Source organism: Meles meles, chromosome 21 (assembly GCF_922984935.1).
Source record: "Meles meles chromosome 21, mMelMel3.1 paternal haplotype, whole genome shotgun sequence".
Lineage (NCBI taxonomy): Eukaryota > Metazoa > Chordata > Mammalia > Carnivora > Mustelidae > Meles > Meles meles.
Genome location: NC_060086.1, coordinates 44,966,098 through 45,034,684, shown reverse-complemented (window position 1 = coordinate 45,034,684; position 68,587 = coordinate 44,966,098).

Here is a 68,587-nt window from a genome sequence, read left to right as displayed (position 1 = left end):
CGACTGTCCCGGCAACAACGGCACCTTTCGCGGCTTCGTCCTAGCCGCGGAGTGAGAGACCAGTCCGTTTCCCCACAGAGGCCAGCCCCCTCCAGGGGCGCCCCGGCCGCCCGCCACGGCGGAGGCGGACGCCCGGCCACGGCGCCTCCATCCACTCTGCTCGGGGAAAACTCCCCGGCGCCGCGGCTGCCGGCCGCGCCCCATCGTCGCGGCTCGTTTTCCGGGTGGCCGCGACATGCCCCGAGCGAGAAAGGGCCCTGCTCCACGCGGAACTGGGCGCTGACCAGGGCTGCCCAACGCCGGCCAATTCTCACGAGTGTTCTGCCCAAATCGATCCCGATTTGGGCAGAACGCTCGTGAGAATTGGCCGGAAAACGCCCGGCGAACACACTTCGGGCACCACAGGGCCGCAGGGCGGCCCCCCCCGGGGTCCTGTCCTGGATCGCGTGTCGTCGCGTTCCGGCACCGCCAGGAGGAGCTCCGGGAGGCGTGCCGCGGGGAGGCCGACGCCTCCCGCTCTTCAGCCTCCGGGGGTCCCCTCCCTGGCGCCGGCCGCTGGGGCCGGGCCAGCCCCGAAAGCCGGGCCCGGGCCCGGTCCTGCTTGCTCAGCCTTCCGTTGCCAGGGGCCTGAGTCTGGGGGCCTCCCCATGGGGAACCCTGAGTCCCGCGCCACGAGTCCCCCGACCGTCCCGGCGACAACGGCACCTTTCGCGGCTTCGTCCTAGCCGCGGAGTGAGAGACCAGTCCGTTTCCCCACAGAGGCCAGCCCCCTCCAGTGGCGCCCCGGCCGCCCGCCACGGCGGAGGCGGACGCCCGGCCACGGCGCCTCCATCCACTCTGCTCGGGGAAAACTCCCCGGCGCCGCGGCTGCCGGCCGCGCCCCATCGTCGCGGCTCGTTTTCCGGGTGGCCGCGATATGCCCCGAGCGAGAAAGGGCCCTGCTCCACGCGGAAGTAGGCGCTGACCAGGGCTGCCCAACGCCGGCCAATTCTCACTAGTGTTCTGCCCAAATCGATCCCGATTTGGGCAGAACGCTCCTGAGAATTGGCCGGAAAACGCCCGGCGAACACACTTCGGGCACCACAGGGCCGCAGGGCGGCCCCCCCCGGGGCCCTGTCCGGTATCGCGTGTCGTCGCGTTCCGGCACCGCCAGGAGGAGCTCCGGGTAGCGTGCCGCGGGGAGGCCGACGCCTCCCGCTCCTCAGCCTCCGGGGGTCCCCTCCCTGGCGCCGGCAGCTGGGGCCGGGCCAGCCCCGAAAGCCGGGCCCGGGCCCGGGCCTGCTTGCTCAGCCTTCGGTTGCCAGGGGCCTGAGCCTGGGGGCCTCCCCATGGGGAACCCTGAGTCCCGCGCCACGAGTCGCCCGAGCGTCCAGGCGACAACGGCACCTTTCGCGGCTTAGTCCAAGCCGTGCAGTGAGAGATCCATCCGTTCCCCCACGGAGGCCAGCCCCCTCCATGGGCGCCCCGGACGCCCGCCACGGCGGAGGCGGACGCCGGGCCACGGCGCCTCCATCCACTCTGCTCGGGGAAAGCATCCCGGCGCCGGGGCCGCCGGCCGCGCCCCGTCGTCACGGCTCGTTTTCCGGGTGCCCGCGACATGCCCGGAGCGAGAAAGGGCCCTGCTCCACGCGGAACTGGGCGCAGACCAGGGCTGCCCAACGCCGGCCAATTCTCAAGAGCGTTCTGCCCAAATCGATCCCGATTTGGGCAGAACACTCGTGAGAATTGGCCGGAAAACGCCCGGCGAACACACTTCGGGCACCACAGGGCCGCCGGGCCGCCCCCCCGGGGCCCTGTCCTGGATCGCGTGTCGTCGCGTTCCGGCACCACAAGGAGGAGCTCCGGGAGGCAGGCCCCGGGGAGGCCGACCCCTCCCGCTCCTCAGACTCCGGGGGTCCCCGCCCCGGCGCCGGCAGCCGGGGCCGGGCCAGCCCGGAAAGCCGGGCCCGGGCCCAGGCCTGCTTGCTCAGCATTCCGTTGCCAGGGGCCTGAGCCTGGGGCCTCCCCACGGGGAACAATGCGTCCCGCGCCACGAGTCCCCCGAGCGTCCCGGCGACAACGGCACCTTTCGCGGCTTCGTCCCAGCCGTGCAGTGAGAGATCCATCCGTTCCCCCACGGAGGCCAGTCCCCTCCATGGGCGCCCCGGACGCCCGCCACGGCGGAGGCGGACGCCCGGCCATGGCGCCTCCATCCACTCTGCTCGGGGAAAGCACCCCGGCGCCGGGGCCGCCGGCCGCGCCCCGTCGTCACGGCTCGTTTTCCGTGTGCCCGCGACATGCCCGGAGCGAGAAAGGGCCCTGCTCCACGCGGGACTGGGCGCTGACCAGGGCTGCCCAACGCCGGCCAATTCTCACGAGCGTTCTGCCCAAATCGATCCCGATTTGGGCAGAACGCTCGTGAGAATTGGCCGGAAAACGCCCGGCGAACACGCTTCGGGCACCACAGGGCCGCCGGGCCGCCCCCCCGTGCCCTGTCCGGGATCGCGTGTCGTCGCGTTCCGGCACCGCCAGGAGGAGCTCCGGGAGGCAGGCCCCGGGGAGGCCGACGCCTCCCGCTCCTAAGCCTCCGGGGGTCCCCTCCCCGGCGCCGGCAGCCGGGGCCGGGTCAGCCCCGAAAGCCGGGCCCGGGCCCAGGCCTGCTTGCTCAGCCTTCCGTTGCCAGGGGCCTGAGCCTGGGGGCCTCCCCACGGGGAACACTGCGTCCCGCGCCACGAGTCCCCCGAGCGTCCCGGCGACAACGGCACCTTTCGCGGCTTCGTCCCAGCCGTGGAGTGAGAGATCCATCCGTTCCCCCACGGAGGCCAGCCCCCTCCATGGGCGCCCCAGAATCCTGCCACGGCGGAGGCGGACGCCCTGCCACGGCGCCTCCATCCCCTCTGCATGGGGAAACCACCCCGGCGCCGGGGCCTCCAGCCGCGCCCCATCGTCACGTCTCGTTTTCCGGGTGCCCGCGACATGCCCCGAGCGAGAAAGGGCCCTGCTCCACGCGGAACTGGGCGCTGACCAGGGCTGCCCAACGCCGGCCAATTCTCACGAGCGTTCTGCCCAAATCGATCCCGATTTGGGCAGAACGCTCGTGAGAATTGGCCGGAAAACGCCCGGCGAACACGCTTCGGGCACCACAGGGCCGCCGGGCCGCCCCCCCGGGGCCCTGTCCGGGATCGCGTGTCGTCGCGTTCCGGAACCGCCAGGAGGAGCTCCGGGAGGCAGGCCCCGGGGAGGCCGACGCCTCCCGCTCCTAAGCCTCCGGGGGTCCCCTCCCCGGCGCCGGCAGCCGGGCCGGGTCAGCCCCGAAAGCCGGGCCCGGGCCCAGGCCTGCTTGCTCAGCCTTCCGTTGCCAGGGGCCTGAGCCTGGGGGCCTCCCCACGGGGAACACTGCGTCCCGCGCCACGAGTCCCCCGAGCGTCCCGGCGACAACGGCACCTTTCGCGGCTTCGTCCCAGCCGTGGAGTGAGAGATCCATCCGTTCCCCCACGGAGGCCAGCCCCCTCCATGGGCGCCCCGGAATCCTGCCACGGCGGAGGCGGACGCTCTGCCACGGCGCCTCCATCCCCTCTGCTTGGGGAAACCACCCCGGCGCCGGGGCCGCCAGCCGCGCCCCATCGTCACGTCTCGTTTTCCGGGTGCCCGCGATATGCCCCGAGCGAGAAAGGGCCCTGCTCCACGCGGAACTGGGCGCTGACCAGGGCTGCCCAACGCCGGCCAATTCTCACGAGCGTTCTGCCCAAATCGATCCCGATTTGGGCAGAAAGCTCGTGAGAATTGGCCGGAAAACGCCCGGCGAACACACTTCGGGCAACACAGGGCCGCAGGGCGGCCCCCCCGGGGCCCTGTCCGGGATCGGGTGTCGTCGCGTTCCGGCACCGCCGGGAGGAGCTCCGGGAGGCGTGCCCCGGGGAGGCCGACGCCTCCCGCTCCTCAGCCTCCGGGGGTCCCCTCCCTGGCGCCGGCAGCTGGGGCCAGGCCAGCCCCGAAACCCGGGCCCGGGCCCGGGCCTGCTTGCTCAGCCTTCCGTTGCGAGGGGCCTGAGCCTGGGGGCCTCCCCATGGGGAACACTGAGTCACGCGCCACGAGTCCCCCGACCGTCCCGGCGACGACGGCACCTTTCGCGGCTTCGTCCGAGCCGCGGAGTGAGAGACCAGTCCGTTTCCCCACAGAGGCCAGCCCCCTCCAGGGGCGCCCCGGCCGCCCGCCACGGCGGAGGCGGACGCCCGGCCACGGCGCCTCCATCCACTCTGCTCGGGGAAAACTCCCCGGCGCCGCGGCTGCCGGCCGCGCCCCATCGTCGCGGCTCGTTTTCCGGGTGGCCGCGATATGCCACGAGCGAGAAAGGGCCCTGCTCCACGCGGCACTGGGCGCTGACCAGGGCTGCCCAACGCCGGCCAATTCTCACGAGCGTTCTGCCCAAATCGATGCCGATTTGCGCAGAACGCTCGTGAGAATTGGCCGGAAAACGCCCGGCGAACACACTTCGGGCACCACAGGGCCGCAGGGCCGCCCCCCCGGGGCCCTGTGCGGGATCGCGTGTCGTCGCGTTCCGGCACCGCCAGGAGGAGCTCCGGGTAGCGTGCCGCGGGGAGGCCGACGCCTCCCGCTCCTCAGCCTCCGGGGGTCCCCTCCCTGGCGCCGGCAGCTGGGGCCGGGCCAGCCCCGAAAGCCGGGCCCGGGCCCGGGCCTGCTTGCACAGCCTTCCGTTGCCAGGGGCCTGAACCTGTGGGCCTCCGCATGGGGAACCCTGAGTCCCGCGCCACGAGTCGCCCGACCGTCCCGGCGACCACGGCACCTTTCGCGGCTTCGTCCCAGCCGTGGAGTGAGAGATCAATCCGTTCCCTCACAGAGGCCAGCCCCCTCCACGGGCGCCCCTGCCGCCCGCCACGGCGGAGGCGGACGCCCGGCCACGGCGCCTCCATCCACTCTGCTCGGGGAAAACTGCCCGGCGCCGGGGCCGCCGGTCGCGCCCCATCGTCGCGGCTCGTTTTCCGGGTGTCCGCGCCATGCCCCGAGCGAGAAAGGGCCCTGCTCCACGCGGCACTGGGCGCTGACCAGGGCTGCCCAACGCCGGCCAATTCTCAAGAGCGTTCTGCCCAAATCGATCCCGGTTTTGGCAGAACGCTCGTGAGAATTGGCCGGAAAACGCCCGGCGAACACACTTCGGGCACCAGAGGGCCGCAGGGCCGCCCCCCCCGGGGCCCTGTCCGGCATCGCGTGTAGTCGCGTTCCGGCAGCGCCAGGAGGATCTCCGGGAGGCGGGCCCCGGGGAGGCCGACGCCTCCCGCTCCTCAGCCTCCGGGGGTCCCCTCCTTGGCGCCGGCCGCCGGGGCCGGGCCAGCCCCGAAAGCCGGGCGCGGGCCCGGGCCTGCTTGCTCAGCCTTCCGTTGCCAGGGGCCTGAGCCTGGGGGCCTCCGCATGGGGAACCCTGAGTCCCGCGCCACGAGTCCCCCCGACCGTCCCGGCGACAACGGCACATTTTGCGGCATCGTCCCAGCCGTGGAGTGAGAGATCACTCCGTTCACCCACAGAGGCCAGCCCCCTCCACGGGCGCCCCGGCCGCCCGCCACGGCGGAGGCGGACGCCCGGCCACGGCGCCTCCATCCACTCTGCTCGGGGAAAACACCCCGGCGCCGGGGCCGCCGGCCGCGCCCCATCGTCGCGGCTCGTTTTCCGGGTGGCCGCGCCAGGCCCCGAGCGAAAAAGGGCCCTGCTCCACGCGGCACTGGGCGCTGACCAGGGCTGCCCAACGCCGGCCAATTCTCACGAGCGTTCTGCCCAAATCGATCCCGATTTGGGCAGAACGCTCGTGAGAATTGGCCGGAAAACCCCCGGCGAACACACTTCGGGCACCAGAGGGCCGCAGGGCCGCCCCCCCGGGGCCCTGTCCGGGATCGCGTGTCGTCGCGTTCCGGCACCGCCAGGAGGAGTTCCGGGAGGCGGGCCCCGGGGAGGCCGACGCCTCCCGCTCCTCAGCCTCCGGGGGTCCCCTCCCCGGCGCCGGCAGCCGGGGCCGGGCCAGCCCCGAAATCCGGGCCCGGGCCCAGGCCTGCTTGCTCAGCCTTCCGTTGCCAGGGGCCTGAGCCTGGGGGCCTCCCAACGGGGAAACCTGCGTCCCGCGCCACGAGTCCCCCGAGCGTCCCGGCGACAACGGCACCTTTCGCGGCTTCGTCCCAGCCGTGCAGTGAGAGATCCATCCGTTCCCCCACGGAGGCCAGCCCCCTCCATGGGCGCCCCGGACGCCCGCCACGGCGGAGGCGGACGCCCGGCCACGGCGCCTCCATCCACTCTGCTCGGGGAAACCACACCGGCGCCGGGGCCGCCGGCCGCGGCCCATCGTCACGGCTCGTTTTCCGGGTGCCCGCGACATGCTCGAGCGAGAAAGGGCCCTGCTCCACGCGGAACTGGGCGCTGACCAGGGCTGCCCAACGCCGGCCAATTCTCACGAGCGTTATGCCCAAATCGATCCCGATTTGGGCAGAACGCTCGTGAGAATTGGCCGGAAAACGCCCGGCGAACACGCTTCGGGCACCACAGGGCCGCCGGGCCGCCCCCCCCGGGGCCCTGTCCGGGATCGCATGTCGTCGCGTTCCGGCACCACCAGGAGGAGCTCCGGGAGGCAGGCCCCGGTGAGGCCGACGCCTCCCGCACCTCAGCCTCCGGGGGTCCCCTCCCCGGCGCCGGCAGCCGGGGCCGGGCCAGCCCCGAAATCCGGGCCGGGGCCCAGGCCTGCTTGCTCAGCCTTCCGTTGCCAGGGGCCTGAGCCTGGGGGCCTCCCAACGGGGATACCTGCGTCCCGCGCCACGAGTCCCCCGAGCGTCCCGGCGACAACGGCACCTTTCACGGCTTCGTCCCAGCCGTGCAGTGAGAGATCCATCCGTTCCCCCACGGAGGCCAGCCCCCTCCATGGGCGCCCCGGACGGCCGCCACGGCGGAGGCGGACGCCCGGCCACGGCGCCTCCATCCACTCTGCTCGGGAAACCACCCCGGCGCCGGGGCCGCCGGCCGCGGCCCATCGTCACGGCTCGTTTTCCGGGTGCCCGCGACATGCCCCGAGCGAGAAAGGGCCCTGCTCCACGCGGAACTGGGCGCTGACCAGGGCTGCCCAACGCCGGCCAATTCTCACGAGCGTTCTGCCCAAATCGATCCCGATTTGGGCAGAACGCTCGTGAGAATTGGCCGGGAAAACGCCCGGCGAACACGCTTCGGGCACCACAGGGACGCCGGGCCTCCCCCCCGGGGCCCTGTCCGGGATCGCGTGTCGTCGCGTTCGGACACCGCCAGGAGGAGCTCCGGGAGGCAGGCCCCGGGGAGGCCGACGCCTTCTGCTCCTCAGGCCTCCGGGGGTCCCCTCCCCGGCGCCTGCAGCCGGGGTCGGGCCAGCCCCGAAAGCCGGGCCCGGGCCCAAGCCTGCTTGCTCAGCCTTCCGTTGCCAGGGGACTGAGCCTGGGGGCCTCCCCACGGGGAACAATGCGTCCCGCGCCACGAGTCCCCCGAGCCTCCCGGCGACAACGGCACCTTTCGCGGCTTCGTCCCAGCCGTGCAGTGAGAGATCCATCCGTTCCCCCACGGAGGCCAGCCCCCTCAATGGGCGCCCCGGACGCCCGCCACTGCGGAGGCGGACGACCGGCCACGGCGCCTCCATCCATTCTGCTCGGGGAAAGCACCCCGGCGCCGGGGCCGACGGCCGCGCCCCGTCATCACGGCTCGTTTTCCGGGTGCCCCGCGACATGCCCGGAGCGAGAAAGGGCCCTGCTCCACGCGGGACTGGGCGCTGACCAGGGCTGCCCAACGCCGGCCAATTCTCACGAGCGTTCTGCCCAAATCGATCCCGATTTGGGCAGAACGCTCGTGAGAATTGGCCGGAAAACGCCCGGCGAACACGCTTCGGGCACCACAGGGACGCCGGGACTCCCCCCCGGGGCCCTGTCCGGGATCGCGTGTCGTCGCGTTCCGACACCGCCAGGAGGAGCTCCGGGAGGCAGGCCCCGGGGAGGCCGACGCCTCCCTCTCCTCAGCCTCCGGGGGTCCCCTCCCCGGCGCCTGCAGCCGGGGCCGGGCCAGCCCCGAAAGCCGGGCCCGGGCCCAAGCCTGCTTGCTCAGCCTTCCGTTGCCAGGGGCCTGAGCCTGGGGGCCTCCCCACGGGGAACAATGCGTCCCGCGCCACGAGTCCCCCGAGCGTCCCGGCGACAATGGCACCTTTCGCGGCTTCGTCCCAGCCGTGCAGTGAGAGATCCATCCGTTCCCCCACGGAGGCCAGTCCCCTCCATGGGCGCCCCGGACGCCCGCCACGGCGGAGGCGGACGCCCGGCCACGGCGCCTCCATCCACTCTGCTCCGGGAAAGCACCCCGGCGCCGGGGCCGCCGGCCGCGCCCCGTCGTCACGGCTCGTTTTCCGTGTGCCCGCGACATGCCCGGAGCGAGAAAGGGCCCTGCTCCACGCGGGACTGGGCGCTGACCAGGGCTGCCCAACGCCGGCCAATTCTCACGAGCGTTCTGCCCAAATCGATCCCGATTTGGGCAGAACGCTCGTGAGAATTGGCCGGGAAAACGCCCGGCGAACACGCTTCGGGAACCACAGGGCCGCCAGCCGCCCCCCCGGGGCCCTGTCCGGGATCGCATGTCGTCGCGTTCCGGCACCACCAGGAAGAGCTCCGGGAGGCAGGCCCCGGGGAGGCCGACGCCTCCCGCTCCTCAGCCTCCGGGGGTCCCCTCCCCGGCGCCGGCAGCCGGGGCCGGGCCAGCCCCGAAATCCGGGCCCGGGCCCAGACCTGCTTGCTCAGCCTTCCGTTGCCAGGGGCCTGAGCCTGGGGGCCTCCCCATGGGGAACCCTGCGTCCCGCGCCACGAGTCCCCCGAGCGTCCCGGCGACAACGGCACCTTTCGCGGCTTCGTCCCAGCCGTGCAGTGAGAGATCCATCCGTTCCCCCACGGAGGCCAGCCCCCTCCATGGGCGCCCCGGACGCCCGCCACGGCGGAGGCGGACGCCCGGCCACGGCGCCTCCATCCACTCTGCTCGGGGAAACCACCCCGGCGCCGGGGCCGCCAGCCGCGGCCCATCGTCACGGCTCGTTTTCCGGGTGCCCGCGACATGCCCCGAGCGAGAAAGGGCCGTGCTCCACGCGGAACTGGGCGCTGACCAGGGATGCCCAACGCCAGCCAATTCTCACGAGCGTTCTGCCCAAATCGATCCCGATTTGGGCAGAACGCTCGTGAGAATTGGCCGGAAAACGCCCGGCGAACACGCTTCGGGCACCACAGGGCCGCCGGGCCGCCCCCCCGGGGCCCTGTCCGGGATCGCGTGTCGTCGCGTTCCGGCACCGCCAGGAGGAGCTCCGGGAGGCAGGCCCCGGGGAGGACGACGCCTCCCGCTCTTAAGCCTCCGGGGGTCCCCTCCCCGGCGCCGGCAGCCGGGGCCGGGTCAGCCCCGAAAGCCGGGCCCGGGCCCAGGCCTGCTTGCTCAGCCTTCCGTTGCCAGGGGCCTGAGCCTGGGGGCCTCCACATGGGGAACCCTGAGTCCCGCGCCACGAGTCCCCCCGACCGTCCCGGCGACGACGGCACGTTTCGCAGCTTCGTCCCAGCCGTGGAGTGAGAGATCACTCCGTTCCCCCACAGAGGCCAGCCCCCTCCACGGGCGCCCCGGCCGCCCTCCACGGCGGAGGCGGACGCCCGGCCACGGCGCCTCCATCCACTCTGCTCGGGGAAAAGTCCCCGGCGCCGGGGCCGCCGGCCGCGCCCCATCGTCGCGGATCGTTTTCCGGGTGGCCGCGCCATGCCCCGAGCGAGAAAGGGCCCTGCTCCACGCGGCCCTGGGCGCTGACCAGGGCTGCCCAACGCCGGCCAATTCTCACGAGCGTTCTGCCCAAATCGATCCCGATTTGGGCAGAACGCTCGTGAGAATTGGCCGGAAAACACCCGGCAAACACACTTCGGGCACCAGAGGGCCGCAGGGCCGCCCCCCCGGGGCCCTGTCCGGATCGCTTGTCGTCGCGTTCCGGCACCGCCAGGAGGAGCTCCGGGAGGTGGGCCCCGGGGAGGCCGACGCCTCCCGCTCCTCAGCCTCCGGGGGTCCCCTCCCTGGCGCCGGGCGCTGGGGCCGGGCCAGCCCCGAAAGCCGGGCCCGGGCCCGGGCCTGCTTGCTCAGCCTTCCGTTGCCAGGGGCCTGAGCCTGGGGGCCTCCGCATGGGGAACCCTGAGTCCCTCGCCACGAGTCCCCCCGACCGTCCCGGCGACGACGGCACCTTTCGCGGCTTCGTCCCACCCGTGGAGAGAGAGATCACTCCGTTCCCCCACAGAGGCCAGCCCCCTCCACGGGCGCCCCGGCCGCCCGCCACGGCGGAGGCGGACGCCCGGCCACGGCGCCTCAATCCACTATGCTCGGGGAAAACTCCCCGGCGCCGGGGCCGCCAGCCGCGCCCCAACGTCGCGGCTCGTTTTCCGGGTGGCCGCGCCATGCCCCGAGCGAGAAAGGGCCCTGCTCCACGCGGCCCTGGGCGCTGACCAGGGCTGCCCAACGCCGGCCAATTCTCACGAGCGTTCTGCCCAAATCGATCCCGATTTGGGCAGAACGCTCGTGAGAATTGGCCGGAAAACGCCCGGCGAACACACTTCGGGCACCAGAGGGCCGCAGGGCCGCCCCCCCGGGGCCCTGTCCGGGATCGCGCGTCGTCGCGTTCCGGCACCACCAGGAGGAGCTCCGGGAGGCGGGCCCCGGGGAGGCCGACGCCTCCCGCTCCTCAGCCTCCGGGGGTCCCCTCCCTGGCGCCGGCCGCTGGGGCCGGGCCAGCCCCGAAAGCCGGGCCCGGGCCTGGGCCTGATTGCTCCGCCTTCCGTAGCCAGGGGCCTGAGCCTGGGGGCCTCCGCATGGGGAACCCTGAGTCCCGCGCCACGAGTCCACCCGACCGTCCCGACGACGACGGCACCTTTCGCGGCTTCGTCCCAGCCGTGGAGTGAGAGATCACTCCGTTCCCCCACAGAGGCCAGCCCCCTCCACGGGCGCCCCGGCCGCCCGCCACGGCAGAGGCGGACGCCCGGCCACGGCGCCTCCATCCACTCTGCTCGGGGAAAAGTCCCCGGCGCCGGGGTCGCCGGCCGCGCCCTATCATCGCGGCTCGTTTTCCGGGTGGCCGCGCCATGCCCCGAGCGAGAAAGGGCCCTGCTCAACGCGGCCCTGGGCGCTGACCAGGGCTGCCCAACGCCGGCCAATTCTCACGAGCGTTCTGCCCAAATCGATCCCGATTTGGGCAGAACGCTCGTGAGAATTGGCCGGAAAACGCCCGGCGAACACACTTCGGGCACCAGAGGGCCGCAGGGCCGCCCCCCCGGGGCCCTGTCCGGGATCGCGTGTCGTCGCCTTCCGGCACCGCCAGGAGGAGCTCTGGGAGGCGGGCCCCGGGGAGGCCGACGCCTCCCGCTCCTCAGCCTCCGGGGGTCCCCTCCCTGGCGCCGGCCGCTGTGGCCGGGCCAGCCCCGAAAGACGGGCCCGGGCCCGGGCCTGCTTGCTCAGCCTTCCGTTGCCAGGGGCCTGAGCCTGGGGGCCTCCGCATGGGGAACCCTGAGTCCCGCGCCACGAGTCCCCCCGACCGTCCCGGCGACGACGGCACCTTTCGAGGCTTCGTCCCAGCCGTGGAGTGAGAGATCACTCTGTTCCCCCACAGAGGCCAGCCCCCTCCACGGGCGCCCCGGCCGCCCGCCACGGCGGAGGCGGACGCCCGGCAACGGCGCCTCCATCCACTCTGCTCGGGGAAAACTCCCCGGCGCCGGGGCCGCCGGCCGCGCCCCATCGTCGCGGCTCGTTTTCCGGGTGGCCGCGCCAAGCCCCGAGCGAGAAAGGGACCTGCTCCACGCGGCCCTGGGCGCTGACCAGGGCTGCCCAACGCCGGCCAATTCTCACGAGCGTTCTGCCCAAATCGATCCCGATTTGGGCAGAACGCTCGTGAGAATTGGCCGGAAAACGCCCGGCGAACACACTTCGGGCACCAGAGGGCCGCAGGGCCGCCCCCCGGGGCCCTGTCCGGGATCGCGTGTCGTCGCGTTCCGGCACCGCCAGGAGGAGCTCCGGGAGGCGGGCCCCGGGGAGGCCGACGCCTCCCGCTCCTCAGCCTCCGGGGGTCCCCTCCCTGGCACCGGCCGCTGGGGCCGGGCCATCCCCGAAAGCCGGGCCCGGGCCCGGGCCTGCTTGCTCAGCCTTCCGTTGCCAGGGGCCTGAGCCTGGGGGCCTCCGCAAGGGGAACCCTGAGTCCCGCGCCACGAGTACCCCCGACCGTCCCGGCGACGACGGCACCTTTCGAGGCTTCGTCCCAGCCGTGGAATGAGAGATCACTCCGTTCCCCCACAGAGGCCAGCCCCCTCCACGGGCGCCCCGGCCGCCCGCCACGGCGGAGGCGGACGCCCGGCCACGGCGCCTCCATCCACTCTGCTCGGGGAAAACTCCCCGGCGCCGGGGCCGCCGGCCGCGCCCCATCGTCGCGGCTCGTTTTCCGGGTGGCCGCGCCATGCCCCGAGCGAGAAAGGGCCCTGTTCCACGCGGCCCTGGGCGCTGACCAGGGCTGCCCAACGCCGGCCAATTCTCACGAGCGTTCTGCCAAAATCGATCCCGATTTGGGCAGAACGCTCGTGAGAATTGGCCGGAAAACGCCCGGCGAACACACTTCGGGCACCAGAGGGCCGCAGGGCCGCCCCCCCGGGGCCCTGTCCGGGATCGCGTGTCGTCGCCTTCCGGCACCGCCAGGAGGAGCTCCGGGATGCGGGCCCCGTGGAGGCCGACGCCTCCCGCTCCTCAGCCTCCGGGGGTCCCCTCCCTGGCGCCGGCCGCTGGGGCCGGGCCAGCCCCGAAAGCCGGGCCCGGGCCCGGGCCTGCTTGCTCAGCCTTCCGTTGCCAGGGGCCTGAGCCTGGGGGCCTCCGCATGGGGAACCCTGAGTCCCGCGCCACGAGTCCCCCCGACCGTCCCGGCGACGACGGCACCTTTCGTGGCTTCGTCCCAGCCGTGGAGTGAGAGATCACTCCGTTCCCCCACAGAGGCCAGCCCCCTCCACGGGCGCCCCGGCCGCCCGCCACGGCGGAGGCGGACGCCCGGCCACGGCGCCTCCATCCACTCTGCTCGGGGAAAACTCCCCGGCGCCGGGGCCGCCGGCCGCGCCCCATCGTCGCGGCTCGTTTTCCGGGTGGCCGCGCCATGCCCCGAGCGAGAAAGGGCCCTGCTCCACGCGGCCCTGGGCGCTGACCAGGGCTGCCCAACGCCGGCCAATTCTCACGAGCGTTCTGCCCAAATCGATCCCGATTTGGGCAGAACGCTCGTGAGAATTGGCCGGAAAACGACCGGCGAACACACTTCGGGCACCAGAGGGCCGCATGGCCGCCCCCCCGGGGCCCTGTCCGGGATCGCGTGTCGTCGCCTTCCAGCACCGCCAGGAGGAGCTCCGGGAGGCGGGCCCCGGGGAGGCCGACGCCTCCCGCTCCTCAGCCTCCGGGGGTCCCCTCCCTGGCGCCGGCCGCTGGGCCCGGGCCAGCCCCGAAAGCCGGGCCCGGGCCCGCGCCTGCTTGCTCAGCCTTCCATTGCCAGGGGCCTGAGCCTGGGGGCCTCCCCATGGGGAACCCTGAGTCCCGCGCCACGAGTCCCCCCGACCGTCCCGGCGACGACCGCACCTTTCGCGGCTTCGTCCCAGCCGTGGAGTGAGAGATCACTCCGTTCCCCCACAGAGGCCAGCCCCCTCCACGGGCGCCCCGGCCGCCCGCCACGGCGGAGGCGGACGCCCGGCCACGGCGCCTCCATCCACTCTGCTCGGGGAAAACTCCCCGGCGCCGGGGCCGCCGGCCGCGCCCCATCGTCGCGGCTCGTTTTCTGGGTGGCCGCGCCAAGCCCCGAGCGAGAAAGGGACCTGCTCCACGCGGCCCTGGGCGCTGACCAGGGCTGCCCAACGCCGGGCAATTCTGACGAGCGTTCTGCCCAAATCGATCCCGATTTGGGCAGAACGCTCGTGAGAATTGGCCGGAAAACGCCCGGCGAACACACTTCGGGCACCAGAGGGCCGCAGGGCCGCCCCCCCGGGGCCCTGTCCGGGATCGCGTGTCGTCGCGTTCCGGCACCGCCAGGAGGAGCTCCGGGCGGCGGGCCCCGGGGAGGCCGACGCCTCCCGCTCCTCAGCCTCTGGGGGTCCCCTCCCTGGCGCCGGCCGCTGGGGCCGGGCCAGCCCCGAAAGCCGGGCCCGGGCCCGGGCCTGCTTGCTCAGCCTTCCGTTGCCAGGGGCCTGAGCCTGGGGGCCTCCGCATGGGGAACCCTGAGTCCCGCGCCACGAGTCCCCCTGACCGTCCCGGCGACCACGGCACCTTTCGCGGCGTCGTCCCAGCCGTGGAGTGAGAGATCACTCCGTTCCCCCACAGAGGCCAGCCCCCTCCACGGGCGCCCCGGCCGCCCGCCACGGCAGAGGCGGACGCCCGGCCACGGCGCCTCCATCCACTCTGCTCGGGGAAAACTCCCCTGCGCCGGGGCCGCCGGCCGCGCCCCATCGTCGCGGCTCGTTTTCCGGGTGGCCGCGCCATGCCCCGAGCGAGAAAGGGCCCTGCTCCACGCGGCCCTGGGCGCTGACCAGGGCTGCCCAACGCCGGCCAATTCTCACGAGCGTTCTGCCCAAATCGATCCCGATTTGGGCAGAACGCTCGTGAGAATTGGCCGGAAAACGCCCGGCGAACACACTTCGGGCACCAGAGGGCCGCAGGGCCGCCCCCCCGGGGCCCTGTCCGGGATCGCGTGTCGTCGCCTTCCGGCACCGCCAGGAGGAGCTCCGGGAGGCGGGCCCCGGGGAGGCCGACGCCTCCCGATCCTCAGCCTCCGGGGGTCCCCTCCCTGGCGCCGGCCGCTGGGCCCGGGCCAGCCCCGAAAGCCGGGCCCGGGCCCGGGCCTGCTTGCTCAGCCTTCCGTTGCCAGGGGCCTGAGCCTGGGGGCCTCCACATGGGGAACCCTGAGTCCCGCGCCACGAGTCCCCCCGACCGTCCCGGCGACGACGGCACCTTTCGTGGCTTCGTCCCAGCCGTGGAGTGAGAGATCACTCCGTTCCCCCACAGAGGCCAGCCCCCTCCACGGGCGCCCCGGCCGCCCGCCACGGCGGAGGCGACGCCCGGCCACGGCGCCTACATCCACTCTGCTCGGGGAAAACTCCCCGGCGCCGGGGCCGCCGGCCGCGCCCCATCGTCGCGGCTCGTTTTCCGGGTGGCCGCGCCATGCCCCGAGCGAGAAAGGGCCCTGTTCCACGCGGCCCTGGGCGCTGACCAGGGCTGCCCAACGCCGGCCAATTCTCACGAGCGTTCTGCCCAAATCGATCCCGATTTGGGCAGAACGCTCGTGAGAATTGGCCGGAAAACGCCCGGCGAACACACTTCGGGCACCAGAGGGCCGCAGGGGCGCCCCCCCGGGGCCCTGTCCGGGATCGCGCGTCGTCGCGTTCCGGCACCACCAGGAGGAGCTCCGGGAGGCGGGCCCCGGGGAGGCCGACGCCTCCCGCTCCTCAGCCTCCGGGGGTCCCCTCCCTGGCGCCGGCCGCTGGGGCCGGGCCAGCCCCGAAAGCCGGGCCCGGGCCTGGGCCTGATTGCTCCGCCTTCCGTAGCCAGGGGCCTGAGCCTGGGGGCCTCCGCATGGGGAACCCTGAGTCCCGCGCCACGAGTCCCCCCGACCGTCCCGACGACGACGGCACCTTTCGCGGCTTCGTCCCAGCCGTGGAGTGAGAGATCACTCCGTTCCCCCACAGAGGCCAGCCCCCTCCACGGGCGCCCCGGCCGCCCGCCACGGCGGAGGCGGACGCCTGGCCACGGCGCCTCCATCCACTCTGCTCGGGGAAAAGTCCCCGGCGCCGGGGTCGCCGGCCGCGCCCTATCATCGCGGCTCGTTTTCCGGGTGGCCGCGCCATGCCCCGAGCGAGAAAGGGCCCTGCTCAACGCGGCCCTGGGCGCTGACCAGGGCTGCCCAACGCCGGCCAATTCTCACGAGCGTTCTGCCCAAATCGATCCCGATTTGGGCAGAACGCTCGTGAGAATTGGCCGGAAAACGCCCGGCGAACACACTTCGGGCACCAGAGGGCCGCAGGGCCGCCCCCCCGGGGCCCTGTCCGGGATCGCGTGTCGTCGCCTTCCGGCACTGCCAGGAGGAGCTCTGGGAGGCGGGCCCCGGGGAGGCCGACGCCTCCCGCTCCTCAGCCTCCGGGGGTCCCCTCCCTGGCGCCGGCCGCTGTGGCCGGGCCAGCCCCGAAAGCCGGGCCCGGGCCCGGGCCTGCTTGCTCAGCCTTCCGTTGCCAGGGGCCTGAGCCTGGGGGCCTCCGCATGGGGAACCCTGAGTCCCGCGCCACGAGTCCCCCCGACCGTCCCGGCGACGACGGCACCTTTCGAGGCTTCGTCCCAGCCGTGGAGTGAGAGAACACTCTGTTCCCCCACAGAGGCCAGCCCCCTCCACGGGCGCCCCGGCCGCCCGCCACGGCGGAGGCGGACGCCCGGCAACGGCGCCTCCATCCACTCTGCTCGGGGAAAACTCCCCGGCGCCGGGGCCGCCGGCCGCACCCCATCGTCGCGGCTCGTTTTCCGGGTGGCCGCGCCAAGCCCCGAGCGAGAAAGGGACCTGCTCCACGCGGCCCTGGGCGCTGACCAGGGCTGCCCAACGCCGGCCAATTCTCACGAGCGTTCTGCCCAAATCGATCCCGATTTGGGCAGAACGCTCGTGAGAATTGGCCGGAAAACGCCCGGCGAACACACTTCGGGCACCAGAGGGCCGCAGGGCCGCCCCCCGGGGCCCTGTCCGGGATCGCGTGTCTTCGCGTTCCGGCACCGCCAGGAGGAGCTCCGGGAGGCGGGCCCCGGGGAGGCCGACGCCTCCCGCTCCTCAGCCTCCGGGGGTCCCCTCCCTGGCACCGGCCGCTGGGGCCGGGCCATCCCCGAAAGCCGGGCCCGGGCCCGGGCCTGCTTGCTCAGCCTTCCGTTGCCAGGGGCCTGAGCCTGGGGGCCTCCGCAAGGGGAACCCTGAGTCCCGCGCCACGAGTACCCCCGACCGTCCCGGCGACGACGGCACCTTTCGCGGCTTCGTCCCAGCCGTGGAATGAGAGATCACTCCGTTCCCCCACAGAGGCCAGCCCCCTCCACGGGCGCCCCGGCCGCCCGCCACGGCGGAGGCGGACGCCCGGCCACGGCGCCTCCATCCACTCTGCTCGGGGAAAACTCCCCGGCGCCGGGGCCGCCGGCCGCGCCCCATCGTCGCGGCTCGTTTTCCGGGTGGCCGCGCCATGCCCCGAGCGAGAAAGGGCCCTGCTCCACGCGGCCCTGGGCGCTGACCAGGGCTGCCCAACGCCGGCCAATTCTCACGAGCGTTCTGCCCAAATCGATCCCGATTTGGGCAGAACGCTCGTGAGAATTGGCCGGAAAACGCCCGGCGAACACACTTCGGGCACCAGAGGGCCGCAGGGCCGCCCCCCCGGGGCCCTGTCCGGGATCGCGTGTCGTCGCCTTCCGGCACCGCCAGGAGGAGCTCCGGTCGGCGGGCCCCGGGGAGGCCGACGCCTCCCGCTCCTCAGCCTCTGGGGGTCCCCTCCCTGGCGCCGGCCGCTGGGGCCGGGCCAGCCCCGAAAGCCGGGCCCGGGCCCGGGCCTGCTTGCTCAGCCTTCCGTTGCCAGGGGCCTGAGCCTGGGGGCCTCCGCATGGGGAACCCTGAGTCCCGCGCCACGAGTCCCCCTGACCGTCCCGGCGACCACGGCACCTTTCGCGGCGTCGTCCCAGCCGTGGAGTGAGAGATCACTCCGTTCCCCCACAGAGGCCAGCCCCCTCCACGGGCGCCCCGGCCGCCCGCCACGGCAGAGGCGGACGCCCGGCCACGGCGCCTCCATCCACTCTGCTCGGGGAAAACTCCCCTGCGCCGGGGCCGCCGGCCGTGCCCCATCGTCGCGGCTCGTTTTCCGGGTGGCCGCGCCATGCCCCGAGCGAGAAAGGGCCCTGCTCCACGCGGCCCTGGGCGCTGACCAGGGCTGCCCAACGCCGGCCAATTCTCACGAGCGTTCTGCCCAAATCGATCCCGATTTGGGCAGAACGCTCGTGAGAATTGGCCGGAAAACGCCCGGCGAACACACTTCGGGCACCAGAGGGCCGCAGGGCCGCCCCCCCGGGGCCCTGTCCGGGATCGCGTGTCGTCGCCTTCCGGCACCGCCAGGAGGAGCTCCGGGAGGCGGGCCCCGGGGAGGCCGACGCCTCCCGCTCCTCAGCCTCCGGGGGTCCCCTCCCTGGCGCCGGCCGCTGGGCCCGGGCCAGCCCCGAAAGCCGGGCCCGGGCCCGGGCCTGCTTGCTCAGCCTTCCGTTGCCAGGGGCCTGAGCCTGGGTGCCTCCGCATGGGGAACCCTGAGTCCCGCGCCACGAGTCCCCCCGACCGTCCCGACGACGACGGCACCTTTCGCGGCTTCGTCCCAGCCGTGGAGTGAGAGATCACTCCGTTCCCCCACAGAGGCCAGCCCCCTCCACGGGCGCCCCGGCCGCCCGCCACGGCGGAGGCGGACGCCCGGCCACGGCGCCTCCATCCACTCTGCTCGGGGAAAACTCCCCGGCGCCGGGGCCGCCGGCCGCACCCCATCGTCGCGGCTCGTTTTCCGGGTGGCCGCGCCATGCCCCGAGCGAGAAAGGGCCCTGCTCCACGCGGCCCTGGGCGCTGACCAGGGCTGCCCAACGCCGGCCAATTCTCACGAGCGTTCTGCCCAAATCGATCCCGATTTGGGCTGAAAGCTCGTGAGAATTGGCCGGAAAACGCCCGGCGAACACACTTCGGGCACCAGAGGGCCGCAGGGCCGCCCCCCCGGGGCCCTGTCCGGGATCGCGTGTCGTCGCGTTCCGGCACCGCCAGGAGGAGCTCCGGGAGGCGGGCCCCGGGGAGGTCGACGCCTCCCGCTCCTCAGCCTCCGGAGGTCCCCTCCCTGGCGCCGGCCGCTGGGGCCGGGCCAGCCCCGAAAGCCGGGCCCGGGCCCGGGCCTGCTTGCTCAGCCTTCCGTTGCCAGGGGCCTGAGCCTGGGGGCCTCCGCATGGGGAACCCTGAGTCCCGCGCCACGAGTCCCCCCGACAGTCCCAGCGACCACGGCACCTTTCGCGGCTTCGTCCCAGCCGTGGAGTGAGAGATCACTCCGTTCCCCCACAGAGGCCAGCCCCCTCCACGGGCGCCCCGGCCGCCCGCCACGGCGGAGGCGGACGCCCGGCCACGGCGCCTCCATCCACTCTGCTCGGGGAAAACTCCCCGGCGCCGGGGCCGCCGGCCGCGCCCCATCGTCGCTGCTCGTTTTACGGGTGGCCGCGCCATGCCCCGAGCGAGAAAGGGCCCTGCTCCACGCGGCCCTGGGCGCTGACCAGGGCTGCCCAACGCCGGCCAATTCTCACGAGCGTTCTGCCCAAATCGATCCCGATTTGGGCAGAACGCTCGTGAGAATTGGCCGGAAAACGACCGGCGAACACACTTCGGGCACCAGAGGGCCGCATGGCCGCCCCCCCGGGGCCCTGTCCGGGATCGCGTGTCGTCGCCTTCCAGCACCGCCAGGAGGAGCTCCGGGAGGCGGGCCCCGGGGAGGCCGACGCCTCCCGCTCCTCAGCCTCCGGGGGTCCCCTCCCTGGCGCCGGCCGCTGGGCCCGGGCCAGCCCCGAAAGCCGGGCCCGGGCCCGGGCCTGCTTGCTCAGCCTTCCATTGCCAGGGGCCTGAGCCTGGGGGCCTCCCCATGGGGAACCCTGAGTCCCGCGCCACGAGTCCCCCCGACCGTCCCGGCGACGACCGCACCTTTCGCGGCTTCGTCCAAGCCGTGGAGTGAGAGATCACTCCGTTCCCCCACAGAGGCCAGCCCCCTCCACGGGCGCCCCGGCCGCCCGCCACGGCGGAGGCGGACGCCCGGCCACGGCGCCTCCATCCACTCTGCTCGGGGAAAACTCCCCGGCGCCGGGGCCGCCGGCCGCGCCCCATCGTCGCGGCTCGTTTTCTGGGTGGCCGCGCCAAGCCCCGAGCGAGAAAGGGACCTGCTCCACGCGTCCCTGGGCGCTGACCAGGGCTGCCCAACGCCGGGCAATTCTCACGAGCGTTCTGCCCAAATCGATCCCGATTTGGGCAGAACGCTCGTGAGAATTGGCCGGAAAACGCCCGGCGAACACACTTCGGGCACCAGAGGGCCGCAGGGCCGCCCCCCCGGGGCCCTGTCCGGGATCGCGTGTCGTCGCGTTCCGGCACCGCCAGGAGGAGCTCCGGTCGGCGGGCCCCGGGGAGGCCGACGCCTCCCGCTCCTCAGCCTCTGGGGGTCCCCTCCCTGGCGCCGGCCGCTGGGGCCGGGCCAGCCCCGAAAGCCGGGCCCGGGCCCGGGCCTGCTTGCTCAGCCTTCCGTTGCCAGGGGCCTGAGCCTGGGGGCCTCCGCATGGGGAACCCTGAGTCCCGCGCCACGAGTCCCCCTGACCGTCCCGGCGACCACGGCACCTTTCGCGGCGTCGTCCCAGCCGTGGAGTGAGAGATCACTCCGTTCCCCCACAGAGGCCAGCCCCCTCCACGGGCGCCCCGGCCGCCCGCCACGGCAGAGGCGGACGCCCGGCCACGGCGCCTCCATCCACTCTGCTCGGGGAAAACTCCCCTGCGCCGGGGCCGCCGGCCGCGCCCCATCGTCGCGGCTCGTTTTCCGGGTGGCCGCGCCATGCCCCGAGCGAGAAAGGGCCCTGCTCCACGCGGCCCTGGGCGCTGACCAGGGCTGCCCAACGCCGGCCAATTCTCACGAGCGTTCTGCCCAAATCGATCCCGATTTGGGCAGAACGCTCGTGAGAATTGGCCGGAAAACGCCCGGCGAACACACTTCGGGCACCAGAGGGCCGCAGGGCCGCCCCCCCGGGGCCCTGTCCGGGATCGCGTGTCGTCGCGTTCCGGCACCGCCAGGAGGAGCTCCGGGAGGCGGGCCCCGGGGAGGCCGACGCCTCCCGCTCCTCAGCCTCCGGGGGTCCCCTCCCTGGCGCCGGCCGCTGGGGCCGGGCCAGCCCCGAAACCCGGGCCCGGGCCCGGGCCTGCTTGCTCAGCCTTCCGTTGCCAGGGGCCTGAGCCTGGGGGCCTCCGCATGGGGAACCCTGAGTCCCGCGCCACGAGTCCCCCCGACCGTCCCGGCGACAACGGCACCTTTCGCAGCTTCGTCCCAGCCGTGGAGTGAGAGATCACTCCGTTCCCCCACAGAGGCCAGCCCCCTCCACGGGCGCCCCGGCCGCCCGCCACGGCGGAGGCGGACGCCCGGCCACGGCGCCTCCATCCACTCTGCTCTGGGAAAACTCCCCGGCGCCGGGGCCGCCGGCCGCGCCCCATCGTCGCGGCTCGTTTTCTGGGTGGCCGCGCCATGCCCCGAGCGAGAAAGGGCCCTGCTCCACGCGGCACTGGGCGCTGACCAGGGCTGCCCAACGCCGGCCAATTCTCACGAGCGTTCTGCCAAAATCGATCCCGATTTGGGCAGAACGCTCGTGAGAATTGGCCGGAAAACGCCCAGCGAACACACTTCGGGCACCAGAGGGCCGCAGGGCCGCCCCCCCGGGGCCCTGTCCGGGATCGCGTGTCGTCGCGTTCCGGCACCGCCAGGAGGAGCTCCGGGAGGCGGGCCCCGGGGAGGCCGACGCCTCCCGCTCCTCAGCCTCCGGGGGTCCCCTCCCTGGCGCCGGCGGCTGGGGCCGGGCCAGCCCCGAAAGCTAGGCCTGGGCCCGGGCCTCCTTGCTCAGCCTTCCGTTGCCAGGGGCCTGAGCCTGGGGGCCTCCGCATGGGGAACCCTGAGTCCCGCGCCACGAGTCCCCCCGACCGTCCCGGCGACAACGGCACCTTTCGCGGCTTGGTCCCAGCCGTGGAGTGAGAGATCACTCCGTTCCCCCACAGAGGCCAGCCCCCTCCACGGGCGCCCCGGCCGCCCGCCACGGCGGAGGCGGACGCCCGGCCACGGCGCCTCCATCCACTCTGCTCGGGGAAAACTCCCCGGCGCCGGGGCCGCCGGCCGCGCCCCATCGTCGTGGCTCGTTTTCCGGGTGGCCGCGCCATGCCCCGAGCGAGAAAGCGCCCTGCTCCACGCGGCACTGGGCGCTGACTAGGGCTGCCCAACGCCGGCCAATTCTCACGAGCGTTCTGCCCAAATCGATGCCCATTTGGGCAGAACGCTCGTGAGAATTGGCCGGAAAACGCCCGGCGAACACACTTCGGGCACTACAGGGCCGCAGGGCCGCCCCCCCGGGGCCCTGTCCGGGATCGCGTGTCGTCGCGTTCCGGCACCGCCAGGAGGAGCTCCGGGAGGCGGGCCCCGGGGAGGCCGACGCCTCCCGCTCCTCAGCCTCCGGGGGTCCCCTCCCTGGCGCCGGCCGCTGGGGCCGGGCCAGCCCCGAAACCCGGGCCCGGGCCCGGGCCTGCTTGCTCAGCCTTCCGTTGCCAGGGGCCTGAGCCTGGGGGCCTCCTAATGGGGAACCCTGAGTCCCGCGCCACGAGTCCCCCCGACCGTCCCGGCGACAACGGCACCTTTCGCGGCTTCATCCCAGCCGTGGAGTGAGAGATCACTCCGTTCCCCCAAAGAGGCCAGTCCCCTCCACGGGCGCCCCGGCAGCCCGCCACGGCGGAGGCGGACGCCCGGCCACGGCGCCTCCATCCACTCTGCTCGGGGAAAACTCCCCGGCGCCGGGGCCGCCGGCCGCGCCCCATCGTCGCGGATCGTTTTCCGGGTGGCCGCGCCATGCCCCGAGCGAGAAAGCGCCCTGCTCCACGCGGCACTGGGCGCTGACCAGGGCTGCCCAACGCCGGCCAATTCTCACGAGCGTTCTGCCCAAATCGATCCCGATTTGGGCAGAACGCTCGTGAGAATTGGCCGGAAAACGCCCGGCGAACACACTTCGGGCACCACAGGGCCGCAGGGCCGCCCCCCCGGGGCCCTGTCCGGGATCGCGTGTCGTCGCTTTCCGGCACCGCCAGGAGGAGCTCCGGGACGCGGGCCCCGGGGAGGCCGACGCCTCCCGCTCCTCAGCCTCCGGGGGTCCTCTCCCTGGCGCCGGCCGCTGGGGCCGGGCCAGCCCCGAAATCTAGGCCCGGGCCCGTGCCTGCTTGCTCAGCCTTCCGTTGCCAGGGGCCTGAGCCTGGGGGCCTCCGCATGGGGAACCCTGAGTCCCGCGCCACGAGTCCCCCCGACCGTCCCGGCGACAACGGCACCTTTCGCGGCTTGGTCCCAGCCGTGAAGTGAGAGATCACTCCGTTCCCCCACAGGGCCAGCCCCCTCCACAGGCGCCCCGGCCGCCCGCCACAGCGGAGGCGGACGCCCGGCCACGGCGCCTCCATCCACTCTGCTCGGGAAAACTCCCCGGCGCCGGGGCCGACGGCCTCCCCCCATCGTCGCGGCTCGTTTTCCGGGTGGCCGCGCCATGCCCCGAGCGAGAAAGCGCCCTGCTTCACACGGCACTGGGCGCTGACCAGGGCTGCCCAACGCCGGCCAATTCTCACGAGCGTTCTGCCCAAATCGATGCCGATTTGGGCAGAACGCTCGTGAGAATTGGCCGGAAAACGCCCGGCGAACACAGTTCGGGCACCACAGGGCCGCAGGGCCGCCCCCCCGGGGCCCTGTCCGGGATCGCGTGTCGTCGCGTTCCGGCACCGCCAGGAGGAGCTCCGGGAGGCGGGCCCCGGGGAGGCCGACGCCTCCCGCTCCTCAGCCTCCGGGGGTCCCCTCCCTGGCGCCGGCCGCTGGGGCCGGGCCAGCCCCGAAAGCTAGGCCCGGGCCCGGGCCTGCTTGCTCAGCCTTCCGTTGCCAGGGGCCTGAGCCTGGGAGCCTCCGCATGGGGAACCCTGAGTCCCGCGCCACGAGTCCCCCCGACCGTCCCGGCGACAACGGCACCTTTCGCGGCTTGGTCCCAGCCGTGGAGTGAGAGATCACTCCGTTCCCCCACAGAGGCCAGCCCCCTCCACGGGCGCCCCGGCCGCCCGCCACGGCGGAGGCGGACGCCCGGCCACGGCGCCTCCATCCACTCTGCTCGGGGAAACTCCCCGGCGCCGGGGCCGCCGACCGCGCCCCATTGTCGCGGCTCGTTTTGCGGGTGGCCGCGACATGCCTCGAGCGAGAAAGGGCCCTGCTCACGCGGAACGCGGCGCTGACCAGGGCTGCCCAACGCCGGCCAATTCTCACGAGCGTTCTGCCCAAATCGATGCCGATTTGTGCAGAACGCTCGTGAGAATTGGCCGGAAAACGCCCGGCGAACACACTTCGGGCACTACAGGGCCGCAGGGCCGCCCCCCCGGGGCCCTGTCCGGGATCGCGTGTCGTCGCGTTCCGGCACCGCCAGGAGGAGCTCCGGGAGGCGGGCCCCGGGGAGGCCGACGCCTCCCGCTCCTCAGCCTCCGGGGGTCCCCTCCCTGGCGCCTGCCGCTGGGGCCGGGCCAGCCCCGAAACCCGGGCCCGGGCCCGGGCCTGCTTGCTCAGCCTTCCGTTGCCAGGGGCCTGAGCCTGGGGGCCTCCGCATGGGGAACCCTGAGTCCCGCGCCACGAGTCCCCCCGACCGTCCCGGCGACAACGGCACCTTTCGCGGCTTCGTCCCAGCCGTGGAGTGAGAGATCACTCCGTTCCCCCACAGAGGCCAGTCCCCTCCACGGGCGCCCCGGCAGCCCGCCACGGCGGAGGCGGACGCCCGGCCACGGCGCCTCCATCCACTCTGCTCGGGGAAAACTCCCCGGCGCCGGGGCCGCCGGCCGCGCCCCATCGTCGCGGCTCGTTTTCCGGGTGGCCGCGCCATGCCCCGAGCGAGAAAGCGCCCTGCTCCACGCGGCACTGGGCGCTGACCAGGGCTGCCCAACGCCGGCCAATTCTCACGAGCGTTCTGCCCAAATCGATCCCGATTTGGGCAGAACGCTCGTGAGAATTGGCCGGAAAACGCCCGGCGAACACACTTCGGGCACCACAGGGCCGCAGGGCCGCCCCCCCGGGGCCCTGTCCGGGATCGCGTGTCGTCGCTTTCCGGCACCGCCAGGAGGAGCTCCGGGACGCGGGCCCCGGGGAGGCCGACGCCTCCCGCTCCTCAGCCTCCGGGGGTCCTCTCCCTGGCGCCGGCCGCTGGGGCCGGGCCAGCCCCGAAATCTAGGCCCGGGCCCGTGCCTGCTTGCTCAGCCTTCCGTTGCCAGGGGCCTGAGCCTGGGAGCCTCCGCATGGGGAACCCTGAGTCCCGGGCCACGAGTCCCCCCGACCGTCCCGGCGACAACGGCACCTTTCGCGGCTTGGTCCCAGCCGTGGAGTGAGAGATCACTCCGTTCCCCCACAGAGGCCAGCCCCCTCCACGGGCGCCCCGGCCGCCCGCCACGGCGGAGGCGGACGCCCGGCCACGGCGCCTCCATCCACTCTGCTCGGGGAAAACTCCCCGGCGCCGGGGCCGCCGGCCGCGCCCCATCGTCGCGGCTCGTTTTCTGGGTGGCCGCGCCATGCCCCGAGCGAGAAAGGGCCCTGCTCCACGCGGCACTGGGCGCTGACCAGGGCTGCCCAACGCCGGCCAATTCTCACGAGCGTTCTGCCAAAATCGATCCCGATTTGGGCAGAACGCTCGTGAGAATTGGCCGGAAAACGCCCGGCGAACACACTTCGGGCACCACAGGGCCGCAGGGCCGCCCCCCCGGGGCCCTGTCCGGGATCGCGTGTCGTCGCGTTCCGGCACCGCCAGGAGGAGCTCCGGGAGGCGGGCCGCGGGGAGGCCGACGCCTCACGCTCCTCAGCCTCCGGGGGTCCCCTCCCTGGCGCCCGTCGCTGGGGCCGGGCCAGCCCCGAAAGCTAGGCCCGGGCCCGGGCCTCCTTGCTCAGCCTTCCGTTGCCAGGGGCCTGAGCCTGGGGGCCTCCGCATGGGGAACCCTGAGTCCCGCGCCACGAGTCCCCCCGACCGTCCCGGCGACAACGGCACCTTTCGCGCCTTGGTCCCAGCCGTGGAGTGAGAGATCACTCCGTTCCCCCACAGAGGCCACCCCCTCCACGGGCGCCCCGGCCGCCCGCCACGGCGGAGGCGGACGTCCGGCCACGGCGCCTCCATCCACTCTGCTCGGGGAAAACTCCCCGGCGCCGGGGCCTCCGGCCGCGCCCCATCGTCGCGGCTCGTTTTCCGGGTGGCCGCGCCATGCCCCGAGCGAGAAAGGGCCCTGCTCCACGCGGCCCTGGGCGCTGACCAGGGCTGCCCAACGCCGGCCAATTCTCACGAGCGTTCTGCCAAAATCGATGCCGATTTGGGCAGAACGCTCGTGAGAATTGGCCGGAAAACGCCCGGCGAACACACTTCGGGCACCACAGGGCCGCAGGGCCGCCCCCCCGGGGCCCTGTCCGGGATCGCGTGTCGTCGCGTTCCGGCACCGCCAGGAGGAGCTCCGGGAGGCGGGCCCCGGGGAGGCCGACGCCTCCCGCTCCTCAGCCTCCGGGGGTCCCCTCCCTGGCGCCGGCCGCTGGGGCCGGGCCAGCCCCGAAAGCCGGGCCCGGGCCCGGGCCTGCTTGCTCAGCCTTCCGTTGCCAGGGGCCTGAGCCTGGGGGCCTCCGCATGGGGAACCCTGAGTCCCGCACCACGAGTCCCCCCGACCGTCCCGGCGACAACGGCACCTTTCGCGGCTTCGTCCCAGCCGTGGAGTGAGAGATCACTCCGTTCCCCCACAGAGGCCAGCCCCCTCCACGGGCGCCCCGGCCGCCCGCCACGGCGGAGGCGGACGCCCGGCCACGGCGCCTCCATCTACTCTGCTCGGGGAAAACTCCCCGGCGCCGTGGCCGCCGGCCGCGCCCCATCGTCGCGGCTCGTTTTCCGGGTGGCCGCGCCATGCCCCGAGCGAGAAAGGGCCCTGCTCCACGCCGCCCTGGGCGCTGACCAGGGCTGCCCAACGCCGGCCAATTCTCACGAGCGTTCTGCCCAAATCGATCCCGATTTGGCTAGAACGCTCGTGAGAATTGGCCGGAAAACGCCCGGCGAAAACACTTCGGGCACCAGAGGGCCGCAGGGCCGCCCCCCTGGGGCCCTGTCCGGGATCGCGTGTCGTCGCGTTCCGGCACCGCCAGGAGGAGCTCCGGGAGGCGGGCCCCGGGGAGGCCGACGCCTCCCGCTCCTCAGCCTCCGGGGGTCCCCTCCCTGGCGCCGGCCGCTGGGGCCGGGCCAGCCCCGAAACCCGGGCCCGGGCCCGGGCCTGCTTGCTCAGCCTTCCGTTGCCAGGGGCCTGAGCCTGGGGGCCTCCTAATGGGGAACCCTGAGTCCCGCGCCACGAGTCCCCCCGACCGTCCCGGCGACAACGGCACCTTTCGCGGCTTCATCCCAGCCGTGGAGTGAGAGATCACTCCGTTCCCCCAAAGAGGCCAGTCCCCTCCACGGGCGCCCCGGCAGCCCGCCACGGCGGAGGCGGACGCCCGGCCACGGCGCCTCCATCCACTCTGCTCGGGGAAAACTCCCCGGCGCCGGGGCCGCCGGCCGCGCCCCATCGTCGCGGATCGTTTTCCGGGTGGCCGCGCCATGCCCCGAGCGAGAAAGCGCCCTGCTCCACGCGGCACTGGGCGCTGACCAGGGCTGCCCAACGCCGGCCAATTCTCACGAGCGTTCTGCCCAAATCGATCCCGATTTGGGCAGAACGCTCGTGAGAATTGGCCGGAAAACGCCCGGCGAACACACTTCGGGCACCACAGGGCCGCAGGGCCGCCCCCCCGGGGCCCTGTCCGGGATCGCGTGTCGTCGCTTTCCGGCACCGCCAGGAGGAGCTCCGGGACGCGGGCCCCGGGGAGGCCGACGCCTCCCGCTCCTCAGCCTCCGGGGGTCCTCTCCCTGGCGCCGGCCGCTGGGGCCGGGCCAGCCCCATAATCTAGGCCCGGGCCCGTGCCTGCTTGCTCAGCCTTCCGTTGCCAGGGGCCTGAGCCTGGGGGCCTCCGCATGGGGAACCCTGAGTCCCGCGCCACGAGTCCCCCCGACCGTCCCGGCGACAACGGCACCTTTCGCGGCTTGGTCCCAGCCGTGAAGTGAGAGATCACTCCGTTCCCCCACAGGGCCAGCCCCCTCCACAGGCGCCCCGGCCGCCCGCCACAGCGGAGGCGGACGCCCGGCCACGGCGCCTCCATCCACTCTGCTCGGGAAAACTCCCCGGCGCCGGGGCCGACGGCCTCCCCCCATCGTCGCGGCTCGTTTTCCGGGTGGCCGCGCCATGCCCCGAGCGAGAAAGCGCCCTGCTTCACACGGCACTGGGCGCTGACCAGGGCTGCCCAACGCCGGCCAATTCTCACGAGCGTTCTGCCCAAATCGATGCCGATTTGGGCAGAACGCTCGTGAGAATTGGCCGGAAAACGCCCGGCGAACACAGTTCGGGCACCACAGGGCCGCAGGGCCGCCCCCCCGGGGCCCTGTCCGGGATCGCGTGTCGTCGCGTTCCGGCACCGCCAGGAGGAGCTCCGGGAGGCGGGCCCCGGGGAGGCCGACGCCTCCCGCTCCTCAGCCTCCGGGGGTCCCCTCCCTGGCGCCGGCCGCTGGGGCCGGGCCAGCCCCGAAAGCTAGGCCCGGGCCCGGGCCTGCTTGCTCAGCCTTCCGTTGCCAGGGGCCTGAGCCTGGGAGCCTCCGCATGGGGAACCCTGAGTCCCGCGCCACGAGTCCCCCCGACCGTCCCGGCGACAACGGCACCTTTCGCGGCTTGGTCCCAGCCGTGGAGTGAGAGATCACTCCGTTCCCCCACAGAGGCCAGCCCCCTCCACGGGCGCCCCGGCCGCCCGCCACGGCGGAGGCGGACGCCCGGCCACGGCGCCTCCATCCACTCTGCTCGGGGAAACTCCCCGGCGCCGGGGCCGCCGACCGCGCCCCATTGTCGCGGCTCGTTTTGCGGGTGGCCGCGACATGCCTCGAGCGAGAAAGGGCCCTGCTCACGCGGAACGCGGCGCTGACCAGGGCTGCCCAACGCCGGCCAATTCTCACGAGCGTTCTGCCCAAATCGATGCCGATTTGTGCAGAACGCTCGTGAGAATTGGCCGGAAAACGCCCGGCGAACACACTTCGGGCACTACAGGGCCGCAGGGCCGCCCCCCCGGGGCCCTGTCCGGGATCGCGTGTCGTCGCGTTCCGGCACCGCCAGGAGGAGCTCCGGGAGGCGGGCCCCGGGGAGGCCGACGCCTCCCGCTCCTCAGCCTCCGGGGGTCCCCTCCCTGGCGCCTGCCGCTGGGGCCGGGCCAGCCCCGAAACCCGGGCCCGGGCCCGGGCCTGCTTGCTCAGCCTTCCGTTGCCAGGGGCCTGAGCCTGGGGGCCTCCGCATGGGGAACCCTGAGTCCCGCGCCACGAGTCCCCCCGACCGTCCCGGCGACAACGGCACCTTTCGCGGCTTCGTCCCAGCCGTGGAGTGAGAGATCACTCCGTTCCCCCACAGAGGCCAGTCCCCTCCACGGGCGCCCCGGCAGCCCGCCACGGCGGAGGCGGACGCCCGGCCACGGCGCCTCCATCCACTCTGCTCGGGGAAAACTCCCCGGCGCCGGGGCCGCCGGCCGCGCCCCATCGTGCGGCTCGTTTTCCGGGTGGCCGCGCCATGCCCCGAGCGAGAAAGCGCCCTGCTCCACGCGGCACTGGGCGCTGACCAGGGCTGCCCAACGCCGGCCAATTCTCACGAGCGTTCTGCCCAAATCGATCCCGATTTGGGCAGAACGCTCGTGAGAATTGGCCGGAAAACGCCCGGCGAACACACTTCGGGCACCACAGGGCCGCAGGGCCGCCCCCCCGGGGCCCTGTCCGGGATCGCGTGTCGTCGCTTTCCGGCACCGCCAGGAGGAGCTCCGGGACGCGGGCCCCGGGGAGGCCGACGCCTCCCGCTCCTCAGCCTCCGGGGGTCCTCTCCCTGGCGCCGGCCGCTGGGGCCGGGCCAGCCCCGAAATCTAGGCCCGGGCCCGTGCCTGCTTGCTCAGCCTTCCGTTGCCAGGGGCCTGAGCCTGGGAGCCTCCGCATGGGGAACCCTGAGTCCCGGGCCACGAGTCCCCCCGACCGTCCCGGCGACAACGGCACCTTTCGCGGCTTGGTCCCAGCCGTGGAGTGAGAGATCACTCCGTTCCCCCACAGAGGCCAGCCCCCTCCACGGGCGCCCCGGCCGCCCGCCACGGCGGAGGCGGACGCCCGGCCACGGCGCCTCCATCCACTCTGCTCGGGGAAAACTCCCCGGCGCCGGGGCCGCCGGCCGCGCCCCATCGTCGCGGCTCGTTTTCTGGGTGGCCGCGCCATGCCCCGAGCGAGAAAGGGCCCTGCTCCACGCGGCACTGGGCGCTGACCAGGGCTGCCCAACGCCGGCCAATTCTCACGAGCGTTCTGCCAAAATCGATCCCGATTTGGGCAGAACGCTCGTGAGAATTGGCCGGAAAACGCCCGGCGAACACACTTCGGGCACCACAGGGCCGCAGGGCCGCCCCCCCGGGGCCCTGTCCGGGATCGCGTGTCGTCGCGTTCCGGCACCGCCAGGAGGAGCTCCGGGAGGCGGGCCGCGGGGAGGCCGACGCCTCCCGCTCCTCAGCCTCCGGGGGTCCCCTCCCTGGCGCCGGTCGCTGGGGCCGGGCCAGCCCCGAAAGCTAGGCCCGGGCCCGGGCCTCCTTGCTCAGCCTTCCGTTGCCAGGGGCCTGAGCCTGGGGGCCTCCGCATGGGGAACCCTGAGTCCCGCGCCACGAGTCCCCCCGACCGTCCCGGCGACAACGGCACCTTTCGCGCCTTGGTCCCAGCCGTGGAGTGAGAGATCACTCCGTTCCCCCACAGAGGCCACCCCCTCCACGGGCGCCCCGGCCGCCCGCCACGGCGGAGGCGGACGTCCGGCCACGGCGCCTCCATCCACTCTGCTCGGGGAAAACTCCCCGGCGCCGTGGCCGCCGGCCGCGCCCCATCGTCGCGGCTCGTTTTCCGGGTGGCCGCGCCATGCCCCGAGCGAGAAAGGGCCCTGCTCCACGCCGCCCTGGGCGCTGACCAGGGCTGCCCAACGCCGGCCAATTCTCACGAGCGTTCTGCCCAAATCGATCCCGATTTGGCTAGAACGCTCGTGAGAATTGGCCGGAAAACGCCCGGCGAACACACTTCGGGCACCACAGGGCCGCAGGGCCGCCCCCCCGGGGCCCTGTCCGGGATCGCGTGTCGTCGCGTTCCGGCACCGCCAGGAGGAGCTCCGGGAGGCGGGCCGCGGGGAGGCCGACGCCTCCCGCTCCTCAGCCTCCGGGGGTCCCCTCCCTGGCGCCGGTCGCTGGGGCCGGGCCAGCCCCGAAAGCTAGGCCCGGGCCCGGGCCTCCTTGCTCAGCCTTCCGTTGCCAGGGGCCTGAGCCTGGGGGCCTCCGCATGGGGAACCCTGAGTCCCGCGCCACGAGTCCCCCCGACCGTCCCGGCGACAACGGCACCTTTCGCGCCTTGGTCCCAGCCGTGGAGTGAGAGATCACTCCGTTCCCCCACAGAGGCCACCCCCTCCACGGGCGCCCCGGCCGCCCGCCACGGCGGAGGCGGACGTCCGGCCACGGCGCCTCCATCCACTCTGCTCGGGGAAAACTCCCCGGCGCAGGGGACTCCGGCCGCGCCCCATCGTCGCGGCTCGTTTTCCGGGTGGCCGCGCCATGCCCCGAGCGAGAAAGGGCCCTGCTCCACGCGGCCCTGGGCGCTGACCAGGGCTGCCCAACGCCGGCCAATTCTCACGAGCGTTCTGCCAAAATCGATCCCGATTTGGGCAGAACGCTCGTGAGAATTGGCCGGAAAACGCCCAGCGAACACACTTCGGGCACCAGAGGGCCGCAGGGCCGCCCCCCCGGGGCCCTGTCCGGGATCGCGTGTCGTCGCGTTCCGGCACCGCCAGGAGGAGCTCCGGGAGGCGGGCCCCGGGGAGGCCGACGCCTCCCGCTCCTCAGCCTCCGGGGGTCCCCTCCCTGGCGCCGGCGGCTGGGGCCGGGCCAGCCCCGAAAGCTAGGCCTGGGCCCGGGCCTCCTTGCTCAGCCTTCCGTTGCCAGGGGCCTGAGCCTGGGGGCCTCCGCATGGGGAACCCTGAGTCCCGCGCCACGAGTCCCCCCGACCGTCCCGGCGACAACGGCACCTTTCGCGGCTTCATCCCAGCCGTGGAGTGAGAGATCACTCCGTTCCCCCAAAGAGGCCAGTCCCCTCCACGGGCGCCCCGGCAGCCCGCCACGGCGGAGGCGGACGCCCGGCCACGGCGCCTCCATCCACTCTGCTCGGGGAAAACTCCCCGGCGCCGGGGCCGCCGGCCGCGCCCCATCGTCGCGGCTCGTTTTCCGGGTGGCCGCGCCATGCCCCGAGCGAGAAAGCGCCCTGCTCCACGCGGCACTGGGCGCTGACCAGGGCTGCCCAACGCCGGCCAATTCTCACGAGCGTTCTGCCCAAATCGATCCCGATTTGGGCAGAACGCTCGTGAGAATTGGCCGGAAAACGCCCGGCGAACACACTTCGGGCACCACAGGGCCGCAGGGCCGCCCCCCCGGGGCCCTGTCCGGGATCGCGTGTCGTCGCTTTCCGGCACCGCCAGGAGGAGCTCCGGGACGCGGGCCCCGGGGAGGCCGACGCCTCCCGCTCCTCAGCCTCCGGGGGTCCTCTCCCTGGCGCCGGCCGCTGGGGCCGGGCCAGCCCCGAAATCTAGGCCCGGGCCCGTGCCTGCTTGCTCAGCCTTCCGTTGCCAGGGGCCTGAGCATGGGGGCATCCGCATGGGGAACCCTGAGTCCCGCGCCACGAGTCCCCCCGACCGTCCCGGCGACAACGGCACCTTTCGCGGCTTGGTCCCAGCCGTGAAGTGAGAGATCACTCCGTTCCCCCACAGGGCCAGCCCCCTCCACAGGCGCCCCGGCCGCCCGCCACAGCGGAGGCGGACGCCCGGCCACGGCGCCTCCATCCACTCTGCTCGGGAAAACTCCCCGGCGCCGGGGCCGACGGCCCTCCCCCCATCGTCGCGGCTCGTTTTCCCGGGTGGCCGCGCCATGCCCCGAGCGAGAAAGCGCCCTGCTTCACACGGCACTGGGCGCTGACCAGGGCTGCCCAACGCCGGCCAATTCTCACGAGCGTTCTGCCCAAATCGATGCCGATTTGGGCAGAACGCTCGTGAGAATTGGCCGGAAAACGCCCGGCGAACACACTTCGGGCACTACAGGGCCGCAGGGCCGCCCCCCCGGGGCCCTGTCCGGGATCGCGTGTCGTCGCGTTCCGGCACCGCCAGGAGGAGCTCCGGGAGGCGGGCCCCGGGGAGGCCGACGCCTCCCGCTCCTCAGCCTCCGGGGGTCTCCTCCCTGGCGCCGGCCGCTGGGGCCGGGCCAGCCCCGAAAGCTAGGCCCGGGCCCGGGCCTGCTTGCTCAGCCTTCCGTTGCCTGGGGCCTGCGCCTGGGAGCCTCTGCATGGGGAACCCTGAGTCCCCGCGCCACGAGTCCCCCCGACCGTCCCGGCGACAACGGCACCTTTCGCGGCTTGGTCCCAGCCGTGGAGTGAGAGATCACTCCGTTCCCCCACAGAGGCCAGTCCCCTCCACGGGCGCCCCGGCCGCCCGCCACGGCGGAGGCGGACGCCCGGCCACGGCGCCTCCATCCACTCTGCTCGGGGAAAACTCCCCGGCGCCGGGGCCGCCGGCCACGCCCCATCGTCGCGGCTCGTTTTCCGGGTGGCCGCGCCATGCCCCGAGCGAGAAAGCGCCCTGCTCCACGCGGCACTGGGCGCTGACCAGGGCTGCCCAACGCCGGCCAATTCTCACGAGCGTTCTGCCCAAATCGATCCCGATTTGGGCAGAACGCTCGTGAGAATTGGCCGTAAAACGCCCGGCAAACACACTTCGGGCACTACAGGGCCGCAGGGCCGCCCCCCCCGGGGCCCTGTCCGGGATCGCGTGTCGTCGCTTTCCGGCACCGCCAGGAGGAGCTCCGGGAGGCGGGCCCCGGGAGGCCGACGCCTCCCGCTCCTCAGCCTCCGGGGGTTCCCCTCCCTGGCGCCGGCCGCTGGGGCCGGGCCAGCCCCGAAACCCGGGCCCGGGCCCGGGCCTGCTTGCTCAGCCTTCCGTTGCCAGGGGCCTGAGCCTGGGGGCCTCCGCATGGGGAACCCTGAGTCCCGCGCCACGAGTCCCCCCGACCGTCCCGGCGACAACGGCACCTTTCGCGGCTTCGTCCCAGCCGTGGAGTGAGAGATCACTCCGTTCCCCCACAGAGGCCAGCCCCCTCCACGGGCGCCCCGGCCGCCCGCCACGGCGGAGGCGGACGCCCGGCCACGGCGCCTCCATCCACTCTGCTCGGGGAAAACTCCCCGGCGCCGGGGCCGCCGGCCGCGCCCCATCTTCGCGGCTCGTTTTCCGGGTGGCCGCCATGCCCCGAGCGAGAAAGCGCCCTGCTCCACGCGGCACTGGGCGCTGACCAGGGCTGCCCAACGCCGGCCAATTCTCACGAGCGTTCTGCCCAAATCGATCCCGATTTGGGCAGAACGCTCGTGAGAATTGGCCGGAAAACGCCCGGCGAACACACTTCGGGCCCCAGAGGGCCGCAGGGCCGCCCCCCGGGGCCCTGTCCGGGATCGCGTATCATCGCGTTCCGGCACCGCCAGGAGGAGCTCCGGGAGGCGGGCCCCGGGGAGGCCGACGCCTCCCGCTCCTAAGCCTCCGGGGGTCCCCTCCCTGGCGCCGGCCGCTGGGGCCGGGCCAGCCCCGAAACCCGGGCCCGGGCCCGGGCCTGCTTGCTCAGCCTTCCGTTGCCAGGGGCCTGAGACTGGGGGCCTCCGCATGGGGAACACTGAGTCCCCGCGCCACGAGTCCCCCCGACCGTCCTGGCGACAACGGCACCTTTCGCGGCTTCGTCACAGCCGTGGAGTGAGAGATCACTCCGTTCCCCCACAGAGGCCAGCCCCCTCCACGGGCGCCCCGGCCGCCTGCCACGGCGGAGGCGGACGCCCGGCCACGGCGCCTCCATCCACTCTGCTCGGGGAAAACTCCCCGGCGCCGGGGCCGCCGGCCACGCCCCATCGTCGCGGCTCGTTTTCCGGGGTGGCCGCGCCATGCCCCGAGCGAGAAAGCGCCCTGCTCCACGCGGCACTGGGCGCTGACCAGGGCTGCCCAACGCCGGCCAATTCTCACGAGCGTTCTGCCCAAATCGATCCCGATTTGGGCAGAACGCTCGTGAGAATTGGCCGGAAAACGCCCGGCGAACACACTTCGGGCCCCAGAGGGCCGCAGGGCCGCCCCCCCGGGGCCCTGTCCGGGATCGCGTATCATCGCGTTCCGGCACCGCCAGGAGGAGCTCCGGGAGGCGGGCCCCGGGGAGGCCGACGCCTCCCGCTCCTAAGCCTCCGGGGGTCCCCTCCCTGGCGCCGGCCGCTGGGGCCGGGCCAGCCCCGAAACCCGGGCCCGGGCCCGGGCCTGCTTGCTCAGCCTTCCGTTGCCAGGGGCCTGAGACTGGGGGCCTCCGCATGGGGAACACTGAGTCCCGCGCCACGAGTCCCCCCGACCGTCCTGGCGACAACGGCACCTTTCGCGGCTTCGTCACAGCCGTGGAGTGAGAGATCACTCCGTTCCCCCACAGAGGCCAGCCCCCTCCACGGGCGCCCCGGCCGCCTGCCACGGCGGAGGCGGACGCCCGGCCACGGTGCCTCCATCCACTCTGCTCGGGGAAACTCCCCGGCGCCGGGGCCGCCGACCGCGCCCCATTGTCGCGGCTCGTTTTGCGGGTGGCCGCGACATGCCTCGAGCGAGAAAGGGCCCTGCTCACGCGGAACTGGGCGCTGACCAGGGCTGCCCAACGCCGGCCAATTCTCACGAGCGTTCTGCCCAAATCGATGCCGATTTGGGCAGAACGCTCGTGAGAATTGGCCGGAAAACGCCCGGCGAACACAGTTCGGGCACCACAGGGCCGCAGGGCCGCCCCCCCCGGGGCCCTGTCCGGGATCGCGTGTCGTCGCGTTCCGGCACCGCCAGGAGGAGCTCCGGGAGGCGGGCCCCGGGGAGGCCGATGCCTCCCGCTCCTCAGCCTCCGGGGGTCCCCTCCCTGGCGCCGGCCGCTGGGGCCGGGCCTGCCCCGAAAGCTAGGCCCGGGCCCGGGCCTGCTTGCTCAGCCTTCCGTTGCCAGGGGCCTGAGCCTGGGAGCCTCCGCATGGGGAACACTGAGTCCCGCGCCACGAGTCCCCCCGACCGTCCCGGCGACAACGGCACCTTTCGCGGCTTGGTCCCAGCCGTGGAGTGAGAGATCACTCCGTTCCCCCACAGAGGCCAGTCCCCTCGACGGGCGCCCCGGCCGCCCGCCACGGCGGAGGCGGACGCCCGGCCACGGCGCCTCCATCCACTCTGCTCGGGGAAAACTCCCCGGCGCCGGGGCCGCCGGCCGCGCCCCATCGTCGCGGCTCGTTTTCCGGGTGGCCGCGCCATGCCCCGAGCGAGAAAGCGCCCTGCTCCACGCGGCACTGGGCGCTGACCAGGGCTGCCCAACGCCGGCCAATTCTCACGAGCGTTCTGCCCAAATCGATCCCGATATGGGCAGAACGCTCGTGAGAATTGGCCGGAAAACGCCCGGCGAACACACTTCGGGCACTACAGGGCCGCAGGGCCGCCCCCCCGGGGCCCTGTCCGGGATCGCGTGTCGTCGCGTTCCGGCACCGCCAGGAGGAGCTCCGGGAGGCGGGCCCCGGGGAGGCCGACGCCTCCCGCTCCTCAGCCTCCGGGGGTCTCCTCCCTGGCGCCGGCCGCTGGGGCCGGGCCAGCCCCGAAAGCTAGGCCCGGGCCCGGGCCTGCTTGCTCAGCCTTCCGTTGCCTGGGGCCTGCGCCTGGGAGCCTCTGCATGGGGAACCCTGAGTCCCGCGCCACGAGTCCCCCCGACCGTCCCGGCGACAACGGCACCTTTCGCGGCTTGGTCCCAGCCGTGGAGTGAGAGATCACTCCGTTCCCCCACAGAGGCCAGTCCCCTCCACGGGCGCCCCGGCCGCCCGCCACGGCGGAGGCGGACGCCCGGCCACGGCGCCTCCATCCACTCTGCTCGGGGAAAACTCCCCGGCGCCGGGGCCGCCGGCCACGCCCCATCGTCGCGGCTCGTTTTCCGGGTGGCCGCGCCATGCCCCGAGCGAGAAAGCGCCCTGCTCCACGCGGCACTGGGCGCTGACCAGGGCTGCCCAACGCCGGCCAATTCTCACGAGCGTTCTGCCCAAATCGATCCCGATTTGGGCAGAACGCTCGTGAGAATTGGCCGTAAAACGCCCGGCGAACACACTTCGGGCACTACAGGGCCGCAGGGCCGCCCCCCCGGGGCCCTGTCCGGGATCGCGTGTCGTCGCTTTCCGGCACCGCCAGGAGGAGCTCCGGGAGGCGGGCCCCGGGGAGGCCGACGCCTCCCGCTCCTCAGCCTCCGGGGTTCCCCTCCCTGGCGCCGGCCGCTGGGGCCGGGCCAGCCCCGAAACCCGGGCCCGGGCCCGGGCCTGCTTGCTCAGCCTTCCGTTGCCAGGGGCCTGAGCCTGGGGGCCTCCGCATGGGGAACCCTGAGTCCCGCGCCACGAGTCCCCCCGACCGTCCCGGCGACAACGGCACCTTTCGCGGCTTCGTCCCAGCCGTGGAGTGAGAGATCACTCCGTTCCCCCACAGAGGCCAGCCCCCTCCACGGGCGCCCCGGCCGCCCGCCACGGCGGAGGCGGACGCCCGGCCACGGCGCCTCCATCCACTCTGCTCGGGGAAAACTCCCCGGCGCCGGGGCCGCCGGCCGCGCCCCATCTTCGCGGCTCGTTTTCCGGGTGGCCGCGCCATGCCCCGAGCGAGAAAGCGCCCTGCTCCACGCGGCACTGGGCGCTGACCAGGGCTGCCCAACGCCGGCCAATTCTCACGAGCGTTCTGCCCAAATCGATCCCGATTTGGGCAGAACGCTCGTGAGAATTGGCCGGAAAACGCCCGGCGAACACACTTCGGGCCCCAGAGGGCCGCAGGGCCGCCCCCCCGGGGCCCTGTCCGGGATCGCGTATCATCGCGTTCCGGCACCGCCAGGAGGAGCTCCGGGAGGCGGGCCCCGGGGAGGCCGACGCCTCCCGCTCCTAAGCCTCCGGGGGTCCCCTCCCTGGCGCCGGCCGCTGGGGCCGGGCCAGCCCCGAAACCCGGGCCCGGGCCCGGGCCTGCTTGCTCAGCCTTCCGTTGCCAGGGGCCTGAGACTGGGGGCCTCCGCATGGGGAACACTGAGTCCCGCGCCACGAGTCCCCCCGACCGTCCTGGCGACAACGGCACCTTTCGCGGCTTCGTCACAGCCGTGGAGTGAGAGATCACTCCGTTCCCCCACAGAGGCCAGCCCCCTCCACGGGCGCCCCGGCCGCCTGCCACGGCGGAGGCGGACGCCCGGCCACGGTGCCTCCATCCACTCTGCTCGGGGAAACTCCCCGGCGCCGGGGCCGCCGACCGCGCCCCATTGTCGCGGCTCGTTTTGCGGGTGGCCGCGACATGCCTCGAGCGAGAAAGGGCCCTGCTCACGCGGAACTGGGCGCTGACCAGGGCTGCCCAACGCCGGCCAATTCTCACGAGCGTTCTGCCCAAATCGATGCCGATTTGGGCAGAACGCTCGTGAGAATTGGCCGGAAAAACGCCCGGCGAACACAGTTCGGGCACCACAGGGCCGCAGGGCCGCCCCCCCGGGGCCCTGTCCGGGATCGCGTGTCGTCGCGTTCCGGCACCGCCAGGAGGAGCTCCGGGAGGCGGGCCCCGGGGAGGCCGATGCCTCCCGCTCCTCAGCCTCCGGGGGTCCCCTCCCTGGCGCCGGCCGCTGGGGCCGGGCCTGCCCCGAAAGCTAGGCCCGGGCCCGGGCCTGCTTGCTCAGCCTTCCGTTGCCAGGGGCCTGAGCCTGGGAGCCTCCGCATGGGGAACACTGAGTCCCGCGCCACGAGTCCCCCCGATCGTCCCGGCGACAACGGCACCTTTCGCGGCTTGGTCCCAGCCGTGGAGTGAGAGATCACTCCGTTCCCCCACAGAGGCCAGTCCCCTCGACGGGCGCCCCGGCCGCCCGCCACGGCGGAGGCGGACGCCCGGCCACGGCGCCTCCATCCACTCTGCTCGGGGAAAACTCCCCGGCGCCGGGGCCGCCGGCCGCGCCCCATCGTCGCGGCTCGTTTTCCGGGTGGCCGCGCCATGCCCCGAGCGAGAAAGCGCCCTGCTCCACGCGGCACTGGGCGCTGACCAGGGCTGCCCAACGCCGGCCAATTCTCACGAGCGTTCTGCCCAAATCGATCCCGATATGGGCAGAACGCTCGTGAGAATTGGCCGGAAAACGCCCGGCGAACACACTTCGGGCACTACAGGGCCGCAGGGCCGCCCCCCCGGGGCCCTGTCCGGGATCGCGTGTCGTCGCGTTCCGGCACCGCCAGGAGGAGCTCCGGGAGGCGGGCCCCGGGGAGGCCGACGCCTCCCGCTCCTCAGCCTCCGGGGGTCTCCTCCCTGGCGCCGGCCGCTGGGGCCGGGCCAGCCCCGAAAGCTAGGCCCGGGCCCGGGCCTGCTTGCTCAGCCTTCCGTTGCCTGGGGCCTGCGCCTGGGAGCCTCTGCATGGGGAACCCTGAGTCCCGCGCCACGAGTCCCCCCGACCGTCCCGGCGACAACGGCACCTTTCGCGGCTTGGTCCCAGCCGTGGAGTGAGAGATCACTCCGTTCCCCCACAGAGGCCAGTCCCCTCCACGGGCGCCCCGGCCGCCCGCCACGGCGGAGGCGGACGCCCGGCCACGGCGCCTCCATCCACTCTGCTCGGGGAAAACTCCCCGGCGCCGGGGCCGCCGGCCACGCCCCATCGTCGCGGCTCGTTTTCCGGGTGGCCGCGCCATGCCCCGAGCGAGAAAGCGCCCTGCTCCACGCGGCACTGGGCGCTGACAAGGGCTGCCCAACGCCGGCCAATTCTCACGAGCGTTCTGCCCAAATCGATCCCGATTTGGGCAGAACGCTCGTGAGAATTGGCCGTAAAACGCCCGGCGAACACACTTCGGGCACTACAGGGCCGCAGGGCCGCCCCCCCGGGGCCCTGTCCGGGATCGCGTGTCGTCGCTTTCCGGCACCGCCAGGAGGAGCTCCGGGAGGCGGGCCCCGGGGAGGCCGACGCCTCCCGCTCCTCAGCCTCCGGGGTTCCCCTCCCTGGCGCCGGCCGCTGGGGCCGGGCCAGCCCCGAAACCCGGGCCCGGGCCCGGGCCTGCTTGCTCAGCCTTCCGTTGCCAGGGGCCTGAGCCAGGGGGCCTCCGCATGGGGAACCCTGAGTCCCGCGCCACGAGTCCCCCCGACCGTCCCGGCGACAACGGCACCTTTCGCGGCTTCGTCCCAGCCGTGGAGTGAGAGATCACTCCGTTCCCCCACAGAGGCCAGCCCCCTCCACGGGCGCCCCGGCCGCCCGCCACGGCGGAGGCGGACGCCCGGCCACGGCGCCTCCATCCACTCTGCTCGGGGAAAACTCCCCGGCGCCGGGGCCGCCGGCCGCGCCCCATCTTCGCGGCTCGTTTTCCGGGTGGCCGCGCCATGCCCCGAGCGAGAAAGCGCCCTGCTCCACGCGGCACTGGGCGCTGACCAGGGCTGCCCAACGCCGGCCAATTCTCACGAGCGTTCTGCCCAAATCGATCCCGATTTGGGCAGAACGCTCGTGAGAATTGGCCGGAAAACGCCCGGCGAACACACTTCGGGCCCCAGAGGGCCGCAGGGCCGCCCCCCCCGGGGCCCTGTCCGGGATCGCGTGTCGTCGCGTTCCGGCACCGCCAGGAGGAGCTCCGGGAGGCGGGCCCCGGGGAGGCCGACGCCTCCCGCACCTCAGCCTCCGGGGGTCCCCTCCCTGGCGCCGGCCGCTGGGGCCGGGCCAGCCCCGAAACCCGGGCCCGGGCCCGGGCCTGCTTGCTCAGCCTTCCGTTGCCAGGGGCCTGAGCCTGGGGGCCTCCGCATGGGGAACCCTGAGTCCCGCGCCACGAGTCCCCCCGACCGTCCCGGCGACAACGGCACCTTTCGCGGCTTCGTCCCAGCCGTGGAGTGAGAGATCACTCCGTTCCCCCACAGAGGCCAGCCCCCTCCACGGGCGCCCCGGCCGTCTGCCACGGCGGAGGCGGACGCACGGCCACGGCGCCTCCATCCACTCTGCTCGGGGAAACTCCCCGGCGCCGGGGCCGCCGACCGCGCCCCATTGTCGCGGCTCGTTTTGCGGGTGGCCGCGACATGCCTCGAGCGAGAAAGGGCCCTGCTCACGCGGAACGCGGCGCTGACCAGGGCTGCCCAACGCCGGCCAATTCTCACGAGCGTTCTGCCCAAATCGATGCCGATTTGGGCAGAACGCTCGTGAGAATTGGCCGGAAAACGCCCGGCGAACACAGTTCGGGCACCACAGGGCCGCAGGGCCGCCCCCCCGGGGCCCTGTCCGGGATCGCGTGTCGTCGCGTTCCGGCACCGCCAGGAGGAGCTCCGGGAGGCGGGCCCCGGGGAGGCCGACGCCTCCCGCTCCTCAGCCTCCAGGGGTCCCCTCCCTGGCGCCGGCAGCTGGGGCCGGGCAGCCCCGAAAGCCGGGCCCGGGCCCGGGCCTGCTTGCTCAGTCTTCCGTTGCCAGGGGCCTGAGCCTGGGGGCCTCCCCATGGGGAACCCTAGGTCCCGCGCCAGGAGTCCCCCGACCGTCCCGGCGACAACGGCACCATTCGCTGCTTCGTCCCAGCCGTGGAGTGAGAGATCAATCCGTTTCCCCACAGAGGCCAGCCCCCTCCACGGGCGCCCCGGCCGCCCGCCACGGCGGAGGCGGACGCCCGGCTTCGGCGCCTCCATCCACTCTGCTCGGGGAAACCTCCCCGGCGCCGGGTCCGCCGGCCGCGCCCCATCGTCGCGGCTCATTTTCCGGGTGGCCTCGACATGCCCCGAGCGAGAAAGGGCCCTGCTCCACGCGGAACTGGGCGCTGACCAGGGCTGCCCAACGCCGGCCAATTCTCACGAGCGTTCTGCCCAAATCGATCCCGATTTGGGCAGAACGCTCGTGAGAATTGGCCGGAAAAAGCCCGGCGAACACACTTCGGGCACCAGAGGGCCGCAGGGCCGCCCCCCCGGGGCCCTGTCCGGGATCGCGTGTCGTCGCATTCCGGCACCGCCAGGAGGAGCTGCGGGAGGCGTGCACAGGGGAGGCCGACGCCTCCCGCTCCTCAGCCTCCGGGGGTCCCCTCCCTGGCGCCGGCAGCTGGGGCCGGGCAGCCCCGAAAGCCTGGTCCGGAACCGTGCCTGCTTGCTCAGCCTTCCGTTGCCAGGGGCCTGAGCCTTGGGGCCTCCCCATGGGGAACCCTGAGTCCCGCGCCACGAGTCCCCCCGACCGTCCCGGAGACAACGGCACCATTCGCGGCTTCGTCCCAGCCATGGAGTGAGAGAACAATCCGTTTCCCCACAGAGGCCAGCCCCCTCCACGGGCGCCCCGGCCGCCCGCCACGGCGGAGGCGGACGCCCGGCCACGGCGCCTCCATCCCCTCTGCTCGGGGAAACCTCCCCGGCGCCGGGGCCGCCGGCCGCGCCCCATCGTCGCGGCTCGTTTTCCGGGTGTCCGCGACATGCCCCGAGCGAGAAAGGGCCCTGCTCCACGCGGAACTGGGCGCTGACCAGGGCTGCCCAACGCCGGCCAATTCTCACGAGCGTTCTGCCCAAATCGATCCCGATTTGGGCAGAACGCTCGTGAGAATTGGCCGGAAAAAGCCCGGCGAACACACTTCGGGCACCACAGGGCGGCAGGTCGCCCCCCCGGGGCCCTGTCCGGGATCGCGTGTCGTCGCGTTCCGGCACCGCCAGGAGGAGCTGTGGGAGGTGTGCACCGGGGAGGCCGACGCCTCCCGCTCCTCAGCCTCCGGGGGTCCCCTCCCTTGCGCCGGCAGCTAGGGCCGGGCAGCCCCGAAAGCCGGGCCCGGAACCGGGCCTGCTTGCTCAGCCTTCCATTGCCAGGGGCCTGAGCCTGGGGGCCTCCCCATGGGGAACACTGAGTCCCGCGCCACGTGTCCCCCGACCGTCCCGGAGACAACGGCACCATTCGCGGCTTCGTCCCAGCCGTGGAGTGAGAGAACAATCCGTTTCCCCACAGAGGCCAGGCCCCTCCACGGGCGCCCCGGCCGCCCGCCACGGCGGAGGCGGACGCCCGGCCACGGCGCCTCCATCCACTCTGCTCGGGGAAACCTCCCCGGCGCCGGTCCGCCGGCCGCGCCCCATCGTCGCGGCTCGTTTTCCGGGTGGCCGCGACATGCCCCGAGCGAGAAAGGGCCCTGCTCCACGCGGAACTGGGCGCTGACCAGGGCTGCCCAACGCCGGCCAATTCTCACGAGCGTTCTGCCCAAATCGATCCCGATTTGGGCAGAACGCTCGTGAGAATTGGCCGGAAAAAACCCCGGCGAACACACTTCGGGCACCACAGGGCCCCAGGGCCGCCCCCTCGGGGCCCTGTCCGGGATCGCGTGTCGTCGCGTTCCGGCACCGCCAGGAGGAACTGCGGGAGGCGTGCACCGGGGAGGCCGACGCCTCCCGCTCCTCAGCCTCCGGGGGTCCCCTCCCTGGCGCCGGCAGCTGGGGCCGGGCAGCCCCGAAACCCGGGCCCGGGCCCGGGCCTGTTTGCTCAGCCTTCCGTTGCCAGGGGCCTGAGCCTGGGGGCCTCCCCATGGGGAACACTGAGTCCCGCGCCACGAGTCCCCCGACCGTCCCGGCGACAACGGCACCATTCGCGGCTTCGTCCCAGCCGTGGAGTGAGAGATCAATCCGTTTCCCCACAGAGGCCAGCCCCCTCCACGGGCGCCCCGGCCGCCCGCCACGGCGGAGGCGGACGCCCGGCCACGGCGCCTCCATCCACTCTGCTCGGGGAAACCTCCCCGGCGCCGGGTCCGCCGGCCGCGCCCCATCGTCGCGGCTCGTTTTCCGGGTGGCCGCGACATGCCCCGAGCGAGAAAGGCCCCTGCTCCACGCGGAACTGGGCGCTGACCAGGGCTGCCCAACGCCGGCCAATTCTCACGAGCGTTCTGCCCAAATCGATCCCGATTTGGGCAGAACGCTCGTGAGAATTGGCCGGAAAAAGCCCGGCGAACACACTTCGGGCACCACAGGGCCGCAGGGCCGCCCCCCCGGGGCCCTGTCCGGGATCGCGTTTCGTCGCGTTCCGGCACCGCCAGGAGGAGCTGCGGGAGGCGTGTACCGGGGAGGCCGACGCCTCCCGCTCCTCAGGCTCCGGGGTCCCCGCCCTGGCGCCGGCAGCTGGGGCCGGGCAGCCCCGAAAGCCGGGCCCGGAACCGGGCCTGTTTGCTCAGTCTTCCGTTGCCAGGGGCCTGAGCCTGGGGGCCTCCCCATGGGGAACCCTAAATCCCGCGACACGAGTCCCCCGACCGTCCCGGCGACAACGGCACCATTCGCGGCTTCGTCCCAGCCGTGGAGTGAGAGATCAATCCGTTTCCCCACAGAGGCCAGCCCCCTCCACGGGCGCCCCGGCCGCCCACCACGGCGGAGGCGGACGCCCGGCCACGGCGCCTCCATTCACTCTGCTCGGGGAAACCTCCCCGGCGCCGGGGCCGCCGGCCGCGCCCCATCGTCGCGGCTCGTTTTCCGGGTGGCCTCGACATGCCCCGAGCGAGAAAGGGCCCTGCTCCACGCGGAACTGGGCGCTGACCAGGGCTGCCCAACGCCGGCCAATTCTCACGAGCGTTCTGCCCAAATCGATCCCGATTTGGGCAGAACGCTCGTGAGAATTGGCCGGAAAAAGCCCGGCGAACACACTTCGGGCACCACAGGGCCGCAGGGCCGCCCCCCAGGGGCCCTGTCCGGGATCGCGTGTCGTCGCATTCCGGCACCGCCAGGAGGAGCTGCGGGAGGCGTGCACAGGGGAGGCCGACGCCTCCCGCTCCTCAGCCTCCGGGGGTCCCCTCCCTGGCGCCGGCAGCTGGGGCCGGGCAGCCCCGAAAGCCTGGTCCGGAACCGGGCCTGCTTGCTCAGCCTTCCGTTGCCAGGGGCCTGAGCCTGGGGGCCTCCCCATGGGGAACCCTGAGTCCCGCGCCACGAGTCCCCCGACCGTCCCGGAGACAACGGCACCATTCGCGGCTTCGTCCCAGCCGTGGAGTGAGAGAACAATCCGTTTCCCCACAGAGGCCAGCCCCCTCCACGGGCGCCCCGGCCGCCCGCCACGGCGGAGGCGGACGCCCGGCCACGGCGCCTCCATCCACTCTGCTCGGGGAAACCTCCCCGGCGCCGGGGCCGCCGGCCGCGCCCCATCGTCGCGGCTCGTTTTCCGGGTGTCCGCGACATGCCCCGAGCGAGAAAGGGCCCTGCTCCACGCAGAACTGGGCGCTGACCAGGGCTGCCCAACGCCGGCCAATTCTCACGAGCGTTCTGCCCAAATCGATCCCGATTTGGGCAGAACGCTCGTGAGAATTGGCCGGAAAAAGCCCGGCGAACACACTTCGGGCACCACAGGGCGGCAGGTCGCCCCCCCGGGGCCCTGTCCGGGATCGCGTGTCGTCGCGTTCCGGCACCGCCAGGAGGAGCTGTGGTAGGCGTGCACCGGGGAGGCCGACGCCTCCCGCTCCTCAGCCTCCGGGGGTCCCCTCCCTTGCGCCGGCAGCTAGGGCCGGGCAGCCCCGAAAGCCGGGCCCGGGCCCGGGCCTGTTTGCTCGGCCTTCCGTTGCCAGGGGCCTGAGCCTGGGGGCCTCCCCATGGGGAACCCTGAGTACCGCGCCACGAGTCCCCCGACCGTCCCGGCGACACCGGCACCATTAGCGGCTTCGTCCCAGCCGTGGAGTGAGAGATCAATCCGTTTCCCCACAGAGGCCAGCCCCCTCCACGGGCGCCCCGGCCGCCCGTCACGGCGGAGGCGGACGCCCGGCCACGGCGCCTCCATCCACTCTGCTCGGGGAAACCTCAACGGCGCCGGGGCCGCCGGCCGCGCCCCATCGTCGCGGCTCGTTTTCCGGGTGGCCGCGACATGCCCCGAGCGAGAAAGGGCCCTGCTCCACGCGGAACTGGGCGCTGACCAGGGCTGCCCAACGCCGGCCAATTCTCACGAGCGTTCTGACCAAATCGATCCCGATTTGGGCAGAACGCTCGTGAGAATTGGCCGGAAAAAGCCCGGCGAACACACTTCGGGCACCACAGGGCCGCAGGGTCGCCCCCCCGGGGCCCTGTCCGGATTCGCGTGTCGTCGCGTTCCGGCACCGCCAGGAGGAGCTGCGGGAGGCGTGCACAGGGGAGGCCGACGCCTCCCACTCCTCAGCCTCCGGGGGTCCCCTCCCTGGCGCTGGAAGCTGGGGCCGGGCAGCCCCGAAAGCCGGGCCCGGAACCGGGCCTGCTTGCTCAGCCTTCCGTTGCCAGGGGCCTGAGCCTTGGGGCCTCCCCTTGGGGAACACTGAGTCCCGCGCCACGAGTCCCCCGACCGTCCCGGCGACAACGGCACCATTCGCGGCTTCGTCCCAGCCGTGGAGTGAGAGATCAATCCGTTTCCCCACAGAGGCCAGCCCCCTCCACGGGCGACCCGGCCGCCCGCCACGGCGGAGGCGGACGCCCGGCCACGGCGCCTCCATCCACTCTGCTCGGGGAAACCTCCCCGACGCCGGGGCCGCCGGCCGCGCCCCATCGTCGCGGCTCGTTTTCCGGGTGGCCGCGACATGCCCCGAGCGAGAAAGGGCCCTGCTCCACGCGGAACTGGGCCCTGACCAGGGCTGCCCAACGCCGGCCAATTCTCACGAGCGTTCTGCCCAAATCGATCCCGATTTGGGCAGAACGCTCGTGAGAATTGGCCGGAAAAAGCCCGGCGAACACACTTCGGGCACCACAGGGCCGCAGGGCCGCCCCCCCGGGGCCCTGTCCGGGATCGCGTGTCGTCGCGTTCCGGCACCGCCAGGAGGAGCTGTGGTAGGCGTGCACCGGGGAGGCCGACGCCTCCCGCTCCTCAGCCTCCGGGGGTCCCCTCCCTGGCGCCGGCAGCTGGGGCCGGGCAGCCCCGAAAGCCGGGCCCGGGCCCGGGCCTGTTTGCTCGGCCTTCCGTTGCCAGGGGCCTGAGCCTGGGGGCCTCCCCATGGGGAACACTGAGTCCCGCGCCACGAGTCCCCCGACCGTCCCGGCGACAACGGCACCATTCGCGGCTTCGTCCCAGCCGTGGAGTGAGAGATCAATCCGTTTCCCCACAGAGGCCAGCCCCCTCCACGGGCGCCCCGGCCGCCCGCCACGGCGGAGGCGGACGCCCGGCTACGGCGCCTCCATCCACTCTGCTCGGGGAAACCTCCCCGGCGCCGGGGCCGCCGGCCGCGCCCCATCGTCGCGGCTCGTTTTGCGGGAGGCCGCGACATGCCCCGAGCGAGAAAGGGCCCTGCTCCACGCGGAACTGGGCGCTGACCAGGGCTGCCCAACGCCGGCCAATTCTCACGAGCGTTCTGCCCAAATCGATCCCTATTTGGGCAGAACGCTCGTGAGAATTGGCCGGAAAAAGCCCGGCGAACACACTTCGGGCACCACAGGGCCGCAGGGCCGCCCCCCTGGGGCCCTGTCCGGGATCGCGTGTCGTCGCGTTCCGGCACCGCCAGGAGGAGCTGCGGGAGGCGTGCACCGGGGAGGCCGACGCCTCCCGCTCCTCAGCCTCCAGGGGTCCCCTCCCTGGCGCCGGCAGCTGGGGCAGGGCAGCCCCGAAAGCCGGGCCTGAGCCCGGGCCTGTTTGCTCAGCCTTCCGTTGCCAGGGGCCTGAGCCTGGGGGCCTCCCCATGGGCAACACTGAGTCCCGCGCCACGAGTCCCCCGACCGTCCCAGCGACAACGGCACCATTCGCGGCTTCGTCCCAGCCGTGGAGTGAGAGATCAATCCGTTTCCCCACAGAGGCCAGCCCCCTCCACTGGCGCCCCGGCCGTCCGCCACGGCGGAGGCGGACGCCCGGCCACGGCGCCTCCATCCACTCTGCTCGGGGAAACCTCCCCGGCGCCGGGGCCGCAGGCCGCGCCCCATCGTCGCGGCTCGTTTTCCCGGTGGCCGCGACATGCCCCGAGCGAGAAAGGGCCCTGCTCCACGCGGAACTGGGCGCTGACCAGGGCTGCCCAACGCCGGCCAATTCTCACGAGCGTTCTGACCAAATCGATCCCGATTTGGGCAGAACGCTCGTGAGAATTGGCCGGAAAAACCCGTCGAACCCACTTCGGGCACCACAGGGCCGCAGGGCCGAACCCCCGGGGCCCTGTCCGGGATCGCGTGTCGTCGCGTTCCGGCTCCGCCAGGAGGAGCTGCGGGAGGCGTGCACCTGGGAGGCCGACGCCTCCCGCTCCTCAGCCTCCGGGGGTCCCCTCCCTGGCGCCGGCAGCTGGGGCCGCGCAGCCCCGAAAGCCGGGCCCGGAACCGGGCCTGTTTGCTCAGTCTTCCGTTGCCAGGGGCCTGAGCCTGGGGGCCTCCCCATGGGGAACCCTGAGTCCCGCGCCACGAGTCCCCCGACCGTCCCGGCGACAACGGCACCATTCGCGGCTTCGTCCCAGCCGTGGAGTGAGAGATCAATCCGTTTCCCCACAGAGGCCAGCCCCCTCAACGGGCGCCCCGGCCGCCCGCCACGGCGGAGGCGGACGCCCGGCCACGGCGCCTCCATCCACTCTTCCTGGGGAAACCTCCCCGGCGCCGGGGCCACCGGCCGCGCCCCATCGTCGCGGCTCGTTTTCCGGGTGGCCGCGACATGCCCCGAGCGAGAAAGGGCCCTGCTCCACGCGGAACTGGGCGCTGACCAGGGCTGCCCAACGCCGGCCAATTCTCACGAGCGTTCTGCCCAAATCGATTTGGCAGAACGCTCGTGAGAATTGGCCGGAAAAAGCCCGGCGAACACACTTCGGGCACCACAGGGCCGCAGGGCCGCCCCCCCGGGGCCCTGTCCGGGATCGCGTGTCGTCGCGTTCCGGCACCGCCAGGAGGAGCTGCGGGAGGCGTGCACCGGGGAGGCCGACGCCTCCCGCTCCTCAGCCTCCGGGGGTCCCCTCCCTGGCGCCGGCAGCTGGGGCCGGGCAGCCCCGAAAGCCGGGCCCGGGCCCGGTCCTGTTTGCTCGGCCTTCCGTTGCCAGGGGCCTGAGCCTGGGGTCCTCCCCATGGGGAACCCTGAGTCCCGCGCCACGAGTCCCCCGACCGTCCCGGCGACAACGGCACCATTCGCGGCTTCGTCCCAGCCGTGGAGTGAGAGATAAATCCGTTTCCCCACAGAGGCCAGCCCCCTCCACGGGCGCCCCGGCCGCCCGCCACGGCGGACGCGGACGCCCGGCCACGGCGCCTCCATCCACTCTGCTCGGGGAAACCTCCCCGGCGCCGGGGCCGCCGGCCGCGCCCCATCGTCGCGGCTCGTTTTCCGGGTGGCCGCGACATGCCCCGAGCGAGAAAGGGCCCTGCTCCACGCGGAACTGGGCGCTGACCAGGGCTGCCCAAAGCCGGCCAATTCTCACGAGCGTTCTGCCCAAATCGATCCCGATTTGGGCAGAACGCTCGTGAGAATTGGCCGAAAAAAGCCCGGCGAACACACTTCGGGCACCACAGGGCCACAGGGACGCCCCCCCGGGGCCCTGTCCGCATTCGCGTGTCGTCGCGTTCCGGCACCGCCAGGAGGAGCTGCGGGAGGCGTGCACCGTGGAGGCCGACGCCTCCCGCTCCTCAGCCTCCGGGGGTCCCCTCCCTGGCGCCGGCAGCTGGGGCCGGGCAGCCCCGAAAGCCGGGCCCGGGCCCGGTCCTGTTTGCTCGGCCTTCCGTTGCCAGGGGCCTGAGCCTGGGGGCCTCCCCATGGGGAACACTGAGTCCCGCGCCACGAGTCCCCCGACCGTCCCGGCGACAACGGCACCATTCGCGGCTTCGTCCCAGCCGTGGAGTGAGAGATCAATCCGTTTCCCCACAGAGGCAAGCCCCCTCCACGGGCGACCCGGGCGCCCGTCACGGCGGAGGCGGACGCCCGGCCATGGCGCCTCCATCCACTCTGCTCGGGGAAACCTCCCCGGCGCCGGGGCCGCCGGCCGCGCCCCATCGTCGCGGATCGTTTTCCGGGTGGCCGCGACATGCCCCGAGCGAGAAAGGGCCCTGCTCCACGCGGAACTGGGCGCTGACCAGGGCTGCCCAACGCCGGCCAATGCTCACGAGCGTTCTGCCCAAATCGATCCCGAGTTGCGCAGAACGCTCGTGAGAATTGGCCGGAAAAAGCCCGGCGAACACACTTCGGGCACCACAGGGCCGCAGGGCCCCCCCCCCGGGGCCCTGTCCGGGATCGCGTGTCGTCGCGTTCCGGCACCGCCAGGAGGAGCTGCGGTAGGCGTGTACCGGGGAGGCCGACGCCTCCCGCTCCTCAGCCTCCGGGGGTCCCTGCCCTGGCGCCGGCAGCTGGGGCCGGGCAGCCCCGAAAGCCGGGCCCGGAACAGGGCCTGCTTGCTCAGCCTTCCGTTGCCAGGGGCCTGAGCCTGGGGGCCTCCCCTTGGGGAACCCTGAGTCCCGCGCCACGAGTCCCCCGACCGTCCCGGCGACAACGGCACCATTCGCGGCTTCGTCCCAGCCGTGGAGTGAGAGATCAATCCGTTTCCCCACAGAGGCCAGCCCCCTCCACGGGCGCCCCGGCCGCCCGCCACGGCGGAGGCGGACGCCCGGCCACGGCGCCTCCATCCACTCTGCTCGGGGAAACCTCCCCGGCGCCGGGGCCGCCGGCCGCGCCCCATCGTCGCGGCTCGTATTCCGGGAGGCCGCGACATGCCCCGAGCGAGAAAGGGCCCTGCTCCACGCGGAACTGGGCGCTGACCAGGGCTGCCCAACGCCGGCCAATTCTCACGAGCGTTCTGACCAAATCGATCCCGATTTGGGCAGAACGCTCGTGAGAATTGGCCGGAAAAACCCGTCGAACCCACTTCGGGCACCACAGGGCCGCAGGGCCGAACCCCCGGGGCCCTGTCCGGGATCGCGTGTCGTCGCGTTCCGGCTCCGCCAGGAGGAGCTGCGGGAGGCGTGCACCTGGGAGGCCGACGCCTCCCGCTCCTCAGCCTCCGGGGGTCCCCTCCCTGGCGCCGGCAGCTGGGGCCGCGCAGCCCCGAAAGCCGGGCCCGGAACCGGGCCTGTTTGCTCAGTCTTCCGTTGCCAGGGGCCTGAGCCTGGGGGCCTCCCCATGGGGAACCCTGAGTCCCGCGCCACGAGTCCCCCGACCGTCCCGGCGACAACGGCACCATTCGCGGCTTCGTCCCAGCCGTGGAGTGAGAGATCAATCCGTTTCCCCACAGAGGCCAGCCCCCTCAACGGGCGCCCCGGCCGCCCGCCACGGCGGAGGCGGACGCCCGGCCACGGCGCCTCCATCCACTCTTCCTGGGGAAACCTCCCCGGCGCCGGGGCCACCGGCCGCGCCCCATCGTCGCGGCTCGTTTTCCGGGTGGCCGCGACATGCCCCGAGCGAGAAAGGGCCCTGCTCCACGCGGAACTGGGCGCTGACCAGGGCTGCCCAACGCCGGCCAATTCTCACGAGCGTTCTGCCCAAATCGATTTGGCAGAACGCTCGTGAGAATTGGCCGGAAAAAGCCCGGCGAACACACTTCGGGCACCACAGGGCCGCAGGGCCGCCCCCCCGGGGCCCTGTCCGGGATCGCGTGTCGTCGCGTTCCGGCACCGCCAGGAGGAGCTGCGGGAGGCGTGCACCGGGGAGGCCGACGCCTCCCGCTCCTCAGCCTCCGGGGGTCCCCTCCCTGGCGCCGGCAGCTGGGGCCGGGCAGCCCCGAAAGCCGGGCCCGGGCCCGGTCCTGTTTGCTCGGCCTTCCGTTGCCAGGGGCCTGAGCCTGGGGTCCTCCCCATGGGGAACACTGAGTCCCGCGCCACGAGTCCCCCGACCGTCCCGGCGACAACGGCACCATTCGCGGCTTCGTCCCAGCCGTGGAGTGAGAGATAAATCCGTTTCCCCACAGAGGCCAGCCCCCTCCACGGGCGCCCCGGCCGCCCGCCACGGCGGACGCGGACGCCCGGCCACGGCGCCTCCATCCACTCTGCTCGGGGAAACCTCCCCGGCGCCGGGGCCGCCGGCCGCGCCCCATCGTCGCGGCTCGTTTTCCGGGTGGCCGCGACATGCCCCGAGCGAGAAAGGGCCCTGCTCCACGCGGAACTGGGCGCTGACCAGGGCTGCCCAAAGCCGGCCAATTCTCACGAGCGTTCTGCCCAAATCGATCCCGATTTGGGCAGAACGCTCGTGAGAATTGGCCGAAAAAAGCCCGGCGAACACACTTCGGGCACCACAGGGCCACAGGGACGCCCCCCCGGGGCCCTGTCCGCATTCGCGTGTCGTCGCGTTCCGGCACCGCCAGGAGGAGCTGCGGGAGGCGTGCACCGTGGAGGCCGACGCCTCCCGCTCCTCAGCCTCCGGGGGTCCCCTCCCTGGCGCCGGCAGCTGGGGCCGGGCAGCCCCGAAAGCCGGGCCCGGGCCCGGTCCTGTTTGCTCGGCCTTCCGTTGCCAGGGGCCTGAGCCTGGGGGCCTCCCCATGGGGAACACTGAGTCCCGCGCCACGAGTCCCCCGACCGTCCCGGCGACAACGGCACCATTCGCGGCTTCGTCCCAGCCGTGGAGTGAGAGATCAATCCGTTTCCCCACAGAGGCAAGCCCCCTCCACGGGCGACCCGGGCGCCCGTCACGGCGGAGGCGGACGCCCGGCCATGGCGCCTCCATCCACTCTGCTCGGGGAAACCTCCCCGGCGCCGGGGCCGCCGGCCGCGCCCCATCGTCGCGGATCGTTTTCCGGGTGGCCGCGACATGCCCCGAGCGAGAAAGGGCCCTGCTCCACGCGGAACTGGGCGCTGACCAGGGCTGCCCAACGCCGGCCAATGCTCACGAGCGTTCTGCCCAAATCGATCCCGAGTTGCGCAGAACGCTCGTGAGAATTGGCCGGAAAAAGCCCGGCGAACACACTTCGGGCACCACAGGGCCGCAGGGCCCCCCCCCCCGGGGCCCTGTCCGGGATCGCGTGTCGTCGCGTTCCGGCACCGCCAGGAGGAGCTGCGGTAGGCGTGTACCGGGGAGGCCGACGCCTCCCGCTCCTCAGCCTCCGGGGGTCCCTGCCCTGGCGCCGGCAGCTGGGGCCGGGCAGCCCCGAAAGCCGGGCCCGGAACAGGGCCTGCTTGCTCAGCCTTCCGTTGCCAGGGGCCTGAGCCTGGGGGCCTCCCCTTGGGGAACCCTGAGTCCCGCGCCACGAGTCCCCCGACCGTCCCGGCGACAACGGCACCATTCGCGGCTTCGTCCCAGCCGTGGAGTGAGAGATCAATCCGTTTCCCCACAGAGGCCAGCCCCCTCCACGGGCGCCCCGGCCGCCCGCCACGGCGGAGGCGGACGCCCGGCCACGGCGCCTCCATCCACTCTGCTCGGGGAAACCTCCCCGGCGCCGGGGCCGCCGGCCGCGCCCCATCGTCGCGGCTCGTATTCCGGGAGGCCGCGACATGCCCCGAGCGAGAAAGGGCCCTGCTCCACGCGGAACTGGGCGCTGAGAGGGCTGCCCAACGCCGGCCAATTCTCACGAGCGTTCTGCCCAAATCGATCCCGATTTGGGCAGAACGCTCGTGAGAATTGGCCGGAAAAAAGCCCGGCGAAAACACTTCGGGCACCACAGGGCCGCAGGGCCGCCCCCCCGGGGCCCTGTCCGGGATCGCGTGTCGTCGCGTTCCGGCACCGCCAGGAGGAGCTGCGGGAGGCGTGCACCGGGGAGGCCGACGCCTCCCGCTCCTCAGCCTCCGGGGGTCCCCTCCCTTGCGACGGCAGCTAGGGCCGGGCAGCCCCGAAAGCCGGGCCCGGGCCCGGGCCTGCTTGCTCAGCCTTCCATTGCCAGGGGCCTGAGCCTGGGGGCCTCCCCATGGGGAACACTGAGTCCCGCGCCACGAGTCCCCCGACCGTCCCGGAGACAACGGCACCATTCGCGGCTTCGTCCCAGCCGTGGAGTGAGAGAACAATCCGTTTCCCCACAGAGGCCAGCCCCCTCCACGGGCGCCCCGGCCGCCCGCCACGGCGGAGGCGGACGCCCGGCCACGGCGCCTCCATCCACTCTGCTCGGGGAAACCTCCCCGGCGCCGGGGCCGCCGGCCGCGCCCCATCGTCGCGGCTCGTTTTCCGGGTGGCCGCGACATGCCCCGAGCGAGAAAGGGCCCTGCTCCACGCGGAACTGGGCGCTGACCCGGGCTGCCCAACGCCGGCCAATTCTCACGAGCGTTCTGCCCAAATCGATCCCGATTTGGGCAGAACGCTCGTGAGAATTGGCCGGAAAAAGCCCGGCGAACACACTTCGGGCACCACAGGGCGGCAGGTCGCCCCCCCCGGGGCCCTGTCCGGGATCGCGTGTCGTCGCGTTCCGGCACCGCCAGGAGGAGCTGCGGGAGGCGTGCACCGGGGAGGCCGACGCCTCCCGCTCCTCAGCCTCCGGGGGTCCCCTCCCTTGCGCCGGCAGCTAGGGCCGGGCAGCCCCGAAAGCCGGGCCCGGGCCCGGGCCTGCTTGCTCAGCCTTCCATTGCCAGGGGCCTGAGCCTGGGGGCCTCCCCATGGGGAACACTGAGTCCCGCGCCACGAGTCCCCCGACCGTCCCGGAGACAACGGCACCATTCGCGGCTTCGTCCCAGCCGTGGAGTGAGAGAACAATCCGTTTCCCCACAGAGGCCAGGCCCCTCCACGGGCGCCCCGGCCGCCCGCCACGGCGGAGGCGGACGCCCGGCCACGGCGCCTCCATCCACTCTGCTCGGGGAAACCTCCCCGGCGCCGGGGCCGCCGGCCGCGCCCCATCGTCGCGGCTCGTTTTCCGGGTGGCCGCGACATGCCCCGAGCGAGAAAGGGCCCTGCTCCACGCGGAACTGGGCGCTGACCAGGGATGCCCAACGCCGGCCAATTCTCACGAGCGTTCTGCCCAAATAGATCCTGATTTGGGCAGAACGCTCGTGAGAATTGGCCGGAAAAAGCCCGGCGAACACACTTCGGGCACCACAGGGCCGCAGGGCCGCCCCGCCGGGGCCCTGTCCGGGATCGCGTGTCGTCGCATTCCGGCACCGCCAGGAGGAGCTGCGGGAGGCGTGCACCGGGGAGGCCGACGCCTCCCGCTCCTCAGCCTCCAGGGGTCCCCTCCCTGGCGCCGGCAGCTGGGGCCGGGCAGCCCCGAAAGCCGGGCCCGGGCCCGGGCCTGCTTGCTCAGTCTTCCGTTGCCAGGGGCCTGAGCCTGGGGGCCTCCCCAAGGGGAACCCTGAGTCCCGCGCCACGAGTCCCCCGACCGTCCCGGCGACAACGGCACAATTCGGGGCTTCGTCCCAGCCGTTGAGTGAGAGATCATACCGTTTCCCCACAGAGGCCAGCCCCCTCCACGGGCGCCCCGGCCGCCGGCCACGGCGGAGGCGGACGCCCGGCCACGGCGCCTCCATCCACTCTGCTCGGGGAAACCTCCCCGGCGCCGGGGCCGCCGGCCGCGCCCCATCGTCGCGGCTCGTTTTCCGGGTGGCCGCGACATGCCCCGAGCGAGAAAGGGCCCTGATCCACGCGGAACTGGGCGCTGACCAGGGCTGCCCAACGCCGGCCAATTCTCACGAGCGTTCTGCCCAAATCGATCCCGATTTGGGCAGAACGCTCGTGAGAATTGGCCGGAAAAAGCCCGGCGAACACACTTCGGGCACCACAGGGACGCAGGGCCCCCCCCCCCGGGGCCCTGTCCGGGATCGCGTGTCATCGCGTTCCGGCACCGCCAGGAGGAGCTGCGGGAGGCGTGTACCGGGGAGGCCGACGCCTCCCGCTCCTCAGGCTCCGGGGTCCCCTCCCTGGCGCCGGCAGCTGGGGCTGGCAGCCCCGAAAGCCGGGCCCGGAACCGGGCCTGTTTGCTCAGTCTTCCGTTGCCAGGGGCCTGAGCCTGGGGGCCTCCCCATGGGGAACCCTAAATCCCGCGACACGAGTCCCCCGACCGTCCCGGCGACAACGGCACCATTCGCGGCTTCGTCCCAGCCGTGGAGTGAGAGATCAATCCGTTTCCCCACAGAGGCCAGCCCCCTCCACGGGCGCCCCGGCCGCCCGCCACGGCGGAGGCGGACGCCCGGCCACGGCGCCTCCATCCACTCTGCTCGGGGAAACCTCCCCGGCGCCGGGGCCGCCGGCCGCGCCCCATCGTCGCGGCTCGTTTTCCGGGTGGCCGCGACATGCCCCGAGCGAGAAAGGGCCCTGCTCCACGCGGAACTGGGCGCTGACCAGGGCTGCCCAACGCCGGCCAATTCTCACGAGCGTTCTGCCCAAATCGATCCCGATTTGGGCAGAACGCTCGTGAGAATTGGCCGGAAAAAGCCCGGCGAACACACTTCGGGCACCACAGGGCCGCAGGGACGCCCCCCCGGGGCCCTGTCCGGGATCGCGTGTCGTCGCGTTCCGGCACCGCCAGGAGGAGCTGCGGGAGGCGTGCACCGGGGAGGCCGAAGCCTCCCGCTCCTCAGCCTCCGGGGGTCCCCTCCCTGGCGCCGGCAGCTGGGGCCGGGCAGCCCCGAAAGCCGGGCCCGGAACCGGGCCTGCTTGCTCAGCCTTCCGTTGCCAGGGGCCTGAGCCTGGGGGCCTCCCCATGGGGAACACTGAGTCCCGCGCCACGAGTCCCCCGACCGTCCCGGAGACAACGGCACCATTCGCGGCTTCGTCCCAGCCGTGGAGTGAGAGAACAATCCGTTTCCCCACAGAGGCCAGCCCCCTCCACGGGCGCCCCGGCCGCCCGCCACGGCGGAGGCGGACGCCCGGCCACGGCGCCTCCATCCACTCTGCTCGGGGAAACCTCCCCGGCGCCGGGGCCGCCGGCCGCGCCCCATCGTCGCGGCTCGTTTTCCGGGTGGCCGCGACATGCCCCGAGCGAGAAAGGGCCCTGCTCCACGCGGAACTGGGCGCTGACCCGGGCTGCCCAACGCCGGCCAATTCTCACGAGCGTTCTGCCCAAATCGATCCCGATTTGGGCAGAACGCTCGTGAGAATTGGCCGGAAAAAGCCCGGCGAACACACTTCGGGCACCACAGGGCGGCAGGTCGCCCCCCCCGGGGCCCTGTCCGGGATCGCGTGTCGTCGCGTTCCGGCACCGCCAGGAGGAGCTGCGGGAGGCGTGCACCGGGGAGGCCGACGCCTCCCGCTCCTCAGCCTCCGGGGGTCCCCTCCCTTGCGCCGGCAGCTAGGGCCGGGCAGCCCCGAAAGCCGGGCCCGGGCCCGGGCCTGCTTGCTCAGTCTTCCGTTGCCAGGGGCCTGAGCCTGGGGGCCTCCCCAAGGGGAACCCTGAGTCCCGCGCCACGAGTCCCCCGACCGTCCCGGCGACAACGGCACAATTCGGGGCTTCGTCCCAGCCGTTGAGTGAGAGATCATACCGTTTCCCCACAGAGGCCAGCCCCCTCCACGGGCGCCCCGGCCGCCGGCCACGGCGGAGGCGGACGCCCGGCCACGGCGCCTCCATCCACTCTGCTCGGGGAAACCTCCCCGGCGCCGGGGCCGCCGGCCGCGCCCCATCGTCGCGGCTCGTTTTCCGGGTGGCCGCGACATGCCCCGAGCGAGAAAGGGCCCTGCTCCACGCGGAACTGGGCGCTGACCAGGGCTGCCCAACGCCGGCCAATTCTCACGAGCGTTCTGCCCAAATCGATCCCGATTTGGGCAGAACGCTCGTGAGAATTGGCCGGAAAAAGCCCGGCGAACACACTTCGGGCACCACAGGGACGCAGGGCCCCCCCCCCGGGGCCCTGTCCGGGATCGCGTGTCATCGCGTTCCGGCACCGCCAGGAGGAGCTGCGGGAGGCGTGTACCGGGGAGGCCGACGCCTCCCGCTCCTCAGGCTCCGGGGTCCCCTCCCTGGCGCCGGCAGCTGGGGCTGGCAGCCCCGAAAGCCGGGCCCGGAACCGGGCCTGTTTGCTCAGTCTTCCGTTGCCAGGGGCCTGAGCCTGGGGGCCTCCCCATGGGGAACCCTAAATCCCGCGACACGAGTCCCCCGACCGTCCCGGCGACAACGGCACCATTCGCGGCTTCGTCCCAGCCGTGGAGTGAGAGATCAATCCGTTTCCCCACAGAGGCCAGCCCCCTCCACGGGCGCCCCGGCCGCCCGCCACGGCGGAGGCGGACGCCCGGCCACGGCGCCTCCATCCACTCTGCTCGGGGAAACCTCCCCGGCGCCGGGGCCGCCGGCCGCGCCCCATCGTCGCGGCTCGTTTTCCGGGTGGCCGCGACATGCCCCGAGCGAGAAAGGGCCCTGCTCCACGCGGAACTGGGCGCTGACCAGGGCTGCCCAACGCCGGCCAATTCTCACGAGCGTTCTGCCCAAATCGATCCCGATTTGGGCAGAACGCTCGTGAGAATTGGCCGGAAAAAGCCCGGCGAACACACTTCGGGCACCACAGGGCCGCAGGGACGCCCCCCCGGGGCCCTGTCCGGGATCGCGTGTCGTCGCGTTCCGGCACCGCCAGGAGGAGCTGCGGGAGGCGTGCACCGGGGAGGCCGAAGCCTCCCGCTCCTCAGCCTCCGGGGGTCCCCTCCCTGGCGCCGGCAGCTGGGGCCGGGCAGCCCCGAAAGCCGGGCCCGGAACCGGGCCTGCTTGCTCAGCCTTCCGTTGCCAGGGGCCTGAGCCTGGGGGCCTCCCCATGGGGAACACTGAGTCCCGCGCCACGAGTCCCCCGACCGTCCCGGAGACAACGGCACCATTCGCGGTTTCGTCCCAGCCGTGGAGTGAGAGAACAATCCGTTTCCCCACAGAGGCCAGCCCCCTCCACGGGCGCCCCGGCCGCCCGCCACGGCGGAGGCGGACGCCCGGCCACGGCGCCTCCATCCACTCTGCTCGGGGAAACCTCCCCGGCGCCGGGGCCGCCGGCCGCGCCCCATCGTCGCGGCTCGTTTTCCGGGTGGCCGCGACATGCCCCGAGCGAGAAAGGGCCCTGCTCCACGCGGAACTGGGCGCTGACCCGGGCTGCCCAACGCCGGCCAATTCTCACGAGCGTTCTGCCCAAATCGATCCCGATTTGGGCAGAACGCTCGTGAGAATTGGCCGGAAAAAAGCCCGGCGAACACACTTCGGGCACCACAGGGCGGCAGGTCGCCCCCCCGGGGCCCTGTCCGGGATCGCGTGTCGTCGCGTTCCGGCACCGCCAGGAGGAGCTGCGGGAGGCGTGCACCGGGGAGGCCGACGCCTCCCGCTCCTCAGCCTCCGGGGGTCCCCTCCCTTGCGCCGGCAGCTAGGGCCGGGCAGCCCCGAAAGCCGGGCCCGGGCCCGGGCCTGCTTGCTCAGCCTTCCATTGCCAGGGGCCTGAGCCTGGGGGCCTCCCCATGGGGAACACTGAGTCCCGCGCCACGAGTCCCCCGACCGTCCCGGAGACAACGGCACCATTCGCGGCTTCGTCCCAGCCGTGGAGTGAGAGAACAATCCGTTTCCCCACAGAGGCCAGGCCCCTCCACGGGCGCCCCGGCCGCCCGCCACGGCGGAGGCGGACGCCCGGCCACGGCGCCTCCATCCACTCTGCTCGGGGAAACCTCCCCGGCGCCGGGGCCGCCGGCCGCGCCCCATCGTCGCGGCTCGTTTTCCGGGTGGCCGCGACATGCCCCGAGCGAGAAAGGGCCCTGCTCCACGCGGAACTGGGCGCTGAACAGGGATGCCCAACGCCGGCCAATTCTCACGAGCGTTCTGCCCAAATAGATCCTGATTTGGGCAGAACGCTCGTGAGAATTGGCCGGAAAAAGCCCGGCGAACACACTTCGGGCACCACAGGGCCGCAGGGCCGCCCCGCCGGGGCCCTGTCCGGGATCGCGTGTCGTCGCATTCCGGCACCGCCAGGAGGAGCTGCGGGAGGCGTGCACCGGGGAGGCCGACGCCTCCCGCTCCTCAGCCTCCAGGGGTCCCCTCCCTGGCGCCGGCAGCTGGGGCCGGGCAGCCCCGAAAGCCGGGCCCGGGCCCGGGCCTGCTTGCTCAGTCTTCCGTTGCCAGGGGCCTGAGCCTGGGGGCCTCCCCAAGGGGAACCCTGAGTCCCGCGCCACGAGTCCCCCGACCGTCCCGGCGACAACGGCACAATTCGGGGCTTCGTCCCAGCCGTTGAGTGAGAGATCATACCGTTTCCCCACAGAGGCCAGCCCCCTCCACGGGCGCCCCGGCCGCCCGCCACGGCGGAGGCGGACGCCCGGCCACGGCGCCTCCATCCACTCTGCTCGGGGAAACCTCCCCGGCGCCGGGGCCGCCGGCCGCGCCCCATCGTCGCGGCTCGTTTTCCGGGTGGCCGCGACATGCCCCGAGCGAGAAAGGGCCCTGATCCACGCGGAACTGGGCGCTGACCAGGGCTGCCCAACGCCGGCCAATTCTCACGAGCGTTCTGCCCAAATCGATCCCGATTTGGGCAGAACGCTCGTGAGAATTGGCCGGAAAAAGCCCGGCGAACACACTTCGGGCACCACAGGGACGCAGGGCCCCCCCCCCGGGGCCCTGTCCGGGATCGCGTGTCATCGCGTTCCGGCACCGCCAGGAGGAGCTGCGGGAGGCGTGTACCGGGGAGGCCGACGCCTCCCGCTCCTCAGGCTCCGGGGTCCCCTCCCTGGCGCCGGCAGCTGGGGCTGGCAGCCCCGAAAGCCGGGCCCGGAACCGGGCCTGTTTGCTCAGTCTTCCGTTGCCAGGGGCCTGAGCCTGGGGGCCTCCCCATGGGGAACCCTAAATCCCGCGACACGAGTCCCCCGACCGTCCCGGCGACAACGGCACCATTCGCGGCTTCGTCCCAGCCGTGGAGTGAGAGATCAATCCGTTTCCCCACAGAGGCCAGCCCCCTCCACGGGCGCCCCGGCCGCCCGCCACGGCGGAGGCGGACGCCCGGCCACGGCGCCTCCATCCACTCTGCTCGGGGAAACCTCCCCGGCGCCGGGGCCGCCGGCCGCGCCCCATCGTCGCGGCTCGTTTTCCGGGTGGCCGCGACATGCCCCGAGCGAGAAAGGGCCCTGCTCCACGCGGAACTGGGCGCTGACCAGGGCTGCCCAACGCCGGCCAATTCTCACGAGCGTTCTGCCCAAATCGATCCCGATTTGGGCAGAACGCTCGTGAGAATTGGCCGGAAAAAGCCCGGCGAACACACTTCGGGCACCACAGGGCCGCAGGGACGCCCCCCCGGGGCCCTGTCCGGGATCGCGTGTCGTCGCGTTCCGGCACCGCCAGGAGGAGCTGCGGGAGGCGTGCACCGGGGAGGCCGAAGCCTCCCGCTCCTCAGCCTCCGGGGGTCCCCTCCCTGGCGCCGGCAGCTGGGGCCGGGCAGCCCCGAAAGCCGGGCCCGGAACCGGGCCTGCTTGCTCAGCCTTCCGTTGCCAGGGGCCTGAGCCTGGGGGCCTCCCCATGGGGAACACTGAGTCCCGCGCCACGAGTCCCCCGACCGTCCCGGAGACAACGGCACCATTCGCGGCTTCGTCCCAGCCGTGGAGTGAGAGAACAATCCGTTTCCCCACAGAGGCCAGCCCCCTCCACGGGCGCCCCGGCCGCCCGCCACGGCGGAGGCGGACGCCCGGCCACGGCGCCTCCATCCACTCTGCTCGGGGAAACCTCCCCGGCGCCGGGGCCGCCGGCCGCGCCCCATCGTCGCGGCTCGTTTTCCGGGTGGCCGCGACATGCCCCGAGCGAGAAAGGGCCCTGCTCCACGCGGAACTGGGCGCTGACCCGGGCTGCCCAACGCCGGCCAATTCTCACGAGCGTTCTGCCCAAATCGATCCCGATTTGGGCAGAACGCTCGTGAGAATTGGCCGGAAAAAGCCCGGCGAACACACTTCGGGCACCACAGGGCGGCAGGTCGCCCCCCCGGGGCCCTGTCCGGGATCGCGTGTCGTCGCGTTCCGGCACCGCCAGGAGGAGCTGCGGGAGGCGTGCACCGGGGAGGCCGACGCCTCCCGCTCCTCAGCCTCCGGGGGTCCCCTCCCTTGCGCCGGCAGCTAGGGCCGGGCAGCCCCGAAAGCCGGGCCCGGGCCCGGGCCTGCTTGCTCAGCCTTCCATTGCCAGGGGCCTGAGCCTGGGGGCCTCCCCATGGGGAACACTGAGTCCCGCGCCACGAGTCCCCCGACCGTCCCGGAGACAACGGCACCATTCGCGGCTTCGTCCCAGCCGTGGAGTGAGAGAACAATCCGTTTCCCCACAGAGGCCAGGCCCCTCCACGGGCGCCCCGGCCGCCCGCCACGGCGGAGGCGGACGCCCGGCCACGGCGCCTCCATCCACTCTGCTCGGGGAAACCTCCCCGGCGCCGGGGCCGCCGGCCGCGCCCCATCGTCGCGGCTCGTTTTCCGGGTGGCCGCGACATGCCCCGAGCGAGAAAGGGCCCTGCTCCACGCGGAACTGGGCGCTGACCAGGGCTGCCCAACGCCGGCCAATTCTCACGAGCGTTCTGCCCAAATAGATCCTGATTTGGGCAGAACGCTCGTGAGAATTGGCCGGAAAAAGCCCGGCGAACACACTTCGGGCACCACAGGGCCGCAGGGCCGCCCCGCCGGGGCCCTGTCCGGGATCGCGTGTCGTCGCATTCCGGCACCGCCAGGAGGAGCTGCGGGAGGCGTGCACCGGGGAGGCCGACGCCTCCCGCTCCTCAGCCTCCAGGGGTCCCCTCCCTGGCGCCGGCAGCTGGGGCCGGGCAGCCCCGAAAGCCGGGCCCGGGCCCGGGCCTGCTTGCTCAGTCTTCCGTTGCCAGGGGCCTGAGCCTGGGGGCCTCCCCAAGGGGAACCCTGAGTCCCGCGCCACGAGTCCCCCGACCGTCCCGGCGACAACGGCACAATTCGGGGCTTCGTCCCAGCCGTTGAGTGAGAGATCATACCGTTTCCCCACAGAGGCCAGCCCCCTCCACGGGCGCCCCGGCCGCCCGCCACGGCGGAGGCGGACGCCCGGCCACGGCGCCTCCATCCACTCTGCTCGGGGAAACCTCCCCGGCGCCGGGGCCGCCGGCCGCGCCCCATCGTCGCGGCTCGTTTTCCGGGTGGCCGCGACATGCCCCGAGCGAGAAAGGGCCCTGCTCCACGCGGAACTGGGCGCTGACCAGGGCTGCCCAACGCCGGCCAATTCTCACGAGCGTTCTGCCCAAATCGATCCCGATTTGGGCAGAACGCTCGTGAGAATTGGCCGGAAAAAGCCCGGCGAACACACTTCGGGCACCACAGGGCCGCAGGGCCGCCCCCCCCGGGGCCCTGTCCGGGATCGCGTGTCGTCGCGTTCCGGCACCGCCAGGAGGAGCTGCGGGAGGCGTGCACCGGGGAGGCCGACGCCTCCCGCTCCTCAGCCTCCGGGGGTCCCCTCCCTTGCGACGGCAGCTAGGGCCGGGCAGCCCCGAAAGCCGGGCCCGGGCCCGGGCCTGCTTGCTCAGCCTTCCATTGCCAGGGGCCTGAGCCTGGGGGCCTCCCCATGGGGAACACTGAGTCCCGCGCCACGAGTCCCCCGACCGTCCCGGAGACAACGGCACCATTCGCGGCTTCGTCCCAGCCGTGGAGTGAGAGAACAATCCGTTTCCCCACAGAGGCCAGCCCCCTCCACGGGCGCCCCGGCCGCCCGCCACGGCGGAGGCGGACGCCCGGCCACGGCGCCTCCATCCACTCTGCTCGGGGAAACCTCCCCGGCGCCGGGGCCGCCGGCCGCGCCCCATCGTCGCGGCTCGTTTTCCGGGTGGCCGCGACATGCCCCGAGCGAGAAAGGGCCCTGCTCCACGCGGAACTGGGCGCTGACCCGGGCTGCCCAACGCCGGCCAATTCTCACGAGCGTTCTGCCCAAATCGATCCCGATTTGGGCAGAACGCTCGTGAGAATTGGCCGGAAAAAGCCCGGCGAACACACTTCGGGCACCACAGGGCGGCAGGTCGCCCCCCCGGGGCCCTGTCCGGGATCGCGTGTCGTCGCGTTCCGGCACCGCCAGGAGGAGCTGCGGGAGGCGTGCACCGGGGAGGCCGACGCCTCCCGCTCCTCAGCCTCCGGGGGTCCCCACCCTTGCGCCGGCAGCTAGGGCCGGGCAGCCCCGAAAGCCGGGCCCGGGCCCGGGCCTGCTTGCTCAGCCTTCCATTGCCAGGGGCCTGAGCCTGGGGGCCTCCCCATGGGGAACACTGAGTCCCGCGCCACGAGTCCCCCGACCGTCCCGGAGACAACGGCACCATTCGCGGCTTCGTCCCAGCCGTGGAGTGAGAGAACAATCCGTTTCCCCACAGAGGCCAGGCCCCTCCACGGGCGCCCCGGCCGCCCGCCACGGCGGAGGCGGACGCCCGGCCACGGCGCCTCCATCCACTCTGCTCGGGGAAACCTCCCCGGCGCCGGGGCCGCCGGCCGCGCCCCATCGTCGCGGCTCGTTTTCCGGGTGGCCGCGACATGCCCCGAGCGAGAAAGGGCCCTGCTCCACGCGGAACTGGGCGCTGACCAGGGCTGCCCAACGCCGGCCAATTCTCACGAGCGTTCTGCCCAAATAGATCCTGATTTGGGCAGAACGCTCGTGAGAATTGGCCGGAAAAAGCCCGGCGAACACACTTCGGGCACCACAGGGCCGCAGGGCCGCCCCGCCGGGGCCCTGTCCGGGATCGCGTGTCGTCGCATTCCGGCACCGCCAGGAGGAGCTGCGGGAGGCGTGCACCGGGGAGGCCGACGCCTCCCGCTCCTCAGCCTCCAGGGGTCCCCTCCCTGGCGCCGGCAGCTGGGGCCGGGCAGCCCCGAAAGCCGGGCCCGGTCCCGGGCCTGCTTGCTCAGTCTTCCGTTGCCAGGGGCCTGAGCCTGGGGGCCTCCCCAAGGGGAACCCTGAGTCCCGCGCCACGAGTCCCCCGACCGTCCCGGCGACAACGGCACAATTCGGGGCTTCGTCCCAGCCGTTGAGTGAGAGATCATACCGTTTCCCCACAGAGGCCAGCCCCCTCCACGGGCGCCCCGGCCGCCCGCCACGGCGGAGGCGGACGCCCGGCCACGGCGCCTCCATCCACTCTGCTCGGGGAAACCTCCCCGGCGCCGGGGCCGCCGGCCGCGCCCCATCGTCGCGGCTCGTTTTCCGGGTGGCCGCGACATGCTCCGAGCGAGAAAGGGCCCTGCTCCACGCGGAACTGGGCGCTGACCAGGGCTGCCCAACGCCGGCCAATTCTCACGAGCGTTCTGCCCAAATCGATCCCGATTTGGGCAGAACGCTCGTGAGAATTGGCCGGAAAAAGCCCGGCGAACACACTTCGGGCACCACAGGGCCGCAGGGCCGCCCCCCCGGGGCCCTGTCCGGGATCGCGTGTCGTCGCGTTCCGGCACCGCCAGGAGGAGCTGCGGGAGGCGTGCACCGGGGAGGCCGACGCCTCCCGCTCCTCAGCCTCCGGGGGTCCCCTCCCTTGCGACGGCAGCTAGGGCCGGGCAGCCCCGAAAGCCGGGCCCGGGCCCGGGCCTGCTTGCTCAGCCTTCCATTGCCAGGGGCCTGAGCCTGGGGGCCTCCCCATGGGGAACACTGAGTCCCGCGCCACGAGTCCCCCGACCGTCCCGGAGACAACGGCACCATTCGCGGCTTCGTCCCAGCCGTGGAGTGAGAGAACAATCCGTTTCCCCACAGAGGCCAGCCCCCTCCACGGGCGCCACGGCCGCCCGCCACGGCGGAGGCGGACGCCCGGCCACGGCGCCTCCATCCACTCTGCTCGGGGAAACCTCCCCGGCGCCGGGGCCGCCGGCCGCGCCCCATCGTCGCGGCTCGTTTTCCGGGTGGCCGCGACATGCCCCGAGCGAGAAAGGGCCCTGCTCCACGCGGAACTGGGCGCTGACCCGGGCTGCCCAACGCCGGCCAATTCTCACGAGCGTTCTGCCCAAATCGATCCCGATTTGGGCAGAACGCTCGTGAGAATTGGCCGGAAAAAAGCCCGGCGAACACACTTCGGGCACCACAGGGCGGCAGGTCGCCCCCCCGGGGCCCTGTCCGGGATCGCGTGTCGTCGCGTTCCGGCACCGCCAGGAGGAGCTGCGGGAGGCGTGCACCGGGGAGGCCGACGCCTCCCGCTCCTCAGCCTCCGGGGGTCCCCTCCCTTGCGCCGGCAGCTAGGGCCGGGCAGCCCCGAAAGCCGGGCCCGGGCCCGGGCCTGCTTGCTCAGCCTTCCATTGCCAGGGGCCTGAGCCTGGGGGCCTCCCCATGGGGAACACTGAGTCCCGCGCCACGAGTCCCCCGACCGTCCCGGAGACAACGGCACCATTCGCGGCTTCGTCCCAGCCGTGGAGTGAGAGAACAATCCGTTTCCCCACAGAGGCCAGGCCCCTCCACGGGCGCCCCGGCCGCCCGCCACGGCGGAGGCGGACGCCCGGCCACGGCGCCTCCATCCACTCTGCTCGGGGAAACCTCCCCGGCGCCGGGGCCGCCGGCCGCGCCCCATCGTCGCGGCTCGTTTTCCGGGTGGCCGCGACATGCCCCGAGCGAGAAAGGGCCCTGCTCCACGCGGAACTGGGCGCTGACCAGGGATGCCCAACGCCGGCCAATTCTCACGAGCGTTCTGCCCAAATAGATCCTGATTTGGGCAGAACGCTCGTGAGAATTGGCCGGAAAAAGCCCGGCGAACACACTTCGGGCACCACAGGGCCGCAGGGCCGCCCCGCCGGGGCCCTGTCCGGGATCGCGTGTCGTCGCATTCCGGCACCGCCAGGAGGAGCTGCGGGAGGCGTGCACCGGGGTGGCCGACGCCTCCCGCTCCTCAGCCTCCAGGGGTCCCCTCCCTGGCGCCGGCAGCTGGGGCCGGGCAGCCCCGAAAGCCGGGCCCGGGCCCGGGCCTGCTTGCTCAGTCTTCCGTTGCCAGGGGCCTGAGCCTGGGGGCCTCCCCAAGGGGAACCCTGAGTCCCGCGCCACGAGTCCCCCGACCGTCCCGGCGACAACGGCACAATTCGGGGCTTCGTCCCAGCCGTTGAGTGAGAGATCATACCGTTTCCCCACAGAGGCCAGCCCCCTCCACGGGCGCCCCGGCCGCCGGCCACGGCGGAGGCGGACGCCCGGCCACGGCGCCTCCATCCACTCTGCTCGGGGAAACCTCCCCGGCGCCGGGGCCGCCGGCCGCGCCCCATCGTCGCGGCTCGTTTTCCGGGTGGCCGCGACATGCCCCGAGCGAGAAAGGGCCCTGATCCACGCGGAACTGGGCGCTGACCAGGGCTGCCCAACGCCGGCCAATTCTCACGAGCGTTCTGCCCAAATCGATCCCGATTTGGGCAGAACGCTCGTGAGAATTGGCCGGAAAAAGCCCGGCGAACACACTTCGGGCACCACAGGGACGCAGGGCCCCCCCCCCGGGGCCCTGTCCGGGATCGCGTGTCATCGCGTTCCGGCACCGCCAGGAGGAGCTGCGGGAGGCGTGTACCGGGGAGGCCGACGCCTCCCGCTCCTCAGGCTCCGGGGTCCCCTCCCTGGCGCCGGCAGCTGGGGCTGGCAGCCCCGAAAGCCGGGCCCGGAACCGGGCCTGTTTGCTCAGTCTTCCGTTGCCAGGGGCCTGAGCCTGGGGGCCTCCCCATGGGGAACCCTAAATCCCGCGACACGAGTCCCCCGACCGTCCCGGCGACAACGGCACCATTCGCGGCTTCGTCCCAGCCGTGGAGTGAGAGATCAATCCGTTTCCCCACAGAGGCCAGCCCCCTCCACGGGCGCCCCGGCCGCCCGCAACGGCGGAGGCGGACGCCCGGCCACGGCGCCTCCATCCACTCTGCTCGGGGAAACCTCCCCGGCGCCGGGGCCGCCGGCCGCGCCCCATCGTCGCGGCTCGTTTTCCGGGTGGCCGCGACATGCCCCGAGCGAGAAAGGGCCCTGCTCCACGCGGAACTGGGCGCTGACCAGGGCTGCCCAACGCCGGCCAATTCTCACGAGCGTTCTGCCCAAATCGATCCCGATTTGGGCAGAACGCTCGTGAGAATTGGCCGGAAAAAGCCCGGCGAACACACTTCGGGCACCACAGGGCCGCAGGGACGCCCCCCCCGGGGCCCTGTCCGGGATCGCGTGTCGTCGCGTTCCGGCACCGCCAGGAGGAGCTGCGGGAGGCGTGCACCGGGGAGGCCGAAGCCTCCCGCTCCTCAGCCTCCGGGGGTCCACTCCCTGGCGCCGGCAGCTGGGGCCGGGCAGCCCCGAAAGCCGGGCCCGGAACCGGGCCTGCTTGCTCAGCCTTCCGTTGCCAGGGGCCTGAGCCTGGGGGCCTCCCCATGGGGAACACTGAGTCCCGCGCCACGAGTCCCCCGACCGTCCCGGAGACAACGGCACCATTCGCGGCTTCGTCCCAGCCGTGGAGTGAGAGAACAATCCGTTTCCCCACAGAGGCCAGCCCCCTCCACGGGCGCCCCGGCCGCCCGCCACGGCGGAGGCGGACGCCCGGCCACGGCGCCTCCATCCACTCTGCTCGGGGAAACCTCCCCGGCGCCGGGGCCGCCGGCCGCGCCCCATCGTCGCGGCTCGTTTTCCGGGTGGCCGCGACATGCCCCGAGCGAGAAAGGGCCCTGCTCCACGCGGAACTGGGCGCTGACCCGGGCTGCCCAACGCCGGCCAATTCTCACGAGCGTTCTGCCCAAATCGATCCCGATTTGGGCAGAACGCTCGTGAGAATTGGCCGGAAAAAGCCCGGCGAACACACTTCGGGCACCACAGGGCGGCAGGTCGCCCCCCCGGGGCCCTGTCCGGGATCGCGTGTCGTCGCGTTCCGGCACCGCCAGGAGGAGCTGCGGGAGGCGTGCACCGGGGAGGCCGACGCCTCCCGCTCCTCAGCCTCCGGGGGTCCCCTCCCTTGCGCCGGCAGCTAGGGCCGGGCAGCCCCGAAAGCCGGGCCCGGGCCCGGGCCTGCTTGCTCAGTCTTCCGTTGCCA